Source organism: Meriones unguiculatus, chromosome 10 (genome assembly GCF_030254825.1).
Source record: "Meriones unguiculatus strain TT.TT164.6M chromosome 10, Bangor_MerUng_6.1, whole genome shotgun sequence".
Lineage (NCBI taxonomy): Eukaryota > Metazoa > Chordata > Mammalia > Rodentia > Muridae > Meriones > Meriones unguiculatus.
This window is the reverse complement of record NC_083358.1, coordinates 99,189,082-99,261,001: the sequence shown is the minus strand read 5'-3', so window position 1 is coordinate 99,261,001 and position 71,920 is coordinate 99,189,082. Positions and strand designations below refer to the sequence as shown.

General features: G+C 40.9%; 2 protein-coding genes across 2 annotated transcripts in view; both read right to left on the bottom strand.

The window, feature by feature from the left end:
* Positions 1-42,662: 42,662 nt before the first annotated feature.
* On the bottom strand, positions 42,663-48,230 carry Cimap3 (ciliary microtubule associated protein 3). Its single transcript, XM_021627534.2, has 6 exons — positions 48,079-48,230; positions 47,840-47,982; positions 46,784-46,882; positions 45,986-46,116; positions 43,875-43,992; positions 42,663-42,896 (listed from the first exon to the last, which is right to left on the bottom strand). The coding sequence occupies exons 1-6, from the start codon at positions 48,197-48,199 to the stop codon at positions 42,828-42,830; spliced, it is 681 nt and encodes a 226-aa protein (XP_021483209.2). The 5' UTR covers positions 48,200-48,230; the 3' UTR covers positions 42,663-42,827.
* A 20,081-nt stretch (positions 48,231-68,311) lies between these two features.
* LOC110540760 (chitinase-like protein 3) overlaps positions 68,312-71,920 on the bottom strand; it is a 17,136-nt gene continuing 13,527 nt past the window's right edge. The window contains exons 6-11 of the mRNA XM_021627535.2: positions 71,210-71,334; positions 70,918-71,041; positions 70,473-70,658; positions 69,522-69,641; positions 69,293-69,434; positions 68,312-68,650 (exon numbers count right to left, since the gene is read on the bottom strand). Coding sequence (XP_021483210.1) covers positions 68,604-68,650; positions 69,293-69,434; positions 69,522-69,641; positions 70,473-70,658; positions 70,918-71,041; positions 71,210-71,334 — 744 coding nt within the window. The 3' untranslated portion in view covers positions 68,312-68,603. The remainder of the gene's footprint in view (positions 68,651-69,292; positions 69,435-69,521; positions 69,642-70,472; positions 70,659-70,917; positions 71,042-71,209; positions 71,335-71,920) is intronic.

Below are 71,920 nucleotides of genomic sequence, written 5' to 3'. Positions count from 1 at the left end.
GTCTACCACAGAAGGTATCTGAAAGACCCTACCAAGCAGCGTTTCAAAACACATACTAATACTCATAACCAAACCTTTGACAGAAGGGGAGTTAGTATGACGGGGAAAGGATAGGAGCCCCACAAGGACCAAATATATCTGGGCCCAGGGTTTTTTTCTGAAACTGTTTCTCCAACCAAGGACCATGTATGGATATAACCTAGAACCTTCACTCAGACGAAGCTCATGGTAGCTCAATAACCAATTGGTTTCCCATAGTAAGGAGAACAGGGATTATCTCTGACAGGAACTCAATGGCAGGCTCTTTGACCTCCCCACCTACCAAGGGAGGAGCAGTCCTGCTAGGCCACAGAGGAGGACTTTGCAGCCAGCCCTGAAGATACCTGATAAAACAGGGCCAGATGAAAGGGGAGGAGGTTCTCCCCAATCTGTGGAATTGGAAAGGGGCAGGGAGAAGCTGAGGGAGGGAGGGTGGGATTGGGAGGGAATAAGGGAGTGGGATACAGCTGGGATACAGAGTTAATAAAATGTAACTAATAATAATAAACAATAAAAAAAGAAAAAAGCAACAAATCAAGCAATCGAATTAAAAAATGGGGTACAGAGCTAAACAGAGAATTCTCTGTAGAGGAATATAGAATGGCAGAGAAACACTGAAAGAAATGTTCAATGTCCTGCACCATCAGAGAGATGGAAATTGGTTCTGTTTCTCTCCTTGCCAGCCCAGAGAGGGATGTTCAGCTGCCATCCCAGAGATCTGCCTGGATGAAATGTTCTGCCTATATCTCTTAGGTCCATTTGATTCATGATGCCTGTTAGTTTTATTATTTCTGTGTTTTGTTTCTGCCTCAATGATCTGTCCATTGGTGAGAATGGGATGTTGAAGTCTCCAACTATCAATGTGTGGTTTAAATTTTGGTACTGTTTCTTCTACAAACGTGGGTGCCCTTGCATTTGTAGCATGGATGTTCAGAACTGAGATGTCATCTTGGTAGATTTTTCCTTTAATGAATATGAAACATCCTTCCCCATCTCTTTGATTAATTTTGGTTAAAAGTCTGTTTTATTTGAAACTAGAATGGCTACTCCAGCTTGTTTCTTGGGTCCATTTGATTGGAAAATCTTTTTTTAGCCCTTCACTCTGAGATAATGTCTCTCTTTCTTGCTGAGGTATGTTTCTTGGATGCAGCAGAATGATGGGTAATGTTTTCACATACTTTCTGTTTTTTATTGGGGAATGGAATCCACTCATGTTGATTCATATTAGTGACCAATGATTGTTAATTCGTGTTATTTTGATGTTGGTATGATAGAGTATATGTATGTATGGTATGTGTGTGTGCTTCCCACCTTTTGTTTTTAATGATGAGGGTATTTTTTTATTTCCTGCATTTTCCTGGGTGTTGCTGGTCCCCTTGTGTTGGAGTTTTCCCTCAAGAATCTTCTGTAGGGCTGAATGTGAGGATAGGTAGGGTTTAAATTTGTTTTTGTCTTAGAATATCTTATTTTCTCTATCTCCGGTGATTAGCGGTTTTTCTGAGGACTGCCTGGCTCCTCTTCCTCTATGGGATGGAAAGGCTGCATCATCAGGGGCAAGTGATCAAAAAGCAGGCAACCAAGTTCATCACAGAGGCACCCCCTGCTTTTTTTAATCACAGATCCACATGGAGACTGAGCTGCCAATCTGCTACATCTGGGCAGAGAGTCTCGGTCTTCTCCATGCATGGTCTGTGGTTGGTACATAAGTTTGTGCAGGCCCATCTGGGCTCAGATTTTTTTTTCATGGCTTTTTTTTTTCAATGCAGTTTATTCAGGAACCTTGAACAATCATCTGACCCTGGGGAAAGCCAGCCCACAGCTTAAATAGCCTCTGGGTAGCCAACCTCAGCATGCCACGTGGGCAATGCAGATAGGTCCACATACATGGAAGCAAGCCAGATCCTCAGCCTTAGCCAAATGTGGAGTTGTTCGTGACAGAGAACACTCACCATCGGGAAGGTGGAAGGCGGAAACCAGCTCCATCTTTCAGGCGCAGCATTCCGCAGCTCTCTACAGTTCCCCCTTTTTGTTTTGGACGCATTAGGCAAGAGTAGAGGTCTGATCTCTGATATTAGAAATAAATTGGGACTTTGTACCGATGTTCATTTAGGTGTCATCCACCCAAAGAGCATCAGACCCGTCTGATACCTTTTTCTCAGAGGCGGGACCTGGGGCATCAACCCGCATGCAATCAGGCATGCTCTTCTCTGGGTCCAAAGTGGCTGACCCTGAGTGCAGTGCTTAGCCTCGCATCCTGAGTGTAACATTTTGGCTTTTTATGGTAGCCAACCATGCTTGGGGAGACTGTTCTGCTTCAATGGCTGTAAAGGCCTGAATGGTCATGGATGCATTACGCTGTTGTGAGACTCTAATCTTGCATATATACCACAGGCAAACCAAGGTGACCAACACCAGAAGGCCTGCTAACGCTCCCATGCCCGCCCATTCCTTCAGATGATTCATGGCTGCAGCAATCCATGATGATAATCCTGTAGCTAGTCCTGCGTCCACTCTGGTAGAATGTACCATGAAAAGGGCCACTCTCAGCTGCTCCATCATAGTATCGAATTCTTTAGTCCAATTACCTAAAATATAGCTTGACAATTGTTTAGACAGATTTGCAGCACAGGGAAAATTCTCATGTTGTATGCTAGTGACTCAAAGTCCAGCATACTTTCATTGACAGCCAAGTTGAGCAATTTGCCATAGGGTATCAATTTGCTCCTGCACGAGGTCAATCCTCTGAGTGAACACCATCAAACCTCCTTTTAGTTGAGCATTAATTCCTTTTTGTACATCTAAGGCATGAGCTACATTGGCTAAAAGGTTATTCAGGGTCTGAGCAGTCTGCCCAGTATGACTCATGGCTAATGCTGTGGTGGTAGCTCCAACTGCCGCCAATGAGATGGCAGTAACAATAGCAGCTGTAATTCCAAGATCCCTTTTCTGTCTGAAGAGAGTCATTGCGTGAGGGCATCAACGGGCACAGGCACCCAGCGAGGCATGCGAGTAACCAGCTAGTAAATTTATTAGCATTACAGCATTGGCCAAAAAAGCAAGTATCATTACCACAATTACTTGGCTCTATCTGGCTAATAATGAATAAAAATGGGGGATATAAACAAACAGGTGTGGGCTTATAGGAAATATTATGAGAAGCCTTAACCCCCTCGTTGGAACATCCTGCATCAGTTCAAAAACTAGCAGTGGTGGTGTCTGAGGTCTGAGTAGGTTCAGGAGACCATTGCCCCCAGGGGCGAGACATGCTCCATGTAAATTGACTAACTCCATGTTTTCCTCCACTTTTGAAAGTCATTTAAGGTTCTTAAATTATTTTTTTCCCTTTTTTTTTAAAATTTTTCATCAATTACACTTTATTCATTCTGCATCCCCCCATAAGCACCTCCCTCCCCTCCCAATCCCACCCTCCCTCCTCCCTCTGCATGCATGCCACTCCCCAAGTCCACTGATAGGGGAGGTTCTCCTCTCCTTTCTGATCTTAGTCCATCAGTTCACATCAAAAGTGGCTGCACTGTCCTCTACTATGGCCTGGTAAGGCTGCTCCCCCTCAAGAGGAGGTGACTAAAGAGCAGGCCAGTCAGTTCATGTCAGAGGCAGTCCCTCTTCACATTACTATGTAACCCAATTGGACTCTGAACTGCCATGGGCTACATCTGTGCAGGGGTTCTGGGTTATCCCTATGAATAGTCCTTGGTTGGAGTATGAGTCTCTGGGAAGTTCCCTGTGTTCAAATTTTCTTGTTCTGTTGCTCTCCTTGTGGAGACCCTGTCCTCTCCAGCTCTTACTATTTCCCAGTTCTTACATAAAATTCCATTCACTCTGCCCAACAGTTGCCCATCGGCCTCAGCATCTGCTTTGATAGTCTGTAGGGCAGAGGGTTTCAGAGGCCCTCTGTGGTAGGTTCCTAGGTTGTTTCCTGTTTTCTTCTTCTTCTGATGTCCATCCTCTTTGCCTTTCCGGATGGGGATTGGACATTTTAGTTAGGGTCCTCTCTCTTGCTTAGTTTCTTTAGATGCAAAGGTTTTAGTGGGTTTGTCCTATGTTGTATGTCTATATGAGTGAGTATATACCATGTGTGTCTTTTTGCTTCTGGGACAACTCACTCAGGATGATCCTTTCCAGATCCCACCATTTACCTGAAAATTTCATGATTTCCTTATTTTTCATTGATGAGTAATTTTACATTGTGTAGATGTACCACATTTTCTGCATCCATTCTTCAGTTGAGGGGCATCTGGGTTGTTTCCAGCTTCTGGCTATTACAAATAAAGCTGCTACAAACATGGTTGAGCAAAGGTCCTTTTTGTGTACTTGAGCCACTTTTGGATATATGCCCAGTAGTGGTATGGCTGGATCTGGGGGAATCGCTATTCCTAGTTGTCTGAGAAAACGCCAGATTGATTTCCAGAGTGGTTGTACCAGTTTATATTCCCACCAGCAGTGGAGAAGGGTTCCTCTTTCTCCACAACCTCTCCAGCATGTGTTATCGCTTGAGTTTTTCATCTTGGCCATTCTCATGGGTGTAAGGTGAAATCTCAGGGTTGTTTTGATTTGCATTTCCCTAATGGCTAGTGAGGTTGAGCATTTCTTTAAGTGCTTCTCTGCCATTCGGTATTCCTCTCCAGAGAATTCTCTGTTTAGCTCTGTTCCCCATTTTTTAAGTGGGTTACTTGGTTTGCTGCTTTTCAGCTTCTTTAGTTCTTTATATATACTTGATATGAGTCCTCTGTCAGAGAAAGGGTTGGTGAAGATTCTTTCCCAATCTGTAGGAGGTCGCTTTGTTTGGATGACGGTGTCCTTTGCTTTGCAGAAGCTTTTCAGTTTCATGAGGTCCCATTTATTGATTGTTGCTCTTAGAGCCTGTGCTGTTGGAGTTCTGTTCAGGAAGTTTTCCCCTGAACCAATGAGTTCTAGGGTATTCCCCACTTTTATTTCAAGCGGATTTAATGTGTCTGGTTTTATGTTGAGGTCTTTGATCCACTTGGACTTCAGTTTTGTTCAGGGTGAGAAGTATGGATCTATTTTCATTTTTCTACATGTAGACATCCAGTTGGACCAGCACCATTTGTTGAAGATGCTATCTTTTTTCCATTGTATGGTTTTGGCGTCTTTGTCAAAGATCAGGTGTCCATAAGTGTGTGGGTTTATTTCTGGGTCCTCTGTTCGGTTCCATTGATCCACCATTCTGTTTCTATGCGAGTACCATACAGTGTTTAAAACTGTTGCTCTATAGTACAACTTAAGATCAGGGATGGAGATACCTCCAGAAGATCTTTTATTGTAGAGAATTGTTTTAGCAATTCTGGGTTTCTTGTTATTCCATATGAAGTTGAGAATTTTTCTTTCCAGGTCTGTAAAGAATTGTGTTGGTAATTTGATGGGCATTGCATTGAATCTGTAGATTGCTTTTGGTAAGATGGCCATTTTTACTATGCTAATCCTTCCAGGCCATGAGCATGGGAGATCTTTCCATCTTCTCATATCTTCTTCTAATTCTTTCTTCAGAGATTTGAAATTTTTTTCATACAAGTCTTTGACTTCCTTGGTTAGGGTTACTCCGAGGTACCTTATGTCATTTGTGGCTATTGTGAAGGGTGTTGTTTCCCTAATTTCTTTCTCAGCTCTTTTGTCTTTTGTATACAAGAGGGCTACTGATTTTTTTGAGTTAATTTTATATCCGGCCACTTTGCTGAAGGTGTTTTTCAGCTGCAGGAGTTCCCTGGTAGAGTTTTTGGGGTCACTCACATATACTATCATATCATCTGCAAATAGTGATAATTTGACTTCTTCCTTTCCAATTTGTATCCCCTTGATCTCCTTCAACTGTCTTATTCCTCTAGCAAGGACTTCCAGCACTATGTTGAAGAGATATGGAGAGAGTGGGCAGCCTTGTCTTGTCCTTGATTTCAGTGGGATTGCTTTAAGTTTCTCTCCATTCATTTTGATGTTGGCTATAGGCTTGCTGTATTTCGCCTTTACTATGTTTAGATATGTGCCTTGTATCCCTGATCTCTCCAATACTTTAAACATGAATGGATGCTGGATTTTGTCAAAGGCTTTTTTCAGCATCTAGGGTGATTATCATGTGGTTTTTTTCTTTCAATTTGTTAATATGGTGGATCACATTGATGGATTTCCGTATATTGAACCATCCCTGCATACCTGGGATGAAGCCTACCTTGTCATGGTGGATGATATTTTTGATGTGTTCTTGTATTCAGTGTGCGAGTATTTTGTTGAGTATTTTTGTATCAATGTTCAGAAGGGAAATTGGCCTGAAATTCTCTTTCTTTGTTGAGTCTTTGTGGGGTTTAGGTACCAAGGTGACTGTTGCTTCATAGAATGAGTTTGGTAATGTTCCTTCTGTTTCTATTTTGTGGAATAATTTGAAGAGAATTGGTGTTAGCTCTTCTTTTTTTTTTCAATGCAGTTTATTCAGAAACCTTGAACAATCATCGGAACCTGGGAAAAGCCAGCCCACACCTTAAATAGCCTCTGGGTAGTCAACCCAGGCGTGCCATGTGGGCAATGCAGATAGGTCCACATATATGGAAGCAAGCCAGATCCTCAGCCTTAGCCAAATGTGGAATTGTTCGTGACAGAGAGCACTCATCATCGGGAAGGTGGAAGGCGGAAACCAGCTCCATCTTTAAGGCATAGCATTCCGCAGCTCTCTACCGTTCCCCCTTTTTGTTTTAGATGCATCAGGCAAGAGTAGAGGTCTGATCTCTGATATTAGAAATAAATTGGGACTTTGTACCGATGTTCGTTTAGGTGTCATCCACCCAAAGAGCATCAGACCCGTCCGATACCTTTTTCTCAGAGGCGGGACCTGGGGCATCAACCCGCATGCAACCAGACATGCTATTCTCTGGGTCCAAAGCGGCTGACCCTGAGTGCAGTGCTTAGCCTCGCATCCTGAGCATAACATTTTAGCTTTTTATGGTATCCAACCATGCTTGGGGAGAATGTCCTGCTTCAATGGCTGTAAAGGCCTGAATGATCAAGGCTGCATCACACTGTTGTGAGACTCTAATCTTGCATATATACCACAGACAAACAAAGGAGACCAACACCAGAAGGCCTGCTAACGCTCCCATGCCCGCCCATTCCTTCAGATGATTCATGGCTGCAGCAATCCATGATGATAATCCTGTGGCTAGTCCTGCCTCCACTCTGGTAGAATTTACCATGACAATGGCCACTCTCAGCTGCTCCATCATAGTATCGAATTCTCCGGTCCAATTACCTAAAATATAGCTTGACAATTGTTTAGACAGATTTGCAGCACAGGAAAAATTCTCATGTTATATGCTAGTGACTCAAAGTCCAGCATATTTTCATTGACAGCCAAGTTGAGCGATTTGCCATAGGGTATCAATTTGCTCCTGCACGAGGTCAATCCTCTGATTGAACACCATCAAGCTTCCTTTTAGTTGAGCATTAATTCCTTTATGTACAACTAAGGCATGAGCTACATTGGCTAAATGATTGTTCAGGGTCTGAGCAGTCTGCCCAGTATGACTCATGGCTAATGCCCCGGTGGTAGCTCCAACAGCCGCCAATGAGATGGTAGTAACAATGGTGGCTGTAGTTCCAAGATCACTTTTCTGTCTGAAGAGAGTCATAGCGTGAGGGGCATCAACGGGCACAGGCACGCAGTGAGGCATGTGAGTAACCAGGGCATACCTAAATTTACTAGCATTCCAGCAATGGGCAAAAAAGCAAGTATCATCACCACAATTACTTGGCTGTACCTGGCTAATAATGAATAAAAATGGGGGATATAGACAAACAGGTGTGGGCTTATAGGAAATATTATGAGAAGCCTTAACCCCCTCGTTGGAACATCCTGCATCAGTTCTAGAACTAGCAGTGGTGGTGTCCGAGGTCTGAGTAGGTTCAGGAGACCATTGCCCCCAGGGGCGAGACGTGCTCCATGCCAATTGACTAACTCCATGTTTTCCTCCACTTTTGAAAGTCATTTAAGGTTCTTAAATTATTTTTTCCCTTTTTTTTAAAATTTTTCATCAATTACACTTTATTCATTCTGCATCCCCCCATAAGCCTCTCCCTCCTCCCCTCCCAATCCCACCCTCCCTTCTCCCTCTGCTTGCATGCCACTCCCCAAGTCCACTAATAGGGGAGGTTCTCCTCTCCTTTCTGATCTTAGTTTGTCAGTTCACATCAAAAGTGGCTGCATTGTCCTCTACTATGGCCTGGTAAGGCTGCTCCCCCCCAGAGGGAGGTGATCAAAGAGCAAGCCAATCAGATTATGTCAGAGGCAGTCCCTCTTCACATTACTATGTAACCCAATTGGACTCTGAACTGCCATGGGCTACATCTGTGCAGGGGTTCTGAGTTATCTCCATGAATAGTCCTTGGTTGGAGTATGAGTCTCTGGGAAGTTCCCTGTGTTCAATTTTTCCTGTTCTGTTGCTCTCCTTGTGGAGACCCTGTCCTCTCCAGCTCTTACTATTTCCCAGTTCTTACCTTAAATTCCATTCACTTTGCCCAACAGTTGCCCATCAGGCTCAGCATCTGCTTTGATAGTCTGAAGGGCAGAGGCTTTCAGAGGCCCTCTGTGGTAGGTTCCCAGGCTGTTTCCTCTTTTCTTCTTCTTCTGATGTCCATCCTCTTTGCCTTTCCGGATGGGGATTAGACATTTTAGTTAGGGTCCTCTCTCTTGCTTAGTTTCTTTAGATGCAGAGGTTTTAGTGGGTTTGTCCTATGTTGTATGTCTATATGAGTGAGTATATACCATGTGTGTCTTTTTGCTTCTGGGACAACTCACTCAGGATGATCCTTTCCAGATCCCACAATTTACCTGCAAATTTCATGATTTCCTTATTTTTCATTGCTGAGTAATATTCCATTGTATGGATGTACCACATTTTCTGCATCCATTCTTCAGTTGAGGGGCATCTGGGTTGTTTCCAGCTTCTGGCTATTACAAATAAAGCTGCTATAAACATGGTTGAGCAAATGTCCTTTTTGTGTACTTGAGCCTCTTTTGGATATATGCCCAGGAGTGGTATGGTTGGATCTTGAGGAAGCGATATTCCTAGTTGTCTGAGAAAGCACCAGATTGATTTTCAGAGTGGTTGTACAAGTTTACTTTCCCACTAGCAGTGGAGAAGGGATCCCCTATCTCCACAACCTCTCCAGCATGTGTTGTCACTTGAGTTTTTGATCTTGGCCATTCTCATGGGTATAAGGTGAAATCTCAGGGTTGTTTTGATTTGCATTTCCCTAATAGCTAGTGAGGTTGAGCATTTCTTTAAGTGCTTCTCTGCCATTCGGTATTCCTCTACAGAGAATTCTCTGTTTAGCTCTGTTCCCCATTTTTTAAGTGGATTACTTGGTTTGCTGCTTTTCAGCTTCTTTAGTTCTTTATATATACTGGATATGAATCCTCTGTCAGATAAAGGGTTGGTGAAGATTCTTTCCCAATCTGTAGGTGGTCGCTTGGTTTTGATGATGGTGTCTTTTGCTTTGCAGATTCTTTTCAGTTTCATGAGGTCCAATTTATTGACTGTTGCTCTTAGAGTCTGTGCTGTTGGTGTTCTGTTCAGGAAGTTTTCCCCTGAACCAATGAGTTCTAGGGTATTTCCCACTTTTTTTTCAAGCTGATTTAATGTGTCTGGTTTTATGTTGAGGTCTTTGATCCACTTGGACTTCAGTTTTGTGCAGGGTGATAAGTATGGATCTATTTGCATTTTTCTACATGTAGACATCCAGTTAGACCAGCACCATTTGTTGAAGATGCTATCTTTTTTCCATTGTATGGTTTTGGCATCTTTGTCAAAGATCAGGTGTCCATAAGTGTGTGGGTTTATTTCTGGGTCCTCTGTTCGGTTCCATTGATCCACCATTCTGTTTCTATGCGAGTACCATGCAGTGTTTAAAACTGTTGCTCTATAGTACAACTTAAGATCAGGGATGGAGATACCTCCAGAAGATCTTTTATTGTAGAGGATTGTTTTAGCAATTCTGGGTTTCTTGTTATTCCATATGAAGTTGAGAATTTTCCTTTCCAGGTCTGTAAAGAATTGTGTTGGTAATTTGATGGGCATTGCATTGAATCTGTAGATTGCTTTTGGTAAGATGGCCATTTTTACTATGTTAATCTTGCCAAGCCATGAGCATGGGAAATCTTTCCATCTTCTCATATCTTCTTCTAATTCTTTCTTCAGAGATTTGAAATTTTTTTCATACAAGTCTTTGACTTCCTTGGTTAGGGTTACTCCGAGGTACCTTATGTCATTTGTGGCTATTGTGAAGGGTGTTGTTTCCCTAATTTCTTTCTCAGCCCTTTTGTCTTTTGTATACAGGAGGGCTACTGATTTTTTTGAGTTGATTTTGTATCCGGCCACTTTGCTGAAGGTGTTTATCAGCTGTAGGAGTTCCCTGGTAGAGTTTTTGGGGTCACTCACGTATACTATCGTATCATCTGCAAATAGTGATAATTTGACTTCTTCCTTTCCAATTTGTATCCCCTTGATCTCCTTCAACTGTCTTATTGCTCTAGCAAGGACTTCCAGTACTATGTTGAAGAGATATGGAGAGAGTGGGCAGCCTTGTCTTGTCCCTGATTTCAGTGGGATTGCTTTAAGTTTCTCTCCATTCAGTTTGATGTTGGCTATAGGCTTGCTGTATATCGCCTTTACTATGTTTAGATATGTGCCTTGTATCCCTGTTCTCTCCAATACTTTAAACATGAATGGATGTTGGATTTTGTCAAAGGCTTTTTCAGCATCTAGGGAGATTATCATGTGGTGTTTTTCTTTCAGTTTGTTAATATGGTGGATCACGTTGATGGATTTCCGTATATTGAACCACCCCTGCATACCTGGGATGAAGCCTACTTGGTCATAGTGAATAATATCATTGATGTGTTCTTGGATTCGGTTTGCAAGTATTTTATTAAGTATTTTTGCATCAGTGTTCATAAGGGAGATTGGCCGGAAATTCTCTTTCCTTGTTGAGTCTTTGTGAGGTTTAGGTACCAAGGTGACTGTGGCTTCATAGAATGAATTTGGTAATATTCCTTCTGTTTCTATTTCGTGGAATAGTTTGAAGAGAATTGGTGTTAGCTCTTCTTTGAAGGTCTGGTAGAATTCTGCGCTGAAGCCATCTGGTCCTGGACTTTTTTTGGATGGGAGACTTTTGATGACCGCTTCTATTTCTTTGGGGGATATAGGACTATTTAGTTGATTTACCTGGTCCTGATTCAGCTTTGGTAAGTCAAAACGATCAAGAAAATTGTCCATTTCCTTTAGATTTTCAAATTTTGTGGCATATAGACTTTTGAAGTAAGTCCTAATGATTGTTTGGATTTCCTCAGTGTCTGTAGTTATATCCCCCTTTTCATTTCTGATTTTGTTGATTTGGGTGGTGTCTCTCTGCCTTTTAGTTAGCCTGGCTAAGGGTTTGTCGATCTTGTTGATTTTCTCAAAGAACCAGCTCTTGGTTTCATTGATTCTTTGAATTGTTTTATTTGTTTCCAATTGATTGATTTCAGCCCTGAGTTTGATTATTTCCAGCCGTCTACTCCTTCTTGGTGTGTCTGCTTCTTCTTTTTCTAGGGTTTTTAAGTGAGCCATTAGGGTGCTTGAATGAGCTGTCTCGAATTCCTTCTTGAAGGCACTTAGTGCTATGAACTTTCCTCTTAGCACTGCTTTCATTGTGTCCCACAAGTTCGGGTATGTTGTGTCTTCATTTTCATTGGTTTCTAGAAAGACTTTAATTTCTTTCTTTATTTCTTCCCTGACCCAGCTGTCATTTAGTAACAAGTTGTTCAGTTTCCATGTGTGTGTAGGCTTTTTGCTATTTCTGTTGTTACTGAGGTCCAGCTTTATTCCATGGTGATCAGACAAGATACATGGGATTATTTCAATCTTCTTGTATCTGCTGAGGCTTGCTTTGTGACCCACTATATGGTCTATTTTGGAGAAGGTTCCATGAGGTGCTGAGAAGAAGGTAAATTCTTTTGTGATTGGGTGTAAAGTTCTGTAAATGTCTTTTAGGTCCATTTGATTCATGACCTCTGTTAGAGACATTGTTTCTTTGTTTAATTTCTGTTTGGTTGACCTGTCCTTTGTTGAGATTGGGGTGTTGAAGTCTCCCACTATTAATGTGTGTGGATCTATATGTGCTTTAAATTTTATCATTGTTTCTTTCACAAATGTGGGTGCCCTTGTATTTGGGCCATAGATGTTCAGGATTGTGATGTCTTCCTGGTGGAATTTTCCCTTGATGAGTATGAAGTGTCCTTCCCCATCTCTTTTGATTAATTTTGGTTGAAAGTCTATTTTTTCAGATATTAGAATGGCTACTCCTGCTTGCTTCTTGGGTCCGTTTGCTTGGAAAGTCGTCTTCCAACCCTTTACCCCCAGGTAATGTCTATCTTTGTGTCTTAGGTGTGTTTCTTGTATGCAACTGATTGCTGGGTTTTGTTTACATATCCATTCTGTTAATCTGTGTCTTTTTATTGGAGAGTTGAGTCCATTGATGTTGAGAGAGATTAATGACCAGTGGCTGTTAGATCTCTTGATTTTGATGTTGGCTGTGGTCATCAGGTTGTGTGCTTGGTTGCTTTTTGTTTTACTGAAGTGAGGTTATTTATTTCCTGTGTTTTCTTGAATGTAGCTAGCTTTCTTGGGTTGTATTTTCCCTTCCAGTGTCTTCTGTAATGCTGGATTTGTTTGTAGGTATTGTTGAAATTTGTTTTTGTCATTGAATATCTTGTTTTCTCCATCTATGAGGACTGAGAGTTTTGCGGGGTATAGTAGCCTTGGCTGACATCCGTGTTCTCTTAGGGTCTGCATGATATCCATCCAGGCCCTTCTGGCTTTCATAGTCTTTGTTGAAAAGTCAGGTGTGATTCTAATGGGTTTGCCATTATATGTTACTTGGCCTTTTTCCCTTGCAGCTTTTAGTATTTTTTCTTTGTTCTGTATACTTACTGTTTTGATTATTATGTGGCGGGAGGATTTTCTTTTCTGGTCAAATTTGTTGGGTGTTCTGTAGGCCTCATGTATTCTAATTGGCCTCTCCTTTAGCTTGGGGAAATTTTCTTCAATGATTTTGTTGAAAATATTTTCTGGGCCTTGGAGAAGGGAGTCTTCTTTTTCCTCTATACCTATTATTCTTAGGTTTTGTCTTTTCATATTGTCTTGCATTTCTTGGACGGTCTGTGTCAGGAATTTTTCAGATTTAACATTTTCTTTGACAGATACATCGATTTCTTCCATTGTATCTTCTACACCTGAGATTCTTTCTTCCATCTCTTGTAGTCTGTTGGTTATGCTTATCTCTGTAGTTCCTGTTTTCTTCCCTAGATTCTTCCTTTCCATTATTTCTTCCATTTGTGTTTTCTTTAATTTTTCCAATTCTATCTTCAGGTCTTGAGTTGTTTTGTTTACTTCCTTCACCTGTCTGATTGTACTTTCCTGTTTTTCTTTTAGTTCCTTCAACTCTGTTTCTATCATTTCATTCAGTGTTTTAAGCATTTCCTTTCTAAAGGCCATAAACTGTTTGGTTGCAGCTTCCTCTATTTCTTTACGGATGGCAATATTCTGTTTGAGTTTATCTTCCTCTATGTCTTTACGAATCTTATTTGTTTCCTCTGTTATCATCTTCATGAGCATACTTGTTAGGTCATCTTCTTTGATTTCAGTTATGGTGGGGTATCCAGGGCTACTTGCCCCTGGGTAACTGGGTTCTGGAGATGCTCTGTCTTTTGTTGCTTGAGCTTTTATGCTGGCCTCTACCCATCGTGTTATCTTAGGTGTTTGGGGTTATTTTCTGGTGGTTCCTGGGGATCCTGTGGTGGAGAGAATCCCCTTTGCAGAAAGCTGGTTTTTCCTGAAGGATGTCTTCTCAGCTTTTTGGGTATAGTCCCTGGATGGCTGGTGTTTTTTCAGGAGTTGCTCACCTCAGGGATATAGACCTGAGTGGTAACTGTGGTCTTTGTTAGTTGAGAGGGTTCTCCTCTCACCCAGTGAAGTCCTGAGGGCAGCTGCCCTGTTTCTGGGTTTCTTGTTGTAAATTTAATGATCAGCTGCTGTGACCCATTTGGACATCAGGCGCGCCTCAACTGTTTGTGCCTGTGTCTGAAGCACAGCTGAGTGCTGGGGCCTTGGCTCCACTAGACTGCTAGACTTTTTCTAGGGAAGGATTGGGTGATTTAGGTCAGTAGTTTCTTTCCTTCCCCGTGGATTCTCTGGGGACACGGACTCCCAGTGTCTTTTTTTGCCCTGGTGCACACTCCTCAGTGTCCGCCAGCTGGCTGGCCACAGAAATTTGCCTGTGCCTGGAGCACAGCTGTGTGATGGCGGCTCAGTCTCTGCCAGCTGTCTGGTGCGCAGAAACTGCCTGTGTCTGCCTTTGCGGCTTTTGGGAGCCTGAGTGCCTCCCTCAGATGGGTAATTTTCCGGGGACCTTTTCAGGTTGGGGGTGAGCTGAGTGCTCTGAGATCAGACCCGCCGTTTCTATCTCTGGTGGCGAATCAGGCACGCAGCCAGGCAGGGCTCTGTGCCGGAACCTGGGTCCCTGGCTCTGGGCTCTGGCTCCGGGTTGGCTCCTGGGGTGCCTGTGGAACCCGCCCGAGTCTTTTCCAGGGGATGTCTGGGTGACCTAAGGCCGGTCCCAATTGTTTCCTGTACCCTGGGGTTATCTCTCGACTGAAAATTCCAGTCTCTGATAGTGTGGTGCACAGGGTTCAGTCTGGGACCGTGACCAGAGACACTGGCTTGTGGCTCTGGGATGGGGCTGGGGCTGGCGGCCGGCAGCCAAGCGTCTGGCGGAACCGGGATCTCTTCCACGATTTAGCCGGGTGAGTTAAAAGCTGATTGAATCCCCCACCGTGGGGTATCCTCTCACCTGGGAAACACAATGACTGTGTTTTATGGCCGAGAGTTCTGATTGCTGGTCACTGTGCTGATCCTCCTGTGCTGCTGCTCAGAATGAGTGTCCTCCCGGCGCCGCCATCTTGCCCCTGGTGTTAGCTCTTCTTTGAATGTCTGGTAGAATTCTGAGCTGAAACCATCAGGTCCTGGGCTTTTTTGGATGGGATACTTTCGATGACTGCTTCTATTTCCTTGGGGGATATAGGACTATTTAATTGATTTACCTGGTCCTGATTTAGCTTTGGTAAGTGAAATCGATCAAGAAAATTGTCCATTTCATTTAAATTTTCAAATTTTGTTCTGTATAGACTTTTGAAGTAAGTCCTAATGATTGCTTGGATTTCCTCAGTGTCTGTAGTTATGTCCCCCTTTTCATTTCTGATTTTGTTGATTTGGATGGTGTCTCGCTGCCTTTTAGTTAGCTTGGCTAAGGGTTTGTCTATCTTGTTGATTTTCTCAAAGAACCAGCTTTTGGTTTCATTGATTCTTTGAATTGTTTTATTTGTTTCCAATTGATTGATTTCAGCCCTGAGTTTGATTATTTCCAGCAGTCTGCTCCTTCTTGGTGTGTCTGCTTCTTCTTTTTCTAGGGCTTTTAAGTGAGCCATTAAGTTGCTTGAATGCGCTGTCTCAAATTTCTTCTTGAAGGCACTTAGTGCTATGCACTTTCCTCTTAGCACTGCTTTCATTGTGTCCCACAAGTTTGGGTATGTTGTGTCTTCATTTTCATTGAGTTCTAGGAAGATTTTAATTTCTTTCTTTATTTCTTCCCTGACCCAGCTGTCTTTTAGTAGCAAGTTGTTCAGTTTCCATGTATGTGTAGGCTTTTTGCTATTTCTGTTGTTACTGAGGTCCAGCTTTATTCCATGGTGATCTGACAGGATACAAGGGATTATTTCAATCTTCCTGTATTTGTTGAGGCTTGCTTTATGACCAACTATGTGGTCTATTTTGGAGAAGGTTCCATGAGGTGCTGAGAAGAAGGTAAATTCTTTTGTGTTTGGGTGTAAGGTTCTGTAAATGTCTGTTAGGTTCATTTGATTCATGACCTCTGTTAGAGATATTGTTTCTTTGTTTAATTTCTGTTTTGTTGACCTGTCCTTTGTTGAGATTGGGGTGTTGAAGTCTCCCACTATTAGTGTGTGGGGATCTATGTGTGGTTTAAGTTTTATCAATGTTTCTTTCACAAATGTGGGTGCCCTTGTATTTGGGGCATAGATGTTCAGGATTGTGATGTCTTCTTGGTGGAATTTTCCCTTGATGAGTATGAAGTGTCCTTCCCCATCTCTTTTGATTAATTTTGGTTGAAAGTCTATTTTATCAGATATTAGAATGGCTACTCCTGCTTGCTTCTTGGGTCCATTTGCTTGAATAGCCTTCTTCCATCCCTTTACCCTCAGGTAATGTCTATCTTTGTGACTTAGGTGTGTTTCTTGTATACAACAGATTGCTGGGTTTTGTTTACACATCCATTCTGTTAGTCTGTGTCTTTTTATTGGAGAATTAAGTCCATTGATATTGAGAGAGATTAATGACCAGTGGCTGTTAAATCCTTTGAATTTGATGTTGGCTGTGGTCATACGGTTGTGTGCTTGGTTGCTTTTTGTTTTACTAAAGTGAGGTTATTTATTTCCTGTGTTTTCTTGAATGTAGCTAGCTTTCTTGGGTTGTATTTTCCCTTCCAGTGTCTTCTGTAATGCTGGATTTGTTTGTAGGTATTGTTGAAATTTGTTTTTGTCATTGAATATCTTGTTTTCTCCGTCTATGAGGACTGAGAGTTTTGCAGGGTATAGTAGCCTGGGCTGACATCTGTGTTCTCTTAGGGTCTGCATGATATCAGTCCAGGCCCTTCTGGCTTTCATAGTCTCTGTTGAAAAGTCAGGTGTGATTCTAATGGGTTTGCCATTATATGTTACTTGGCCTTTTTCTCTTGCAGTTTTTAGTATTTTTTTCTTTGTTCTGTATACTTACAGTTTTGATTATTATGTGGCGGGAGGATTTTCTTTTCTGGTCTAATTTATTGGGTGTTCTATAGGCCTCTTGTATTCTTATTGGCCTCTCCTTTAAGTTGGGGAAATTTTCTTCAATGATTTTGTTGAAAATATTTTCTGGGCCTTGGTGCAGGGAATCTTCTTTTTCCTCTATTCCTATTATTCTTAGGTTTTGTCTTTTTATGTTGTCTTGAATTTCTTGGACGGTCTGTGTCAGGAATTTTTTAGATTTAACATTTTCTTTGACAGATACATCTATTTCTTCCATTGTATCTTCCACACCTGAGATTCTTTCTTCCATTTCTTGTAGCCTATTGGTTATGCTAACCTCTGTATTTCCTGCTTTCTTCCCTAAGTTCTTTCTCTCCACAATTTCTTCTATTTGTGTTTTTTTTAATTTTTCCAATTCTATCTTCAGGTCTTGAGCTATTTTATTGGTTTCCTTCCCCTGTCTGACTGTATTTTCATGTTTTTCCATCAATTCCTTCAGCTGTTTGTTTGAACAATCCACTGTTTCATTTATTTCATTCAGTGATTTAAGCATTTCCTCTCTAAAGGCCACATACTTTTTGGCTTCAGCTTCTTCTATTTCTTTCCGTATTTTATTTGTTTCCTCTGTTATCATCTTCTTGAGCATAGATGTTAGGTCGTCTCCTTGAATTTCATTTATGCTGGGGTGTCTAGGGCTATTTGCCCCTGGATAACTGGGTTCTGGAGATGCCATAATGCTCTGGCTTTTGTTGGTTGAACTTTTACGCTGTCCTCTACCCATTGGGCTATCTTAGTTGTTTGAATTTAGTTTCTGGTTGTTCCTGGACTCTTGTAGTGGAGAGAATCCCTTTGGCAGGAAGATGTTTTTTCCTGAAGGAAGCCTTCCCAGCTTTTTGGGTATAGTCCCTGGATGTCTGCTGTTTTTCAGGAGTTGCTACAACTCACCTCAGGCCTAGAGACCTGGGTGGTAACTGTGGTCCTGATTAGTCAAGAGGGCTCTCCTCTCACCTGGAGAAGTCCTGGGGGCAGCTGCCCTCCTTCTGGGTTTCTCGCTGTAAATTTAGTGATCAGCTGCGGTAATCTGTGGCGGGTGAGTACTGCTCTGGTGTCTTGGGGCACTCAGTTCTGTCTGTTTGCAATCTGCAGTCTGCTAGACTTTCCCTAGGTGACCCCAGCAGCACGGTTTCTTCCTTCTCTGTGGGGTCCTCTCCGGACAGGGGTTCCCAGTCCCTGTTGTACTGGGGCGCACTGCTTGTCAGTACCGCTGAGCTGAGTGCAAAGCTCTCTGCACGCGGCAGGAGCTCGGCTGTGATAGCGGCAGAGACTTTCCGGGGAGAGACTGGGTGACCTGCAATCAGACCCGCAACCCTGCTTCCCCGTGGGGTCCCCCCGCGACTGGGACTCCCAGTCTCAGGTACCCTTGTGCCCACGGATCAGCCTGGGAAAGTGGCTGGGACCCTCCCGCTTGCGGCTCCAGCCCGGAGACTCAAAGCCCTCATTACCTGGGATTTTTTCTGGGTTCTGGCTGGGTAGCTGTGAGTGGACCTGACCGATTCCCCCGCCGTGGGAGCCTCCCCTCACCTGGGAAACACGATTGATGTAGTTTCAGGGCCCCGAGTTCAGTCTCCTGGTCTCTGCACGGAAAGTGCTGTCCTGCTGCTCAGACGCGCTGTTTTCCCGGCGCCGCCATCTTGGCTCCCCCCTGGGCTCAGATTTTTTAGCTTTGTTGGTATCCTTGTGGGGCTCCTGTCCCCTCCAGGTCCTTCTATGGGACCCTTCTTCTTCTTTAGGACTACCTGCATGATACCCAACGTTTGGCTGTGAATCTCAGCATCTATTTTGCTCCCCTGTTGGGTGGAACCTTTCAGAGAACCATCTATAGTGAGCTCCCATCCTGGAGAATGTGTTTGCTTTACTGCAAAGGTTCAGTTTTCAGATCTTGAGCATTTTTATTCATTTTCTTCTCTTATTTGACTGTGTTGTCCTATATTTTTCTACGGTATTTGTTGACCTCTTTCAAGGCCTTTATCATTTTCCTAACTTCAGACTGAAGATCATATTCTTTCACTTCAGGCATATTTGGGTATCTGGGGCATGCTGAAGTAGGATAGCTGGGTTCTGGTGGTGCTTTGTGGTTCTGTATTTGTTACTTGTGCTCTTATGTTGACCTCTAACCATATGGTGTCTGTGGTGTTACTAAGCCTAGTGGTGCCTGAAGGCAGTTGGCATACAGGATTGTAGGTATAGCTGGCATTCCAAGATGGTAGCAGTCTTCTGGTTTTCCTGGGTGGTAGTGAATCTCTGGGGATGTAGGGAGTCTCTGATGGCTGCAGGTCTCTGGGATTGCAGGTGGAGATGAGAACCAGCAAATGGGACACATAGGATGCTGCTGTTCCCTGGTGGTTGCTGCTCCTCCCTGAGGGCTGCTATTCCTCAGGGATGTTTGCCCATCTCCAAGAATGCAGGAGATGATGCCCAGAAAATGGAGTAAGTCCAGAAGATAGTGTTTGGAGCATGATTGGAGGACTCAGGGTAGATTGCCCAGGGCAGACTGCATTTCTGTAGCCAGGATCTAGAAGAACAAAATTCGGGGAAGGGTTCTCATCTACTGTTTCCTGGTGGTTGATGGTCCCAGAACATGGAGTACTCCCTGTAGATGGGACTTGGAGTACGCTGGGGGTTGGGGACAGAGGGTGGGCACTGATGGCCCAAAGCAGACCACACCTGTAGGTCTGTACATCCTGCCTCCAGCAGTCCAGGAGTTGGGGGAGAGTTCGCACCTGCTGTTTCCCTGTAGATGCTGGTCCCTGGAAATAGGGCATGCCCCAAATGTGAACTTTGGGATACTCAGTGCAGGCAGCATGGATCATGTGAGCTGTTCCTTTTTTTGTGGGGTAAGCATTGCCTGTTTTAAATTTTCATTTTTATTTATTCATTTTACATCCCTGTTCAAGCCCCCTTTCTCCTCTGTCCTTGGTCCCACCTTCCCTTTCTGTTTCCCCATTCTCCTTCCTCTACTCATCAGAGAAGGGGAGCTCAGACCCACCAACCCCAGAATAGTAACCTGTATCAAGACTGAGCATATCTTCTTTCTCTGTAGCCTGGTGAAGTAGCTCAGCCAGAGATAAGTAATCGAAAAGGACCTAGTGGCAATATCCAAATAAGACCCTGTTTCTTTTGCTAGAAGACCCACATGTTGACCGAGTTGCCCATTGGCTAGATCTGTGTCAGGAGGCTAGGTCCAGTTGATTCATGGTCAGTGGTTGGTGCTTCAGTCTCCAAGGGCCTCCCTCGACTCTGGTCATTTTGCTGTGTTGGTCTTCCGTAGAGATCATGTCCCCTCTGTGTCCTTCTATCCTTCAACCCACTCTTCCACAAGACTGCATGTGCTCCACCCAATGTTTGGTTGTGGGTCTGCATCTGTTTCCATCAGCTTTTGATTGGATCCCCTCAGTGGACATCTATGCTAGGCTCTCATCTGGTGAATGCTAAATGTAGAATGCAAATTAGGAATTCCACACAGGCTTTTCTTTTTTCGACAAATTTGGGTACAATTTGAGATATATGAAAAAAAGATATAAATATATCTATATTGAGCTAGTATTTCCATACATAGATCAGGCTGGCTTCTAGGCTAAGGCCATGCTCCTCCTTCACCTTAGTACTAATATTCCAGCTATGTGCCAGATGTCTCTAAAACCAAGAACTTATTTTCATAACTAATATGAAATTTATTCTTTCTTCTTTAAATAAAGTCATTTTGAGAAAAATTTAATGTGGTCTACTTTGCCATTTTCCATTGAAAAACATAAAAAAAATCAAAATATCTTGGTCTCACTGAGCAAAGGAAACAAAATAATCATGGGGTACGGGGGGGGAGGAAACAGTGTGGAAGAGGGAGTGGGGTATGAGCAGGAAGGAGGAAAGAGAGAGAACGGAGAGAACTGAAATTGATGGGAGGGGGGTTCTATGAGACACAGTAGAAAAGCAGGACAAGGGAAACTCCCAGGAATCAATGAGGATGATTCCATCTAGGACTCCCAACAATTGGAGATAGGAAACCTGAAACAGCCACTACTGTAACCAGGCAAGACATCCAGGGAAGGGATGGGGACACAAACCAGTAAAAGTAACTTTTATTCATCTGGTCAATTGTCATCTGGGAGGATTAATGTTTTTTTCTTCAAAGGCCTTTAGTATTTCTAAGCATCTAAAGAGGATTAAAATTAACTACAACATAAAATTCATTCATAATTAACCAAATAGGTCTAGGTAAGGATCAGTGACAGAGTTCTTTTCCATTGTTGTGATATTCTTGAGAGAGGCTAAGATATCTTTGAGGTCTAGGACAGTATGAGCTACATAAAAAACCGTGAGGCAAAAGTGGGATTGAGATGGATAAATAGATAGGTCATAGATAGATAGATGACACATAGACAGATAAGTAGAGACATGAATAATTAAGCAGATTCGCTATGATGCAAAGTAATTTGTCATTTATAGGAGAGGAAATGAAATAGAAATATCAAATAGAACTTGAGGCAAAGTGGTGGCAGGTGTTACATTGTGGAATTACAACTGACTAGAATCCAGAGAGGAGGAACTAGATCCACAGAAAAGCTGTAGAGACAGGCCCACCAAAGGCAGTCCCTGGGTTAATTTCTGTACTGAATTCTGAAATACAAAGAAAAGGGATATTTGTGGGTAATGCTAGCTACTCAGCTCTAAGGCAGTCAAACTGCAAATCAGGACTCCCTGGGAAAGTTATTGAAATCCTGTGTAAAAATAAAAACAGAGCATTGGGCCAACAGAAGATGGCTCTTTGGGCAAAGGAGATTGCCACCAATCATAGTGACTTGTGTTCCATCTCTGGCACCTACAAGGTTGAAGAAGGAAACCAAATTCTTCATCTCATCCTCTGACATCTACACCCCTGTGATGAACTATCGGTGCTCAAGGACATACAAAACTATTTAAAGAAGTTAATCAGAATTTATTTTGTTCAATGATGGAGGGCTTGAGAGAGTATTTATTAAGAAGATGTAATGCTTTTATATTATGTGATTGAGTGTTCTGCCTGAAGAGAAGTACACCAGGGGTACATAATAAATTCTTCATTTCCTTCCTTCTTTCTTCTTTTATGTTTCTTTCTTTCTTTCTTTCTTTCTTTCTTTCTTTCTTTCTTTCTTTCTTCCTTCCTTCCTTCCTTCCTTCCTTCCTTCCTTCCTTCCTTCCTTCCTTCCTTAAAGATAAATTCAGTCTTCCTACCCCTGGCTATTCTGGAATACACTATGTAAGCTAGGTTGTAAGCCCCAGACTCATAGAGATCTGCTTGCCTCTGCCTCAGAAGTGTTCTCTTTATGCATGGTCATTGGTTGGTGCATCAGTCTCTGCAGGACACCTGGGCTCAGATTTTTTAGCTTTGTTAGTTTCCTTGCACGTCTCCTGACACCTCCATGCCCTTCTATCCCCACTCCAGCTCTTCCATACAACTGCATACCCTCTGCCCAAAGTTTGGCTGTGAGTCTGAGCATCTGCTTTGACCCCTGTTGGAATGAGCCTTTCAGAGGACCCTCTATACGAGACTCTTGTCCTGTTTCTTCTCTTCTACTGCTTCTGGTGTCTATCCTGTTTGCCCTTCTGAATGAGGATTAAACATCTTGCCTAGGGTCATCCTTTTTGTTTAGTTTCTTTAGAATATAGATTTTAGTATGTTTATCTTATATTATGTGGCCAATATCCACTTATAAGTGAGTATAAACCAAGTGTGTCTTTCTGTTTCTGGGTTACCTCAGGATGATATATTCTAGTTCCATCCATTTGCCTACAATCTCATGATTTCCTTGTTTTTAAAAGCTGAGTAGTATCCCATTGTGTAAATGTGCCCACAATTTTTGTATCCATTCCTCTGTTGAGAGACGTTGAAGTTGTTTCCAGAATCTAACTATACAATCATAGCAAATAAAGATGCTATGAACATTGTTGAGCAAATGTCCTTGCTGAATGGTAGGGCATCTTTTGGGTATATGTCCAGGAGTGGTATAACTGGATCATGAGGTAGTTCTATTCCCAATTTTCTGAGAAAACACCAGAATGATTTCTAAAGTGGTTCTATATGTTTGCACTCCAACAAGCAATGGAGAAGTGTTTCCCTTTCTCCACATCCTCTCCAGCATAAATCGTCCTTTGAGTTTTTATCTTAGCCATTCTGATTAGGTGAAATCTCAGGGTCTTTTTGATTTGCATTTCCCAAATGACTAAGGATGTTGGGCATTTCTTTAAGTTTTTTTTTCTGCCATTTGATATTCTTCTGTTGAGAATTCTGTTTAGCTCTGTACCCCATTTTTTAATTGGATTATTGTTTTGTTGGTGTCTAATTTCTTGAGTTCTTTATATATTCTGAATATTAGCCCTCTGTCACATATAGGGTTGGTGAAGATCATTTCTGAGTCTGTAGGATATTGTTTTATTCTATTGACAATGTCCTTTGCTTTACAGAAGCTTTTCAGTTTCATGAGGTCCCATTTATTAATTGTATATTTTAGAGTCTGAGCTTTTGATGTTCTTTTCAAGATGTTGACTCCTGTGCCAATGAGTTTGAGCCTCTTCCCCACTTTATCTTCCAACAAATTTGGTGTGTCTGGTTTAATGTTGAGGTCTTTGATTCACTTGGACTTTAATATTGTGCAGGGTGATACATATGGTTCTATTTGCATTTTTCTACATGTGGACATCCATTTCGACCAGCACCATTTGTTGAAAATGCTATCTTTTTTTTTTCCATTGTATGCTTTTGGCATCTTTGTCAAAATTCAGATGTCCTTAGCTGTGGGTTTACTTCTGGATCTTGTATTCATTTCCATTGATCTACCAGTCTGTTTCTTTACCAGTACCATGCAGTTTTTATTACTGTTGCTCTATAGTACAGCTGGAGATCACGATAACTCCAGAAGATCTTTTATTGTAGAGGATTCTTTTAGCTATTCTGTTGTTTTGTTTGTTTATTTCTCCATATGAAGTTGAGAACTTTCTTTTAATGTCTGTAAAGATTTTTTTGGTATTTTGATGGGAATTTATTGAATCTATTTATTGCTTTTGGTAAGATGGCCATTTTCACTATGTCAGTTCTACTGAGTCATGAGCATGGGGTATCTTTCCATCTTGATATCTTCTTCATTTTTTTTCCTGCAGAGACTTGAAATTCTTTTTATTTTATTTTATTTTATTAATTACACTTTATTCATTTTGTGTCCCCCCATAAGCCCCTCCCTCCTCCCCTCCCGATCCCACCCTCCTTCCCCTTTCTGCATGCATGCCACTCCCCAAGTCCACTGATAGGGGAGGTTCTCCTCTCCTTTCGGATCTTAGTCTATCAGTTCACATCAAAAGTGGCTGCATTGTCCTCTACTGTGGCCTGGTAAGGCTGCTCCCCCCTCAGGGGGAGGTGACCAAAGAGTAGGCCAATCAGATATAAATCTTTCACGTGCTTGATTAGAATTGCACCAAGACACTATGTTTTGTAGCTTTTGTGAAAGTTGTTGTTTCCCTATTTTCTTTCTCAGCCCTTTTGTCTTTTGTACACAGGAGAGCTTCTGGTTTTTTTTTGAGTTAATTTTGTGTCCAGTCACTTTACTGAAGGTGTTTATCTGCTGTAGGAGTTCCCTAGTAAAAGTTTTGGGGTCACTCTTGTGTACTATCACATCATCTGAAAATAGTGATACTTTGACTTCTTTTCGAATTTGAATATACTTGATCTTCTTTAGTTGTCTAATTGCTCAAGCTAGGACTTCAGGTACTATGTTGAATAGATATGGAGAGAGCAGGCAGCCTTGCCTTGTCCTTTAGGTCAGTGGAAATGACTTAAGTTTCTCTTCATTTAGTTCGATGTTGGCTATAGGCTTGCTGTATATTGCCTTTAGTATGTTTAAGTATGTTCTTTGTATCCCTGCTTGCTCCAAGACTTTAAACATGATCAGGTGTTGGATTTTTTCGGCATCTATGGAAATGATCATGTGCTTTTTATTTTCTTTCACTTTGTTTATATGGTGGATTACACTAATGGATTTACATATATTGAACCACCCCTGCATACCTGAGATGAAGCCTACTTGGTCATAGTGAATGATATCTTTGATGTGTTCTTGGATTTGGTTTGTGAGTATTTTATTGAGTATTTTTGTTTCAACATTTGTAGAGAAATAGGTCTGAAATTCTCCTTTTATGTTGGGTCTTCGTGTAGTTTAGGTATCAATGTGACTGTGGCTTCATAGAATGAGTTTGGTAATGTTTCTTCTGTTTCTATTTTGTGGTATAATTTGAGGATATTGGTGTTCCCTCTTCTTTGATGGTCTGGTAGAATTCTCTTCTGAAATCATCTGGCCCTGGGCTGCCTTTTTATTTTATTTTATTTTATTTTATTTTATTTTGGATGGGATACTTTTAATGACAGCTTCTATTTCCTTAGGGGACATAGGACTGTTTATTTACCTGGTCTTGATTCAGCTTTTGTAAGTGGAATCGATAAAGAAAATTGTCCATTTCATTTAGATTTTCAAAATTTGTGGCATATAGGCTTTTGAAGTAAGAACTAATAATCGGACTTCCTCAGTGTCTGTTATTATGTCCCCCTTTTTCATTTCTGATTTTGTTTATTTGGATAGTATCTCTCTGCTTTTCAGTTAGTTTGGTTCTGAGTTTGTCTATCTTGTTGATTTTCTGAAGGAATAAGCTCTTGGTTTCATCGATTCTTTGATTTTTTTCCCTTTGTTTCTTGTTTATTTATTTTAGTCCTGAGTTTTACTATTTCCAGCCATTTACTCCTCTAGTGTGTGTCAGCTTCTTCTTTGTTTTTCCCCTACGGTTTCCAGGTGAGCTGATAATTTGTTTTTCATGAGATGTTTCAAATTTCTTTCTGAAGTGCTATGAAGTTTCCTCTTAGCACTGCTTTGATTGTGTCCCATCAGTTTGGGTATGTTGTGTCTTCATTTTCATTGAATTCGAGGGCATCTTTAATTTCTTTATTTCTTCCCTGACCCAGTTGTCCTTGAGTAGAAAGTTGTTCAGTTTCCATGTGTGTGTAGGCTTTTTGCTATTTCTGTTGTTGAATTCCAACTTATTCCATGGTGGTCTGATAGGATACAAGGGATCATTTCAACTTTCTTGTATCTGGTGAAGTTTGCTTTGTGACCAACTATATAGTCTGTTTTGAAGAAGGTTCCATGAGGTGTTAAGAAGGGAATTTTTTTTTGTGTGTGTTTGGGTGAAAAGTTCTGTAGATATATTGGTCCATTTGATTCATGACATCTGTTAGTGTCATTGTTTCATTGTTTGTTTTGTCGACCTGTCCTTTGATGAGAGTGGGATGTTGACATCTCCCACTATTAATATGTGGGCATATATGTGTTTCTTTACAAATGTGGGTGCCCTTGTATTAGGGGAAGAGATGTTCTGAACTGTGATGTCTTTCTGGTGGAATTTTCCTTTGATGAGTATGATGTGGCCTTCCCCATCTCTTTTGATTAATTTTGGTCGAAACTCCATTTTATTAGATATTAGAATGGCGACACTTCCTTGTTTCTTGGGTTTATTTGCTTGGAAAACCATCCTCCAGCTCTTTACTCTCAGGTATCTATCTTTGAGACAGAGATATGTTTATTGTATGCAGGAGAATGTTGGGTCTTGTGGTGTATACATCCATTCTGTTAGTCTGTGTATTTTTATTGGAGAATTGAGTCCATTGATGTTAATGACAGTGACCAGTCACTGTCAGACCCTCTTATTTTGATGTTGGTTGTGGTAGTGTGTTTATGTATTTGGCTATTTTTGGTTTGCTGTAGTGAGGTTATTTATTTCTTGTGTTTTACTGGGTGTAGTTAGCCTTCTTGGGTTTGATTTTTCCTTCTAGTATCTTATGTAAGGCTGGATTTGCGGGTAGATAGTATTTAAATTTGTTTTTGTTGTTGAATATCTTGTTTTGTTGAATATCTATGATGACTGAGTTTTGCTAGGTATAGTAGCCTGGGCTGACATCTGTGTTCTCTTAGGGTCTACATGATATCTGCCCAGGCCCTTCTGTCTTTCATAGTCCCTGTTGAGAAGTCAGGTGTGATTCTGATAGACTTGCCAATACATGTTACTTGGTCTTTTCCCCTTGCAGCTTTTAGTATTTTTTTTTCTTTGTTCTGTATATTTAGTGTTTTGATTATTATGTGGTGGAAGGATTTTTCTTTTCTGGTCTAATCTATTAGGTGTTCTATAGGCCTCTTGTATGCTTATAGGCATCTTTTTTATTTGGGAAAATTTTCTTCTATGAATTTCTTTTGAAAATATTTTCTTGGCCTTTGAGATAGGACCCTTATTTTTTCCTCTATTGCTATTATTCTTGGGTTTTGTGGATTTTGTGTTTTCATGTTGTCCTTGATTTCTTGGATGGTTTGTGTCAGGAAATTTTTATATTTAATATTTTCTTTGACAGATGCATCGATTTCTTCCACTGTGTATTCAACATCTAAGATTTTTTCTTCCATATCTTGTAATCTCTCAGAGATGCGTATCTCTGTATTTCCTTGTTTCTTCCCTAAATTCTCCCTCTCTAAGATTTTCTGTTTTTTTTTGTGTTTTTTTTTTTAATGTTTCCATTTCTGTTTTCAGATCACCGGTTTACTTGTATTTTCCTCCTTTTTCTTTAATTCCTTCCATTCCTTCAATTTCTGTTTGAACTTTCCTTTATTTCTTTCAGTGATTTAACTATTTTCTCTCTAAATATCACAAACTCTTTGGCTGTATCTTCCTGTATTTCATTATGGATGGCCACAATCTGTTTGACTGTAACTTCCTGTATTTCTTTACAGATTTTATTTGTTTCCTCTGTTATCATTTTTATAAGCATAGATTAAGGTCATTTTCTTGTATTTCCTTTTAATATTTTAATTTTATTAATTACAAGTTATTCATTTTGTACCCAGCTGTAGCACCCTCTCTCATCCCCTTCCCCTCCTACTTTCCCTCCCTCATCTCCTCCCATATCCCTCCCTAAGTACACTGATAGGGGAGGTCCTCCTCTGACCCTAGCCTATCAGGTCTCATCAGAACTGGCTGCATTGTCTTCCCCTGTGGCCTGGTAAAGCTATTCCCTGCTCAGGGGGAGGTGATCAAATAGCCAGCACTGAGTTCATGTCAGACCATCATCCCCTGTTCCTTTTATTAGGGAACCCACTTGGACACTGAGCACCAAGGGCTACATCTCTGCATGGATTCTAGGTTATCTTCATGTGTGGTTCTTGGTTGGAGTGTTGGTCTCAGAAAAGACCCCTGGGCCCAGATTTTTTTGGTCCTGTTGCTCTCCTTGTGGAGCTCCTGTCCCCCTCGGGTCTTTATTTTTTTTTTTTTAATTTTATTTTTCTCATTAGTTACATTTTGTTAATTTTGTATCACAGCTGGATCCCTCATTTTCTCCCCAATCCCACCCTCCCTCCCTCATCTCCTTCCTGCCCCTTTCCAAGTCCAATGATAGGGGAGGACCTCCTCCCCTTTCTTATGACTCCCATTTGTCAGGTATTTTCAGGACTGGCTGCAAAGTCCTCCTCTGTGGCCTAACAGTGCTGCTCCTCCCTTGGGAGGTGGGGAGGTCAAAGAGCCAGTCATTGAGTTCCTGTTAGAAATAGTCCTTGTTCCCCTTACTATGGGAAACCAATTGATTACTGAGCTATCACCGGTCACATCTGAGCAGAGGTTCTAGGTTTTATCCTCTCATGGTCTTTGTTTGAGTGTCCATCTCAGAAAAGACCCTGTGCCCAGATATGTTTGGTCCTTGTGGAGCTCCTATCCTTTCCACATCAAACTCCCCTTCTTTCATATGATTCCCTGCACTCTGCCGAAGGTTTGGTTAGGAGTCTTAGTATCTACTTTGGAGCACTGCTAGGTAGAGTCTTTCAGATGCTTTCTGTGGTAGACTCCTGTCATACATTAAATGCATATCCCATTTGTCTTTCTAAATGAGGATAGATCATCATACCCCATGTCCACTTTCTTGATTATCTTCTTTAGGTGTATAGATTTCATTATGTTTATCCTATCTTTTAGGTCTATATAAGCGAGTATATTCCATGTTTGTCTTTCTCCTTCTGGGATACTTCACTCAGAATGATCTTTTCTAGATCCCACCATTTGCCTGCAAATTTCATGATTTCCTCCTTTTTGATTATTGAGTAGTATTCCATTGTGTAAAAATACCACAATTTCTGTATCCATTCCTCCGTTGATGGACATCTGGGTTGTTTCCAGGTTCTGGCTATTACAAATAAAGCTGCTACAAACATGGTTGAGGAAATGTCCTTATTGTGTACTTGAGCAAATTTTCGGTATATGCCTAGCAGTGGTATAGCTGGATCTTGAGGAAGTACTATTCCTAATTGTCTGAGAAAGTGCCAGATTGACTTCCAAAGTGGTTGTACCAGTTTACATTCCCACCAGCAATGGAAGAGGGTTCCCCTTTCTCCACAACCTCTCCAACATGTGTTGTCATTTGAGTTTTTCATCTTGGCCATTCTGATGGGTGTAAGGTGAAATCTCAGGGTCGTTTTGATTAGCATTTCCCTGTTGGTTAATGAGGTTGAGCATTTCTTTAAGTGTTTCTCTGCCATTCTATATTCCTCTACAGAGAATTCTCTGTTTAGCTCTGTTCCCCATTTTTTAATTGGATTACTTGGTTTGCTGCTTTTTAGCTTCTTTAGTTCTTTATATATACTGGATATGAGTCCTCTGTCAGATAAAGGGTTGGTGAAGATTCTTTCCCAATCTGTAGGCAGTCGTTTTGTTTTGATGATGGTGTCCTTTGCTTTACAGAAGCTTTTCAGTTTCATGAGGTCCCATTTATTGATTGTTGCTCTTAAAGCCTGTGCTATTGGAGTTCTGTTCAGGAAGTTGTCTACTGTGCCAATGAGTTCTAGGCTGTTCCCCACTTTTTCTTCTAACAGATTTAGCGTATCTGGTTTTATGTTGAGGTCTTTGATCCACTTAGACTTTAGTTTTGTGCAGGGTGATAAATGTGGATCTATTTTCATTTTTCTGCATGTAGACATCCAATTAGACCAGCACCATCTTTTGAAGATGCTATCTTTTTTCCATTGAATGGTTTTGGCTGCTTTGTCGAAAATTGAGTATTCATAGGTTTGTGGGTTTATTTCTGGGTCTTCTATTTGGTTCCATTGATCCTCCTTTCTGTTTCTATGCCAATACTATGCAGTTTTTATTACTATTGCTCTGTAGTACAGCTTGAAATCGGGAATGGAGATACCTCCAGATGATCTGTTGTTGTACAGGGTTGTTTTGGATATTCTAGGTTTTTTGTTTCTCCATATGAAGCTGAAAATCTTTTTTTCAAGGTCTGAAAAGAATTGAGTTGGTATTTTGATGGGAATTGCATTGAATCTGTAGATTGTTTTTGGCAGGATGGCCATTTTCACAATGTTAATCCTACCAATCCATGAGCATGGGAGATCTTTCCATCTTCTGATATCTTCTTCAATTTCTTTCTTCAGAGACTTGAAGTTTTTCTCAAACAGGCCTTTCACTTGCTTGGTTAGTGTCACCCCAAAGTACTTTATGTTATTAGTGGCTATTGTGAAGGGTGTTGTTTCCCTAATTTCTTTCTCGGCCCTTTTGTCTTTGGTATACAGGAGGGCTACTGATTTTTTTGAGTTGATTTTGTATCCAGCTACTTTGCTGAAGGTGTTTATCAGCTGAAGGAGTTCTCTGGTTGAATATTTGGGGTCACTCATGTATACTATCATATCATCTGCAAATAGTGACACTTTGACCTCTTCCTTTCCAATTTGTAACCCCTTGATCTCCTTTAGTTGTCTTATTGCTCTGGCTAGGACTTCAAGTACTATATTGAAGAGATATGGAGAGAGTGGGCAGCCTTGTCTTGTCCTTGATTTCAGTGGGATTGCTTTAAGTTTCTCTCCATTCATTTTGATGTTGGCTATAGGTTTGCTGTATATCGCCTTTACTATGTTTAGATATGTGCCTTGTATCCCTGATCTCTCCAATACTTTAAACATGAATGGGTGTTGGACTTTGTCAAATGCTTTTTCAGCATCCAGGGAGATGATCATGTGGTTTTTCTCCTTCAGTTTGTTTATGTGGTGGATTACATTGATGGATTTCCGTTTGTTGAACTACCCTTGCATGACTGGGATGAAGCCTACTTGGTCATGGTGGATGATATCTTTGATGTGTTCTTGTATTCGGTTTGCAAGTATTTTATTGAGTATTTTTGCATCAATATTCATAAGAGAGATAGGTCTGAAGTTCTCTTTTTTTGTTGGGTCTTTGTGTGGTTTGGGTATCAAGGTGACTGTCGCTTCATAGAATGAGTTTGGGAATGTTCCTTCTGTTTCTATTTTGTGGAACAGTTTGAGGAGAATTGGTATTAGCACTTCTTTGAAGGTCTGGTAGAATTCTGTGCTGAAACCATCGGGCCCAGGGTTTTTTTGGAGGGGAGACTGTTAATGACTGCTTCAATTTCCTTGTGGGATATAGGGCTATTCAGTCTTTCTATCTGATCTTGACTTAATGTTGGTATGTGGAATCTATCAAGAAAATTGTCCATTTCATTTAAATTTTCAAATTTTGTGGGGTATAGGCTTTTGTAGTATGACCTAATGATTGTTTGGATTTCTTCAGTGTCTGTAGTTATGTCCCCATTTTCATTTCTGATTTTGTTGATTTGGATAGATTCTCTCTGCTTTTTAGTTAGCTTGGCTAAGGGTTTGTCTATCTTGTTGATTTTCTCAAAGAACCAGCTTTTTGTTTCATTGATTCTTTGGATAGTTTTATTTGTTTCTAATTGATTGATTTCAGCCCTGAGTTTGATTATTTCTAGCCTTCTGCTCCTCTTGGGTATATCTGCTTCTTTTTTTTCTAGGGTTTTCAGTTGGGCCATTAAGTTACTTGTATATGATATTATAAATTTCTTCTTGCAGGCACTTAGTGCTATAAATTTTCCTCTGAGCACTGCTTTCAATGTGTCCCATAAATTTGGGTATGTTGTACCTTCACTTTCATTGAATTCTAGGAAGTCTTTAATTTCTTTATTTCTTCCTTAACCCAGCTGTCATTGAGTAGTAAGTTGTTCAGTTTCTATGTGCGTGTCAGCTTTTTGTTGTTTCCGTTGTTGTTGATGTCCAGCTTTAGTCCATGGTGGTCCGATAGAATACAAGGGATTATCTCAATCTTTTTATATTTGTTGAGGCTTGCTTTGTGACCAACTATATGGTCTATTTTGGAGAAGGTTCCATGAGGTGCTGAAAAGAAGGTGTACTCTTTTGAGTTTGGGTGGAAAGATCTGTAGACGTCTATTAGGTCCATTTGATTTAGGGACTCTAAGTGCTTTTATTTCCCTATTTGGTTTCTGTCTAGTTGATCTGTTCCTTGGTGAGAGTGGGGTGTTGAAGTCACCCACTATTAGGGTATTGCAATCAATGTGTGGTTTAAGCTTTAATAATCTTTCATTTATGAATGTGGGTGCTCTTGTATTTGGGGCATAGATGTTTAGAATTGTGATGTCTTCTTGGTGAATTTTTCCTTTGATGAAAATGTAGTGCCCCTCTCTGTCTTTTTTGATTAGTTTTGGTTGAAAATCTATTTTATTAGATATTAGGATAGCCACTCCTGCTTGTTTTTTGGGTCCATTTGCTTGAAAAACTATTTTCCAGCCTTTTACTCTGAGGTAATGTTTATCTTTGTTTCGTAGGTGTGTTTCTTGGATGCAGCAGAATGTTGGTTCCTGTTTCTCCACCCATTCTGTTAGTCTGTGTCTTTTTATTGGAGAGTTGAGTCCATTGATGTTGATAGATAATAATGACCATTGAATGTTATTTCCTATTATTGTGGAGTTGACGATGTTACTGTGAATCATTGCTTGTTTGCTTTTGATTTTTGTTGGAAATTATCTTTATCCTATGTTTTCTTGCATGTATTTGTTTTCATTGGATTGGAATTTTCCTTCTAGTATCTTCTGTAGGGCTGGGTTGCTGTTCAAATATTGCTTAAATTTAGTTTTGTCGTGGAATATTTTATTTTCTCCATCTATGTTGATTGAAAGCTTTGCTGGGTAAAGTAGTCTAGGTTGTCATCTGTGGTCCCTTAGGGCCTGCATGATATCTCCCCAGGCCCTTCTGGCTTTCATAGTTTCTGATTAGAAGTCTGGTGTGATTCTGATAGGTTTGCCTTTATATGTTACTTGGCCTTTTTCCCTTGCTGCTTTTAGTATCTTTTCTTTGTTCTTTGTTTTGATTAAGTGTTTTGACTATGATGTGGCATGAGGAGTTTCTTCTCTGGTCTAGTCTATTTGGTGTTCTGTAGGCCTCTTGTATGTTTGTGGACATCTCTTTCTTTAGGTTGGGAAAATTTTCTTCTATGATTTTCTTGAAAATATTTTCTGGACCTTGTAACCTGGACTCTTCTTCTTCAACTCCTATTATTCTTATATTTTGCCTTTTCATGGTGTCCTTGATTTCTTGGATGCTTTGTGTTTGGGATTTTTCTGATTTTATTTTTGCTTTGAGAGAAGTATCAATTTCTGTGAGTGTATCTTCAGCACCCAAGATTATCTCTTCCATCTCTTGTATTCTATTAGTGATGCGTACCTTTGTGATTCCTTCTCTTTTCTCTAAGTTCTTCAGTTCCAGGGTTTTCTCAGTTTGTGTTTTCTTTATTGATTCTAATTCTGTTTTCATGTCTTGCAACATTTCCTTCATCTGTTTGAGTGTGGATTCCTGTGTCTCCAAGATGGTCTCTATTTTTTTGTTTGTTTCCTCTCTTAGTGCCTCTGCTTCCCTCTGCTTCTGCCTCCAATTGTTTGGCTATATTTGCATGTGTTTCTTTTTTTTTTTTTCTTTTTTTCTTTATTTATTTATTTATTTTTGTTAAATCAGAATTTGATTTTTGTCTTTTTAACATCTCAGTTGATAATCATCTTTTTTTTTTTTTTTCAATGTAGTTTATTCAGGAACCTTGAACAATCCTCGGACCCTGGGGAAAGCCAGCCCACAGCTTAAATAGCCTCTGGGTAGCCATCATTCAGGCCTTTACAGCCATTGAAGCAGGACAGTCTCCCCAAGCATGGTTGGATACCATAAAAAGCTAAAATGTTACGCTCAGGATGCGAGGCTAAGCACTGCTCTCAGGGTCAGCCACTTTGGACCCAGAGAAGAGCATGTCTGGTTGCATGCGGGTTGATGCCCCAGGTCCCGCCTCTGAGAAAAAGGTACCAGACGGGTCTGATGCTCTTTGGGTGGATGACACCTAAATGAACATCGGTACAAAGTCCCAATTTATTTCTAATATCAGAGATCAGACCTCTACTCTTGCCTGATGCATCTAAAACAAAAAGGGGGAACTGTAGAGAGCTGCGGAATGCTATGCCTTAAAGATGGAGCTGGTTTCCGCCTTCCACCTTCCCAATGGTGAGTGCTCTCTGTCACGAACAAGTCCACATTTGGCTAAGGCTGAGGATCTGGCTTGCTTCCATGTATGTGGACCTATCTGCATTGCATGTGTTTCTTTAAGAACTTCTTCGTTCACTTAGTTTTTCTTTGTTTCTATTTGGGAGGCCAAATCTTTAAGGAATTTTTTTGTATGCTCTTTAACTGTTTGAATCTCTATGACTATTTCTCTGAGAGATTTGTTGGTTTCCTCTTTATGTGCCTCAAATAACTGGATAATCATAGCTTTAAAATCATTTTCTTTTTCTGTTTCTGCTGAGTTGGAGTGTCCAATAATTTTGGAGGTTGCTGGTGAAGCCATGATATCTTGATTTGCGTTGGTTGTGTTCTTTCGCCGACCTCTGGCCATTTGGTTATCGGTCGTGTTCAATGTCTGTTCCTGGATTCTGCAGGTCAGACTGCTTTTTCTCTGGTATCTGGAGAATTCTTCAGGAAAATGAAGGTCTAGTGAGGTCTAGTGGTTTCAGTGTGTGCGTTGGTTATTCAGCTATACCTGTAGAAGGAAAGTTCGCAGGAGCAGAAGGGCAAATGCGGGGTAGCGTGTGTTTGCGCGTGTGCTTGTGGGTGTGTCCTAAGGGAAATGGTGTTGGTGAATAAAGAGGCCTTCAGTGTGTGAGAGGGGTGCTTTGCAGGCACTGAAATTGTTGCAGGCACTAAGGGATCGCAAGCACTGTTGAAGAATGTGCGTGCGCGTATTGATTTTACAGGTCTGCTGGTCTTTGGTGTCTATTCAGCTGTTTTTCTGCCACTGAGGGGTTGGATGGCCATACAATCACTGGCTGGGCAGCCCTGTGTAGTCCATGCTGCCACTTGCAGACTTGGGATCTGGGAAGGGTTGTACTGTGGGTTTGAGTCTCTGTGGTTAGCACTGTATTGGGCGTGCGCTCTGGCGGGGTGGAGTTTCGGTGGTGCGTGCCCTCCTGCAGAGCCAGGTGGTGGTGGTAGTGGGGAGTGTGTTCCGCTGTTCAAGAGCTGGGCGAGAGGGCTCTAGGTCGGGTGTGTTCTCCTCTGAGTGGTGGCATTCAGCAGGTCGTTACTGCTCTCTGCTGCGGCAGCGGGGTCTGGAGCCTTGCCTCCCTGCCTCCACCCATCTTGGAGCTTTGCCGCTTTGGTATCCAGGAAGAATTGTATTGTGGATCTGAGTCTCTGTGGTTAGCGCTCAGTGGTTGGAGCTCTGTGATTGGGCCTGTGCTCCTCCTGTGAGGAGGTTTCTGGGGTTATTGCACTCTGGCCACTTGGGACGCTTGGGACGTGAGCTCTGCTGAACTTCCTGCTGTGGTCTAGCCGCGGGATCGCGTCAGCGGGATGGGGGAGGGGACGCTCCGCAGGTCCGGAGGGCCCTGAGTGGGCTGTGTGTCCAAGGAGGGGACGGGTGTTCAACGGGTGGTTACAGCAGACCGTTGCTGTAAGGGGCCCGGAGCACTGTCTCTGCTGCCTTGATCTCCTGGATGTGAGTTTTGTGCTCAGCTGCCTGGTGCTGTGTGCGGGTTTCCCTGAGGGAGGCCCGGACAAGGGAAGCGCCCTATTTCCTTCCCGGAGGGAGAAGTCCACACCCTATCTAAATCTACAAGCACTCCACGCTTCTGTGGTGGCCCCTCTCCTTTAGAAAGCCCAAAAGTCCAAATTCTAGCTTTGATTGACTCTCCACTCACCAATTACGGAGATTCATGTCTTCTGCCTCTCCAAAATGGTGCGCTCTGCTCGCCGCCATCTTGGAGTCTTCCCCCCCCCCCTGCCAGGTCTTTCATCTCCTCCTTCTTCCATAAGATTGCTTTCCCTCTGCCCAAAGTTTGGCTATGAGTCTCAGTGTCTGCTTTGATACCCTGTGGAGTAGAGTCTTTCAGCTGCACTCTGTAGTAGGCTCCTGTCCTGTTCCCTGTTTTATCACTCTTCTGATGACTGTCCCATTTGCCTTAATGACTGAGGATTGAGCATCTTACCCAGGGTCCTCCTTCTTGCTCAGCTTCTTTATTTGTACAGATTTTAGTATGTTTATCCTATATTGTATATCTAATATCCACTTATAAGTAAGTATATACCATGTGTGTCTTTCTGTTTTGGGGATACCTCACTCAGCATGATCTTTTCTAGTTCCTACCATTTGCCTGCAAATTTCATGATTTCCTTTTTTTTTAGTTGCTGAGTAGTATTCCATTGCATAAGTATACAACAATTTTTGTATCCATCCCTCAATTGAGGGGCATCTGGGTTGTTTCCATATCCTGGCTATTACAAATAAATCTGCTACAAAAATGTGTTAGGGTATCTAGGGCTGCTTGCCCTTGGATAACTTTGTTCTGGAGATAGCATATTGCTTTGGCTTTTTTGATTGTGTTTTTATGCTGGCATTTACCCATTTGGCTGTCTCAGGCATTGGCTGTTAGTTTCTGGTGCCTGTTGGAGTCCTGGGTTGGGGTGGGGGGTGAGGCTAAGCCAAAAATCTCCTTGGCAGGAAGATGGATATTCTTGAAGGAGCCCTCCTCAGCTTATTGGGTATGGTCACCACATGGTCGCTGTTTCTCAGGGAATTGCTGCAGCTCTCCTCAGGTGTGTGATCCTGTGTACTAACTGGGCTCTTTGGGAGTGCAGGGGCTACTCCTCTCACCAGGGGAAGTCCTGGAGACAGCTGCCCTGCCACTGGCTTTCTTGCTTTGAGTTTAATGAGCTACAGATTCTCAGGTACTGTGTTTACTACATGCAGCCCTCTTGAAGAACCAGGGAGCCTAGAGGTTTGGTCGATTTCACTAGAGAGACAGGATGTGCTTTGGAGCAGCTTATGGGGCTGATCCTGAAGCTCCCAGGCACCCGTACATCTGAGGTTGGAGCTCTGTGCCCCAGTATCCAAGAGGTAATCAGTGGCCAGTGAGTGCAGCACACAGGTGTGTGGCTGGATGTTAGAGACCCTGAGCCTGCTGGAACCCAGGAATTTTCTGGGAATTAGCTGGGTGCCCTGATGTAAGACTTGATGCTTCCCTCTCTATGGGGTTTCCTCACAACTGGAAGACCCAGTCTGGTGTTTTGGAGTCCAGAGTTCAGTCTAGGAGTAGAGTGTGCAATAGAGTGCCTGCAGGAACCTGGGAACTTTTCCCAGGGGAGGAAGGGTGTGGCTGGGTGACCTGAGGTCAGAACTAATTGGTTCCATGGGGTTTCCTCTTGACTGGGAAACCCAGTCTCTGGTGTTGTGGGCTCATAGTTCAGTTTGGGGAAGTGATTAGAGCACGCAGGTGTGTGACTCTGCACTGGCAACCAAGCATCTTCAGGGAACCCAGGAACTCTTCTGGGGTTTAGCTGGTGCCCTGGGATTGGACCCAATTGTTTCCCATACCATGGGGTTTCCTCTCACCTGGGGAAAACAATCACTGGTGTTTTGGAGCCCACAGTTCAGTCTGTTGGTCGTTGTGCAGTCAATGATGCCCTGCTGGTCAGACACAGTGTGCTATCAGTGCAGCCATCTTTGTCCTCCCCAACCCCCTGTAGCAGTATTCTATTCTATTCTATTCCATTAATTCATTTCAATTTATTCATTATATGTCTAGAGTGAATCCCCCTCCCTCAACTTCTCCCAGTCACACCCTCCCTCCCTCTTTCCCCATCCTCTTCCCCTAGTCCACTGAAAGGGGGAGTTCTCCTTCTCTGCTATCTGCCCAATAGCTTTTAAAGTCTTATCAGGACTACCTGGATCCTCTTTCTCTGTGGCCTGGCAAGGCTATATTGCCAGTGATCAAAGAGCAGACAATTGAGTTCATGACAGAGGCAACCCCTACTCCCTTTCCTCAGGAACCCACATGGAGACTGAGCTGCCTTTAGGCTACATCTGAGCAGGGGTCTAGGTATGTTCTAGCTTTATTTGTAATAGCTAGAATCTGGAAATAACCTAGATGTCCCTCAATGGAGGAATAGATTCAGAAATTGTGGCACATTTACACAATGGAATACTACTCAGCTATTAAAGACAAGGAAATATTGAAATTTGCAAGGTAATGGATGGGACTAGAAAAGATCATCCTGAGTGAGGTAACCCAGAAAGAGAAAGACTCACAGGGTATACACTCACTTATAAGTGGATACTAGTCATATATCACAGGATAGCCATACTAAAAGCTAAAGAAGTTAAACAACAAGGACGACCCTAGGGAGCATGTTTAAATCTCATCCTGAATGGCCAACAGGATAGACACCAGAAGCAGTGGAAGGGAGGGTACAGGATGGGAGCCTACTGTAAAGAGCTCTCTGAAAGTCTCCACCCAACAGGGGTCAAAGCAGATGATGAGACTCACAGACAAGCTTTGAGCAGGGAGCACAGAGTCCTATAAATGAAGGCAGAGATAGAAGGACATGGACGGGAAAGGATGCCCATAAGGAGACCAACAAATCTAATAAGCCTGAGACCAGTGAGTCCTGCAGAGACTGATGCACCAACCAATGACTATGCATAAAGAGGACATAGCAGTACTCTTAATAATGTGTAGAAAAACATGCAGGACAATCTTAAGTCCCAACTAAGCAATATACAAACAAAAGCAAACCATTATTATCCATACATGCAAAGGTGGGGTTTAGACAATAGAAAATAAAATAAAATAAAGAGTATTTATGGAAAAAAAGAGTATTTACGGAATAAATTTGGGGTCAGTTGAACTGAGTTTAAAGACTTGGTGCTGTGGAAGAGGAGGAAGAGTGAATCCCTGGGACTCTGTAACCCTCACATGTTGTATGGTGTGGTGTGGGTCTCGAGCGCAGGGAAGGGGAGGTGCTAAGTCCTTTTTTTTTAAAAAAATAATAATAATTTTTATTTTTTTTATATTAATCACAGGTTATTTACTTTGTATCCCAGCTGTAACCCTTCCCTCATTCCCTCCCAATCCCAACCTCCCTTCCTTATCTCCTCCCTGCCCCTATCCAAGTCCACTGATAGGGGAGGTCCTCCTCCCTTTCCATCTGACCCTAGCTTATCAGGTATCTTCAGGACTGGCTGCAATGTCCTCCTCTGAGGCCTAGCAAGGCTACTCCTCCCTCAGGAGGTGGGGGGAGGTCAAACAGGCAGCCATTGAATTTATGTCAGAAATAGTCCCTGTTCTCCTTACTAGGGAAAAAACCCACTTGGATATTGAGCTGCCATGGGCTACATCTGAGCAGGGGTTCTAGGTTATATCCATACATTGTCCTTGGTTGGAGAAACAGTCTCAGAAAAGACCCCTGTGCCCAGATATATTTTGTCCTTGTGGAGCTCCTGTCCTCTCCAGGTCATACTAACTCCCCTTTCTTTCATATGATTCCCTGCACTCTGCCGAAGGTTTGGTTATGAGTTTCAGCATCCACTTTAATCCACTGCTAGGTAGAGTCTTTCAGAGGCCCTCTGCGGTAGGCTCCTGTCCTGTTACTTGTTTTCTCCTACTTCCAATGTTCATCCCATTTGTCTTTGTGAGGACTGATCATCTTACCCTGGGACCTGTTTCTTATCTTCTTTAGGTGTACAGATTTTAGTATGTTTATCCTATCTTATAAGTCTTGTACCCACTTATAAGTGAGTATATACCATATGCGTCTTTCTGCTTCTGGGTTATCTCAGTCAGGATAATCTTTTCTAGATCCCACCATTTGCCTGCAAAGTTCATGATTTCCTTGTATTTAATTGCTGAGTAGTATTCCATTGTGTAAGAGCACAATTTCTGTATCCATTCCTCCATTGATGGACATCTAGGTTGTTTCCAGGTTCTGGCTATTTCGAATAAAGCTGCTATAAACATAGCTTGCTTGTATTCCACCTTGGTGTCTTGTGATATTGCAGGGCTGGCATACATGAGGAGCAGCACTTCCCATGACGTCTCAGCTGCTCCCAAACAGCAAGGTCTCATGTCCAGGCTGAGGTGCTTAAGCCCTTCCACCTGATTCTCCGCAGCTATTCCCTGACTTAATACCTTCTCTTACAGAGCTTGTTCTTCAAAAGAGAAGAGCTTAGTGTGTGCTTTCTTGACTGTTTCCTGTGGTTCAGTTTCAGTGAGGCCTCTAATCCTTCAGCTTACAGGAAGGCCTCTTTCCTTTTTCCTCTTTCTTTCACTCTCTCTCTTTTGTTATTTTCAAAACAAGGACTCACTTTATTGCTCAGGCTGGCCTCAATTTATAACCCTTCTGCCTTAGTGTCCTGCTTACAAACATGATTATAAATATTTACTCCTTACTCAGCTCAATAAAGTCAAGCACTCCGGACAAGATAGCATAAATTGTGAATTATCAGATTAAAAGAAGACCAAACTTTGTTCTTTTTAACAAAGTGGGGTGATGGTCATCTGTGAGCCAAGTACTGATGTGGATACCAGCTGGCTTCCAACTGAGTTTCCTCACTATCTGAGATACTCAGGGCCTGTCCTCCAACTATAAACCATAGCAAGCACCAGTGAGCCACTCTGTCCATCAAGAATTCTGGAGTTCAGATTCAGGGAGAATCCTGAAGGGCCTCAACCTGTACACAGCAAAGCCCTTCACATTGTCATCACTGGACACTTAGAGCTATAAACCTGTCATCTTTGCCTCCCTTGTGAATTTGAAGCTCATAGAAATGGATTTGTTTAGTTTGCCTAGATGATGTAATGTCTTTTCCTATATGACTTTCTAAGTACTTAATAAACCCATTAAGTTTACTTCATAAAAAAAAAAAAAGACCAAAGAGGTTTTGCATGTTGCTCAGTGGCTGAGCACTTATCAACCATGTGTGAAGCACTGGACTTAATGCATAGCATTACAAATTAAACTAAATAATTAAAAAAATAGACATTATGTGCAGGGTAACTGAAAATGCTTTTTAGTCTCTGGTAGCTTTATAATTAATATTCAGTTTAGTTCTCAATAGAGACTTTTCTATCATTTGCTACTAGGCTTTCAGGAGACCTCAGCCTTTCAGGACTTAGACCTCTCTGGTGTTGCTTAGCTAGGAGCTTTTGTCTCTAACCGTCCCTTTCATAGCTAACAGTTACTATGTGGCTCTCAAGTTGACTGTGGGTTAGAGCTTTGCTACTGTCTTTTTAAGTGTCTCACTTAAAGGTATCCAGGCCCTATCAGACTTGCTCCTTTTTATAATTAGTAAGAGACATAAGAGGACCCTAAATAATTTTCCTAAAAAAAAAAAAAAAAAAAAAAAAAAAAAGATGGGCTGTGCACACTTGGGGTGGGAGAGATGGTTTAGTGGTTAAGAGCATTGACTGTTCTTCCAGAGGGTCCCAGGTTTTATTCCTAGCACCCACATGGTGGCTTACAATGTTCTAAACCTCAAGACTTGGGGGCAGGGGAAGGTCTGAGGGTACCAGGCTTGCATGGGTTACACAGCCATTCATGCAAATAAAATCCTCATCCACATTAAAGGGTGGTAGGCCATATTTAGTACCAATATTGAATGAGCACACTTGAGTTATTTTAATGTTGGTAACAAGGGGCTTGCCCTTCCAGGCTAGAGTGTCCAGATACAAAGATATACACTTCAAACATGGCTGCTGTGTTTTACTTTTCTGACTTTTTGAGAGAGGTCTCTGTACATAGGACTGGCTGTCCTCGAACTCAGCATATATTTCAGGATGTTGTCTGTCTCTACCTATCAATTGTTGGGATTAAAGGCATGTGCCATTGTGCCCAGCTTCTGTGAATTTTTATTTCATACCCTAAGGCTCACTTGTAAATGTTTAGGGGCCATTTAAATGAAGGAGCAGACCCAGCTTACTAGCTACCTTGTAAGACTTCAGCTTAGGTTCTTGGCTCCTAGCATATTCCCAATGCTTGTCATTCTGCCTGACATTAAGTAGTTACTCAGTACACAAACTAAGCAGGTGATGTCACAGGTAATGGGACTTTTGGGTTCTTTGAGTTTTATGCCAGTCTAGGAAAGAACAGAACCAGATTATTTCCATTCTATACCAGTGAACTAATAACACTTAGAAGTACTCCCCAAACATAAACGTTTTAACCTGAAATTAAATATTTTATATGCTTGTGAGCTAAAATCTTATCTAAACCCTTGGTATACACAGGCTAAAATCTACCTAGTGTCAAGGCTTGTAGCGGTAGAACATTTAAGAATGATGCCTGAGAATTGGAGGTAGTAAGTAGTTAAAGGATCCCTGAGTATTTCTCAAAAATGAAACTTCCTGGTTGGAAATTCAACAGGGGCCACAAGACCACAAAGAAGGAGACAGAGTTGTAACATTTTGGACCAGTCTTTATGTTTGTATAGGGTGAGACCCTAGTCCCTCCCTGGGCGCTAAATTGGCAGACAAGAGGACCCAGGAACGCAGAAGTAGTTGACAGAAGCAGTTCTGTCCTCAATTCCAGAGATTCTGTGGTCAGAAGAACACTTGGAGACAGACAGGCCCTACTTCTCATTTGTAAAACAGGCTAAGGTAGGCCACGCGGTTCCGATGCTTTCTAAAGTCCTTGTCTGTAGACAGCTGCAAAGAAAGAATATTGTCCAACTCAGTATCCCAGCAAATATCCTCTGCTTGTGATCTTCCTGACTGGGTGAAATGGAACTTCTTACTCTTAACTCTCTGGCTAGGTAGAGCCCACCCCAACAGTAACTGAGGTGTAATGACTCAGCATCTGTGATGAATGATGTACAGAGTACATGCACATCATAGTTTGGTGTTCATCATGTGAGAAGTTACTGGTTACTTGGAAATTTTTGAGTAGTTGGTCACCATCTTGAAGGTAAAGACTATATGTTTTACTACATGTTACCCATAGATCCTAAAACATATATCCATATCATAGGCATTTAACAAATAGTCATAGGTTTAATCCTAAATTCGACTCAGGAAAAAAACAAAACAAAACACATAACTCTAAAATGATGACAGCCAACCCAAACTAACTATATATTCTTATGTATTGTATTCATGCTTTTCATATTATCTCAGTTATTTATCTTTACAACAATGCCAGGTAAATTGTATTCTTAAATTCATTTTAAAGATAAAAATTTGATACATAGAAAAAGGACTAAAAACCACACAGGAAGCCAATACTGCACTCCTGTTTGAAGACAGGTAGTGCTTTTTCCCAGAACACTGTCTAGGTCTCCAGTGGCCTAACTTGTATGTGATATGTCAGAAAGAGCAGTGCATCAGGAGTTATAAATGTGGATTGCAACTGCCCAGCCACCTAATCAATTACCATCCTCAGTATCTTCCTATGTTATTTAGAATATGTTCCCTTGTGGAAGTTAATCCATTATCTAAGGATCAAATAAAGTATTTGGTCAGTCATAATTATCTATAAAGAGTTAATGCATATATATTTACACATATATAAACAAACTTCAGAGGCTCGTGAACTTTCTAAAGTTCACTTACAGATTTCTGGTTAATAACAAATGATATATAGTGCAGTACTCAACAGAACAGTGGTTTAAAGGCCAATCTTAATACCTCAGCTTTTAGAGTTCTTTTCTCTAGATGTGGAACCTGAGACCAGTCTGGAGATCCAAATTTCATTGGCCAAATAACTTTTGGGGGTGGCTTCTTCTCTGGATTGTATGTGCCAGGGCTAGAAAAAATAAATACAGATATAATGGTTGGTGACTGAACAATGAATCCCACCAGTCCTTGGGAAAACAAGACTAACCTTTCAATGCCAGGCAAGCGAGAGTGTCATTTTCCTGTTACTGTATTTCTAGTTAGGTTGCCAGTGTTAAAGACAGCCCCCCTCAACATCCAAGTAGGATAAAGACAGACTCCAGTTTAAAAATGTTTCTATAACTCAGTGTCCTTAGCTGAAAGGCCAGATGATCCCAAAAGATGAGTGATAAAATAGAACCACCATAGTGATGGACTAGTACTGCCCACAATTTGAACTTGTTGGAATATATTCAGAGACAATTTTGCTACAATATAGGGACAAGCCAAGCAGAAACTGTTCCTTTTCTATTTATTACAATTTATTCAGTTTGTATCCTTGCTGTAGCCCCCTCCCTCATCTCTTCCTGGTCCCACCCTACCTCCTTTTCCCACCATTTCCCTCCCCTAGTCCACTGATAGGGGAAGTCCTCCTCCCCTACTATCTGACCCTAGCCTGTCAGGTCTCATTAGGACCGCCTGGATCCTCTTTCTCTGTGGCCTACTGAGGCCACCTGGCCAGGGGGAGTGATCAAAGAACAGGCAACTAAGTTCATGCCAGAGACTGCCCCCACCCTCCTTTCTAGGGAACCCCATGGACTGAACTGCCCATCGGCTAAATCTGAGAGGGGGTCTAGGTCTCTCCATGCACAGTCCTTGGTTGATGCATAAGTCTTTGCAGGACCCCCTGAACCCAGAATTTTTGGCTCTGTTGGTCTACTTGTAGAACTCCTGTCCCCTCCAGGTCTTTCTATATCCCTGTTTTTCCATAAGATTCCCTGTACTCTGTCCAAGTTCGACTATGAGTCTCAGGGTCCACTTTGATACCATGTTGAGTAGAGTTTTTCAGAGTCCCTCTGTGGTTGGCTCCTGTCCTGTTCCCTTCTCCCACTTTTGATATTTATCCTGTTTGCCCTTCTGAATTATGATTAAGACTCTTCCCTAGGGTCCCTCTTGTTTTGCTTCTCCAGTTCCTTTTCTTGACAACAAGACTATTTTTTGGATTGCCTGTTTTCATAATGCTCTTAGAGACTCTATTAGAGTAGGTACAGAGCCAAGATTAACACTTAAATATCTTTAACACAAACTTGGAAAAGTTACTTGATTTACACTGAGTGGGTTCATACCCATCTAGAATAAAGCTTACTAAACCCTATTGGCTTATAAGACCTAGATACTCTAGCTTGCCCCTCTTCTGTGTTCACATTTCCTCCCTTTTCACTATACCCTAGCCATAATAATGTCTTCCTTTTCTATTTCATCAAGTTCCTTCCTAATTTAAAGTTTTTGAACTTGCTACTCTTTCTGCCTGGGATGTTCTGTCTTCACATCTTCACATAACTGGCTTAACCTATTCATTCAGATCTCAGATCAAGTGGCATTTGCTGAGTGTTTTTCTTAATAGCATCAGATAAAGTAGCTTCCAGCCCATCACTTTATCATACCACTATCCTGTTCTAATGTCTGCATAGGACTCATAGGACACCATCAGCTTACCACATGTTCTAGTGTGAGCATGGCAGTCTTAGCTTACGGTTATCGTCCTCAGAGAATTGTCACTTCGCCCCCTCCCCCCAGAAGTGTAGAAGTTTGACTAATAAATTATATGGTTAGTATCTTTATTACTGTTGATATTTTCTTGAACATTTATTTCTTATTTCTTTGGCTCTAAGATGTAATCTCCAAGAGATCAGGATCCCTGTTTGATGGGTATATTGAATAATTTGTGGAAGCTACAAACCACCTGATACATTAGTAAATACCTATTGAATTAATAACTGATTCTACAATTATATAGCACCAGAGATGTGGGGAACTAGAGACTAATTCTTTAAAGATATAGCTGGGAAAGTTTGATATAATTCCTGCTTTATGTGATTCTTTTCTTATTTGTGTTTGAAACACATAGTAAGCAGTAGACATACCCAGGATAAGAAATGTCCTTTGCTTCATAACTAAATCGAGGCACCAAGATATTAAATGGAGCAAAGCTTTGTTTGCATTTTTCATTCCAAGTTTGATCTTTCTGGTACATTCCTGGGTATGGTGTCACATCCTGTAATCACAGAAAGATAGAGTTTGATAACATATAATCGATATTATCACAAATCATTTAAGGTAAAACGATCACTTTCATCCTGTTTATAAATCAGCTACAGCTCAATGTGTCAAAGATATAGAAATAGACCTATGTAGGCAAAAACCTAGATATGGGAGAACGATTCAGCTATGTAACGATAAATAGCACTCACAAATAAACTTAATACAGGTGAAGAATCAGAGTAAGTTGGTACAGTCCAACACTGGGAGATTTTTATAGTTAGTGTCTCTAGTCCTTGACTGTTAATGTCCAAAACACCACCAAGAGAGCACAATCTTATTTAGCCAGGAGCTCAGTGGAGGTACATTTGCTTTGTATATTCTAGGCTCAGAACTGCATCAGAAAAAGGAGAAAGATAAAAATTGTTTTTTTTTTTCTCATAATTAGACTTAAAATCCAGTCAGACACACATATACAAAATGAAAAACCTGAAATTTGTCCTCTAGCTGAAAAGATAATGTGATGTATATAAGCATAGCTTCTGTATTTTACCTTTAGGTTATTAAAGCCCTGTCTTGGGCTTATTTCTTCAGTGAACTTCAGGTCTCTCACCTTCTTTCAGTGTCAATGCCTCAACTTTTTATGTTGCCACAAGGACCACCTTACAGTCCAGGAACATTACCTTGCTGACTGGCTTAAACCTCACAGCTGTCCTGGCTCCAATAGCATAGCCTTTCGTACTGGTCGGAATTCGAGATAGGTTATATGCCAAGCCATTCCACTTCCGGTGGAAGGAAGAGACGGAAGGAGGGGAGGAGAGAGAAGAAAAACATCAGTAACATAATAATTCAACAGCCTTCAAAGTAGAGTGAAATTAGAATGTTCCTGTGCAAACTTCTCTGCAAAACGTTGCTCTTTTCTCCCTCATCTTGATTCTTTTATAGTCAAAACCATACAATTAAATTTTGCAAAGAGGTGTGGCTGGGTAGATGAATAAATGGAATATATGTGAATTCCAACAACTTCCACCTTTAGAGCTTACAACAATTGAATTTACTTTCATGGAAGAGTCAGCCAGGGGACTATACTAAGCAGAAGAAAACTGACATCAGTTCAAGGGGGTGTTAGAAGGGAAGATGACATGGGAAATATATGAAGACAAGGCTTCCGGTGGGGTGTAGAGCACATTAGCTCTACAGCTGGTTGCAAACCATGGCTCCTTCTCATGTTGGGACCCAGAACAAAAAAGTCACACATATATGGTCCTACCAAGGACCATTCATGGAAGTAACCTAAACCCTTGCACAGATGTAGCCCAGGGCAGCTCAGTGTCCAAGTGGGTTCCCTAGTAATGGGAACAGGGACTGTCTCTGACATAATCTGATTGGCCTGCTCTTTGATCACCTCTCCTTCAGGGGGAAACAGCCTTGCCAGGCCACAGGGGAAAACAATGCAGTCACTCCTGATGAGACCTGGTAGACTAGGATCAGATGGAAGGAGAGGAGGACCTCCCCTATCATGGACTGGGGAGGGGCATGGGTGAAGAAGAGGGAGGGATGGTGGGGTTGGGAGGGGAAGAGGGAGAGAGCTACAGGTGGGATACAAAGTGAATAAACTGTAATTAATAAAAATAAAATATTAAAAAAGTCACACATAGAGTAGTTGTTCTACCAGAACACCTGTGTATTCTTCCAAAGACAGGAAACTAAGTCCCACCTAGGGGGAGGTGAATACTTACGTCTGTTCCTGAGTAACTCCCAGGACCTGTGTGGGGTGATCCCCTAAGAGGGAGATACTTGTTCCCTAGCCAGGTTGGAGGATGGTAGTGAGGAAATAGTTTCCTCTGTTGACATGTCCCAAAGGAGTAATTATCCATCTTCCCTAAAGATCAAGAGGAGAAACTCCAAGTGAGCATATCAGTGGAGACGGAGGGAAGCATGGGGGCAGGTGTATTGGAGGATCTTGCTGCCAACTCACGGAAAACAGGCTTAAATCCACGGAGCGGCGGAGCTAGCTGTACCTCCTCCGTGTTCATCTCTCCTGCTCTCCTTTCCCTTCTCCCGCTGTCTGCTTTGTAGTCCTCTGCTACTCTCCTCATCTACTCTGTCGAAGCACATCATGCTGGGTGCTAGGGTTCGCACTGTGTACAGTGTTGCCAAGGGAACGGAACAGCAGCGCGCCGGAGAGGTGGAGCATAAGGCCCTGAACGCGCCTGCGCAGCAGAATGCCTAGGGCACCATTTCACTTTTGAGCTCTAAGGATACCTGTAATTCAGTGTCTGGCCTGAGGGTGGAGCCTAATAGGCACCAGGTGAAAGGGCTGCGCCGTCAGCAAATTACTTTGGAAGCATCCACGAAAAATGCACTGCTCTAAAGCTAGGGACAAGCGGTTCAGACCTCCCTAGGTCTGGACGACCGGAACCAGCGAAGCAGAAAAACTCGGAAATGTGTTGTCAAGTGAAGAGGATGTGCCGCTGGGGCAGAGGATGGATGGTAAAGTTGAGCTGACAGTTCCTATCAGTTCCATTTTAGACCCATTTTTTCTTTTTCCTCAAGACCAAGACACTCTCTCACCTCTCTCTCTCCCTTCCTCCCTTCCTCTCCCATCTTTTCCCTCTCCTTTCCGCCTCCCCCCCGTGTGTGTGTGTGCGTGCGTGGGTGTGTGTGTGTGTGTGTGTGTGTGTGTGTGTGTGTGTGTGTAGGAATGCAGGTGTAGGCGTGTGTGTGGGTCTGAAGCTTTCAAAGGCTCTCGGTGGAACAGTAAGAGTGCATTGGCATCACATAAGTGCTTAATTTAAAAATTTCTAGGTCTCAGTGTCCTCGTAATTCTATTGATTTGATGGCTGAGAATTTTAAGGCTGTGGAAACAAAACCTTACACCGTGTGCTTCGTAACGCTTGACAGTGTTTAAGGTTTTCATCACTTCTGACAACAGCCAACTAGCCTCTGATTTCTCTCATCCTATCACTGTGTCCATTAGTGATCTTTAAACTTTGTCCTGGACAGAGACAAGAACCAGTTTTCACTAGGTTTTAGCTTTAGGAAACATCCAGGTATGGGAGGTAACAAGGCACAGGGTTCCATGCTGCTGTCTCTTTAAATATGATTCTTAAGTCTACAAGTGCCTTAGGTTAGCACTTTCTTCAGAGATAATTCTACAGATTTATTTAGTTTTAAAGATTCATTTATTGTGTGTGTGTGTGTGTGTGTGTCACACACACAGTCCAATTGCATGTATGTATGTCATTTGTAAGCAGGTGAAAGTCAAAAGAAGGTATCAGATCTCCTGCAACTTGTAGGCACTGGGAACTCAACTTGGGTCCTCTGCAAAAGCAGTAATTGTTAGCCACTGCGCTATATTTCTAACCTATGGACTGAACTTTACAGATTAAACAAAACAAAACAAAACAAAACAAAAAGATTTTAAGCGAAAGTTGGGCCTGTTAGTTTAGGCCTTTAATCTCAGCTACTCAGGAAGCTGAGGCAGGAAAATCACAAATTCCAGGCCTCCTTGAACTATAGAGGGAGTTCAGTTTGGTTAACTAACTGAGAACTACCTCAAAATGAAACATGAAAAGAAGGCTGGTGATGTACTCAGAGAGATTGCCTAGAATGGGTGAGGCCCTAGGTTCATTTCCCAGAAGTACAAAATAAATAAAAGGATACTATTTTGAAAATTTACAAAAGCACATTGTGCATTTAAAATACTTCATGTTTTAATTGACACATACTTATAACTATTTGTGTCTTCCTAGGCTATTTAAGTACATGTGTACATTGGGTAATATTAAAAATCAGGAAAAACATGCATCTCACCAAACATTTGTCATCTCTTTGTGTTGAAAACTTTCAAATCTCTGTCTTCTGACTGAGGAGAGCATTTTTTTTTAACCTAAACATTATTGGAGTGATGCCCTTGACCAGTATACCAGAGTGTTTAAATATCCTGTAGTGCACTGTCATGGGTACTATATAATGTCCAAGTGTCCTTTTGGCGTCTATAAAACACAACTGGGAAAGAGCCAGGAGTGGTGATATACTCCCTAATGCTAGCACGTGGTGGTTGGAGGCAAGAAGATTAGAGTTCGGGAACATCCTTAGCTACATAGTGAGTTTGGGGGCAGCCTGGGTTATGTGGGTTTCCGTTTCAAACAAAAACACTTAAAAAACAAAATCTATCTATCTATCTATCTATCTATCTATCTATCTATGATTATTATCTATTATTTTTTTTAAACAAGAACTAAGGAAGTAGTTAGGCTATGGTGGTACACACCTTTAATCTCAGCACTTGGGAGACAGAGGCAGGCAGATCTCTGAGTTTGAACCCAGCCTCGTCTACAGAGTGAATACCAGGACAGTCAAGGCTCCATAGAGAAACCCTGTCTTGAGAAGCAAAAAAACTAATGAAGGAAACCCAGAATATGGAAGTTTGTTGTAAAGAGGTAAGATTTAAAAAGTATTATTTTTGAGAATTTTATACATGCATACAATAAAATAAAATCAGATCTCTGCCATTTCCTCCTCCAATTCCTCTCATACCCTCACTTCACCTCCCTCCCAATTCATTACCATTTTTCTTTTTGATAACTTATTAAGTCCAGTTAGCAATGCCTATCCGTGTGTGGAGGTGAGCCAGTCATTGGAGCACGAGGAAGTATCAGTTACCATAAGGGGGCTAAACTCAAATGGAAGTCTGAAAGTCTTAGTATACCATTTACTCCAAGAATTTTATGAAAATATTATGATAATAATAATAATGATAAAGAAAATATAAATACATATTGGTTCTAATTTAATAATGTTCACTCCCATTTTCATTTTAGAAAGTATTAAGATTTTTTTTCAAAACTTTAAGGATAACTAGTTTTAAGACAATATTTTAATTTTAAATTGACACAAGTAATATATATTTGTAAGGCACAGTATGACACTTCCATACATGTATAGAATGTATAAATATCAAATCAACATTGTTTGCATAGTTAACATCTAAGATACTAAAAAATAAGAAGAAACTTAAAAAATAACTATTTAAGAAAAATACTATCAGCTTAGTTTATAAAAGAGTGAAAGATATGAAGAGATAATTCAAAACAGAAAAAAGCCCAATTTCTTTTATGTTCTTAAATTTTTGTAATGTGATTTCATTTCTAGATAATCTGATTTTTAAAATAAAAGAGAAACAAATTAAATACTAATTTGATATATAGCTCAGACTTCAAAATTTGGTGGTTTGTGTTTTAGGATACTGATCATGTACTAATGTGGAGAATTCCCTGTCTATAATGATCAGATGCTTTTAATCCTTTTCCCATGAACAAATTATTCCCTGGCCTACTTATTATGTCACTTGCCATTAAAAAAAGCCCCAAGTTATACATGTAAGTTATATAAAATGTAGGAAATCTTATGACACAAATATATATAACATTTTCAACATAAAGCATGGATAAATAAGAAAACAGACAGAAAAATTATTATGTAGGTTATAAACAAGGTCTTATTTCTTTATCGAATCTCTGATCTTGCCTTAAACATGTTTGAATGTAAAGTCAAAACTCCCTGCCACAAATTTGGAACTGTTATTCATGGAAGAATCTTTTATAGACCATTCATTATTGGCTTTGGTTACAGAATGAATTGTGATGTGGTAGATACTTCCCTCAGAAGTTTTGAAATACCAGACAAAGGCTGTTATTTACGCCTGGTGCTGTGAATGTGTATGATGGGCATTTTGTTGCCGAAATCGATTTTCTTTTACCTGAGGAACCTGGTAACAGCACACTGTAGGCAACTCTGTGCAAATCAAAAATACAGTCCACACACAGGGAAGTCTTATGCTTTACCTGACTCAGCATGAGGTGACAGCCCAACTGAATTCGGAGAAAACAAGATGGACTGAATTCTCTTCGTATAAAAGTCACATCTCTCCCGCAGTCTTCCATCAGAGCTTCATCACTTCAGTGTTTATATTATTTATCAACTCTGGGATTTTTTTTTTTTTTTGCCCTGACTCATTACATCCTTGAACACACTATTCATAGGATCCCTTTTTAGTTCTCAACCTATGTTTCAAGAAATATAAATATTTTTACCTTCTCATCTTTTTTGAGAATTAAATTTGCATCATTAGTGACATGAAACATGATATACAATGGACATTGAAAATAGGCAACCCGTCAATACACAATATTGGTAAGCTGGTTTGTTTCAGACAAATCTAGCTGAGAACCGGGATAAGAAACAAAACAAAAAACTAGCCCACACAAAGAAGAGACTACATAAGAAGATACCATGAAGAAGACAAACATAGTGATGCATCTATAAAATACTCCCACAACCAAGGCTTGGGGAACATTGCAACAGAGGGGCAGAAAGACTGTAAGAGCCAGAAGACTAGGGGCTTTGCTCTGAGATTGTAATATCATAAGCTGTACCCATGAAGTCTCATCAACATGACTGCCCAAACATGAGCTGAACAGGGATGACATAAATGAACATGACAAAATAGCTGGGGAAAACTCACAAGGCCTCAACCCTACTCAAAGAACTCCAGGAGACTGAGGAAAGCTGGGAGTGGGCAGGATCTGGAAGAATTTAAAGGAGGGGAGAGGATATGCTTAATATATACAGTATGAATATAATTTCTTTTTTAAATAAAAAATGTTCTATAATGTTTTTTAAAAAGCAATGTGATTCAATAGATCATGGAAGACAATAGTAGAAACAAGATCTGGCCTGTATAATACCACAATAATGTAGCAATGTTGCTTTCTTAATTTTGTTAATGTATCTACTGACCATGGAGGAAACTGGGTGAGGAATGCTGAGAACTCTCTTCATGTACTCTTAAGTTTTTTTGTGAGTAAAATTAAATCTAGTTTGAATCTAAAAGAAAAAAAAAACAGACAAAGACAAACACACATAAAAGAGACATAATTACACAGTTTATTCTATAATACTTGCAAGTATTTGCCATTACAAGAAAATCTTTATGAATATAAATGAAAGGAAACAAAGCAACATTGACCAAATAAGATGTGGTCTCTGTCATTTCATGATCAAGTTGTAGTTATCACATAAATGCAAGGTTGTTGTAACATTTAAAAGTAAAGCTGAGCTCCTGGGGAACACATCCAACAGAGCTCCACAACCTCCTCTCTGGGGGAGGCCTGCTGGCCCCAATATCATCCAGGCCTGCAGGTTCCCAGGAGCAGCCAGGTTAGAGCCTGCTCAGCCTTTCTTCTCGGACACATCTAGGAGAGAAACATCCAGGTCTGTAGGTGCCCCCAAACAGCCAGCCAGCCTAAGTGAGCAGTCCTTAAGCTCCACTATCAGGCCTAAGGCTCTGCCTGCCTTCCTGAGGAGTCCTGTCAGTATTAGAAACCTTCAGCCAACATTAGAAACAACCAAATGACTAAAGGCTAGCATAAAAACACAGCATAAGAGCCATGGCAATATGTCATCACCAGAACTCATTGATCCTGCTACAGCAAGCCCTGGACACCCTGACACAGCTGAAGTAAAAGAATACGACCTTAAATCCAACTTTATAAAGATGATGGAGGCCTTAAAAAAGGATATGAATAAATTCCTTTTTAAATAAAATTTTTTTATTTATTACAATTAATCACTTTGTATCCCAGCTGTTGCCTTACCCTCATCCCCTCCCAAGCCAGCCCTCCCTCCCCCCTCATCTCCCATGTCCCTTCCCCAATCCACTGATAGTGGAGGACATCCTCTCCTCCATCTGACCCTAGCCTATCAGGTCTCATCAGGACTGTCTTTCATAGTTTTCCTCTGTGGCCTAGTGAGACTGCTCCCCCTCAAGAGGAGGTGAACAAAGAACTAGCCACTGAGTTCATGTCAAAGACAGTCCCTGTTCCCCTTACTAGGGAGTCCATTTGGAGACTGAGCTGCCACCGGCTACCTCTGTGCAGGGGGTCTAGGTTATCTCCATGAATGGTCCTTGGTTGGAGTATCATCCCAGAAGCAGAAAGACACACATTGTATATACTCACTTATAAGTGGATAGTAGACATATAATATAGGATGATCACACTAAAATATGTATACCTAAAGAAGCTAAGCAAGAGGAGGACCCTAGGTAAGCTGCTCAATCTTCAGATAGGCAAATGGGATAGACATCTGAAGAAGGTGAAAATACGGAACAAGACAAGAGCCTACCACAGAGGGCCTCTGCAATACTATACCCAGCAGGGTATTAAAGCGGATGCTGAGACTCATAGCCAAACTTCGGGCAGAGTACAGGGAATCCTGTGAAAGAAGTGGGAGCTAGAGAAACCTAGAAGGGTCTGGCGCTTCACAAGGAGAAAAACAGAACCAAAATATCTGGGCCAAGGGGTCTTTTATGAATACATTCATTAAAGAAATAAAAGAAAATTCAATCAAACAGATGAAGGAAATGAATAAATCCCTTAATGAAATACAAGAAAATAAAATTAAGCAAGTGAAGGAAACGAATAAAACTGTCTACTACCCGAAATTGTAAATAGAAACACTAAAGAAAATATGAGGCAATCTTGGAGATGGAAAACATAGGGAAGAGAACAGGAACTACAGACAAAAGAATTACCAAACAAAATACAAGAAATGGAAGAGAGAATCTCAGGGATAGTAGATATGACTGAAGAATTCAATATAACAGTTAAAGAAAATGTTAAATCTAAAATTTTACTGATACAAAACATTCAAAAAATTTGGGACATTATGAAAAAAACAAGCAAGAATAATAGGAGTAGAAGAAGACCCCAAGTTCCAAGGTCCAGAAAATATTGTCAACAAAATTATAGAAGAAAACTTCCTCAACCTAAAGAAAGAGATGCCTATAAACATATAAGAAGCTTACAGAACTTGGACTGGAAAATAAAGTCCTCCTGTCACATAATAATCAAAACACTAAATGTACAGAACAAAGAATATTAAAAGCTGCAAGGGAAAAATGTCAAGTCACATATAAAGGCAGACCTACCTATCAGAATTACACCTGACTTCTAAACAGAGACGCTAAAATGCAGAAGGACTTGGGAAGATACCTTTACAGACATCAAGAGACTACAGATATCAGCCCCAACTACTATACCTAGCAAAACTTTTAATCACCATAGATGGAGAAGAAAAGATATTCCATGAAAAAAAATTTAAACAGTAACTATCCACAAATCCAGCCCTACAGAGGATGCTAGAAGGAAAACCCAAGGAGGCAAACTATACCTAGGAAAACACAGGAAATAAATAAACCCACATCATTAAAACCAAAAGAAGGGCAATCTCTCTCTGTCTCTCTCCCACCACAACCACCAAAATAACAGGAATTAACAATCATTGGTCACTAATACCTCTCAACATCAATGGACTTAATTGTCCCTGATAAAAAGACACAGACTAACAAAATGAATGTGAAAACAGGATCTATCAGGAACAAAGACACACGTTATCTCAGAATAAAAGGCTGGAAAAAGGTTTTCCAATTAAATGGACCCAAGAAGCAAGCTAGAGTAGCCATTCTAGTATCTAATAAAATAAACTTTAAGCCAAAATTAATCAAAAGAAATGGGGAAGGACATGTCATACTCTACAAAGGAAACATCCACCAAGATGACGTCTTAATTTTGAACATCTATTCCCTAAATGCAAGGGCAACCATGTTTGTAAAAGAAACAGTACTAAAGCTAAAATCATGCATTGAACCATACACATTAATAGCAGAAGACTTCAACACTCCACTCTTACCAATGATCATTGAGAAAAAAACTAAACAGAGAAATAATGAAACTAACAGATGTCATGAATCAAATGGCTCTAATAGATATCTATAGAACATTTCACCCAAACACAAGAGAATATACCTTTTTATCACCAACTCATGACCTTTTGCAAAACTGACAGATACAACAGGTACAAAATCAACAGATACAACAATATTAAAATAACCCCTTGTATCTTATCAGACAAACATGGATTAAAGCTAGATTTCAACAAAAGAAACAAGAGAAAATCGACAAACTCATGGAAACTGAACAATTGCCTACTCAATGACTGCTGGGTCAGGGAAGAAATAAAGACTTTCTATAATTCATTGAAAATGAAGGCACCGAATACCCAAAATTATGGGACAGCATGACAGCAGTGCTAAGGGGAAAGTTCATAGCACTAAGTGCCTTCATAAATAAATTGGAGCGTTCTCATCCTATCAATTTAAAAGTATACCTAAAAGCTCTAGAACAAAAAGAAGCAAACACACCCAAGAGGAGTAGATGACAGGAAATAATCAAACTCAGGGCAGAAATCATAACTTAGAAACAAAGAGAACAATATGAAGAATCAGTGAAACCAAGAGCTGGTTCTTTCAGAAAATCAACAAGATAGACAAACCAATAGCACTAGCCAAAGTAAAAGACAGAGAGGCAGTATCTAAAATCAGAAAGAAAAGGTGGGGGGTGTCATAAAAACAGACACTGATGAAGTCCAAAGAATCATTAGGTCTTGTTTCAAAAGCCTATACTCTACAACCTTTGAAAGCTGAATGAAATGTATGATTTTCTTGATAGGTATCCATACCAAGTTTAAATCAAGATCATGTTAACATTGGAAAAATCTAAAGGAGATGGACAATTTTCTTGGTAGATTTCATTTACCAGAGTTAAATTAAAATTATGTAAACAGCTTAAACAGCTCTATAACGCCCAAGGAAATAGAAGCAGTCAAAAGTCTTTCAATAAAAAAAAAAAAAAAAAGCCCAGGGCCAGATGGTTTGAGCACAGAATTCTACCAGACATTTAAAGAAAAGCTATTACCAATATTCCTTAAATTACTCCACAAAATAGAAACAGAAGGAACATTGCCAAACTCATTCTTTGAAACTACAATCACCCTGACCCTTAAACCATGCAAATTCAACAGAGAATTTCAGACCAATTTTCTTCATAAACATTGATGCAAAATACTGAATAAAATACTCACAAACTATATTATATGTCTATATGAATGAGTATATACCATGTGTGTCTTTCTGTTTCTGGGACAGCTCACTCAGGATGATCTTTTCCAGTTCCCAGCATTTACCTGCAAATTTCATGATTTCTTTGTTTTTCATTGTAGAGTAATATGCCATTGTGTAGATGTACCACAATTTCTGTATCCATTCTTCAGTTGAGGGGCATCTGGGTTGTTTCCAGCTTCTGGCTATTACAAATAAAGCTGCTACAAACATGGTTGAGCAAATGTCCTTATTGTGTACTTTAGCCTCTTTTGGATATATTCTTAGGAGAGGTATGGCTGGATCTTGAGGAAGCGCTATTCCTAGTTGTCTGAGAAAGTGCCAGATTGATTTCCAGAGTGGTTGTACAAGTTTACATTCCCACCAGCAGTGGAGGAGGCTTAGGGTAAGGAGGACTCTGACTAAAATGCTCAATCCCCATCCTGAAAGGCAAAGAGGATGGACATCAGAAGAAGAAGAAGAAGAAAACAGGAAACAAGTTAGGAACCTGCCACAGAGGGCCTCTGAAAGGCTCTGCCCTGCAGACTATCAAAGCAGATGCTGAGACTTATGGCCAACTGTTGGGCAGAGTGCATGGAATCTTATGAAAGAAGTGGGAAATAGTAAGATCTGGAGAGGACAAAAACTCCACAAGGAGAGCAACAGAACCAGAAAATTTGAACACAGGGGTCTTTCCAGAGACTCATACTCCAACCAAGTACCATGCATGGAGATAACCTAGAACCCCTGAACAGATGTAGCCCATGGCAGTTCAGTGTCCAAGTGGGTTCCATAGTAATGGGAAGAGGGACTGCCTCTGACATAAACTGATTGGCTTGCTCTTTAATCACCTCCCTCCAAGGGGGAAGCAGCCTTACCAGGCCACAGAAGATGACAATGCAGGCACTCCTGATGAGATTTGATATACTAAGATCAGAAGGAAGGAGAGGGGAACCTCCCCTCTCAGTGGACTTGGGGAGGGGCTTGCATGAAGAAGGGGAGGGAAGGTGGGGATTAGGAGGGGAGGAGGGTGGGGCTTATGGGAGGATACAAAGTGAATAGAGTATAACTAATAAAAGTTAAAAAATAAATAAAGAAAAGAAAAAAATTAAACACACACACAAACACACACACACAAATACTCAGAAACTGACCGAATCAAAGAACACATCAAATACATCATTTACCATGATTAAGTAGGTTTCATGCAGGGATGGTTGAACATACAAAAGCCCATCAATTCAATCCATCACATAAACTGAAAATAAAAAATAATCAACTCATTAGATGCAGAAAAAGCCTTTGACAAACTCCAACACCCCTTCATGATAAATATCTTAGAGAGATCAGGGATACAAGGCATACCTAAGCATAATAAATGCAATATACAGCAAGTCAATAAACAGCATCAAATTAAATGGAGAGAAATTCAGGGCAATTCCACTAAAATCAGGGACAGGGCAAGGCTGCCGGAAAGATCTCCATGTTTATGGATCAGTAGGATTAACCTAGTAAAAATGGCCCTCTTACAAGAAAAGGCTACCCACTCCTTCCATATCTCTTCAACATAGTGCTGAAAGTCCTTTCTAGAGCAATAAGACAGTTGAAGGAGATCAAGGGGATACAGATTGGAAAGGAAGAAGTCAAATTATCACTATTTGCAGACGATATGATAGTATATTGTGAGTGACCCCAAAAACTCTACCAGGGAACTCCTACAGCTGATAAACACCTTCAGCAAAGTGGCCGGATACAAAATTAACTCAAAAAACATCAGTAGCACTTCTGTATACAGAAGACAAAAGGGCTGAGAAAGAAATTAGGGAAACAACACCCTTCACAATAGCCACAAATGACATAAAGTACCTTGGTGTAACCCTAACCAAGGAAGTCAAAGACTTGTATGAAAAAAATTTCAAGACTCTGAAGAAAGAATTAGAAGAAAATATGAGAAGATGGAAAGATCTCCCATGCTCATGGCTTGGCAGGATTAACATAGTAAAAATGGCCATCTTACCAAAAGCAATATACAGATTTAATGCAATTCCCATCAAAATACCAACACAATTCTTTACAGACCTGGAAAGAAAAATTCTCAAATTTGTATGGAATAACAAGAAACCAAGAATTGCTAAAACAATCCTCTACAATAAAAGATCTTCTGGAGGTATCTCCATCCCTGATCTTAATCTGTACTATAGAGCAACAGTTTTAAAAACTGCATGGTACTGGCATAGAAACAGAATGGTGGATCAATGGAACTGAACAGAAGACCCAGAAATAAACCCACACAGTTATAGACACCTAATCTTTGACAAAGATGCCAAAATCATACAATAGGAAAAAGATAGCATCTTCAACAAATGGTGCTGGTCCAACTGGATGTCTACATGTAGAAAAATGAAAATAGATCCATACTTATCACCCTGCACAAAACTGAAGTCCAAGTGGATCAAAGACCTCAATATAAAACCAGACACATTAAATCGGCTAGAAAAAAAAGTGGGGGATACCCTAGAACTCACTGGCACAGGGGAGAATGTCCTGAGCAGAACACCAACAGCACAGGCTCTAAGAGCAACAATCAAAAAAATGGGACCTCATGAAACTGAAAAGCTTCTTTAAAGCAAAGGACACCGTCATCAAAACAAAACGACTGCCTACAGATTGGGAAAAAATCTTTACTAACCCTTTATCTGACAGAGGGCTAATATCCAGAATATATAAAGAACTAAAGAAGCTGAAAAGCAGAAAACCAAGTAATCCAATTAAAAAATGGGGAACAGAGCTAAACAGAGAATTCTCTGTAGAGGAATAAAGAATGGCAGAGAAACACTTAAAGAAATGCTCAACCTCATTAGCCATCAGGGAAACGCAAATCAAAATGACCCTGAGATTTCACCTTGCACTCATCAGAATGGCCAAGATGAAAAACTCAAATGACAATACATGTTGGAGAGGTTGTGGAGAAAGGGGAACCCTCCTCCACTGCTGGTGGCAATGTAAACTTGTACAACCACTCTGGAAATCAATTTGGCACTTTCTCAGACAAATAGAAATAGCGCTTCCTCAAAATCCAGCCATACCACTCCTAGGCATATATCCAAAAGAGGCTCAAGTACACAATAAGGACATTGCTCAACCATGTTTGTAGCAGCTTTATTTGTAATAGCCAGAAGTTGGAAACAGCCCAGATGCCCCTCAACTGAAGAATGGATGCAGAAATTGTGGTACATCTACACAATGGCGTATTACTCTGCAATGAAAAATAAGAAAATCATGAAATTTGCAGGTAAATGGTGGGATCTGGAAAGTATCATCCTGAGTGAGCTGTTCCAGAAGCAGAAAGACACACATGGTATATACTCACTCATATAGACTTATAGGATAAACCTACTAAAATCTGTACATCTAAACAAACTAATCAAGAGAGAGGACCCTGACTAAAACACTCAATCCCCATCCCGAAAGGCAAAGAGGATGGATATCAGAAGAAGAAGAAAGCAGGAAACAACCTAGGAACCTCCCCCAGAGGGCCTCTGAAAGATCTGCCCTGCACACTATCAAAGCAGATGCTGAGACTTCATGGCCAACTGTTGGGCAGAGTGCATGGAATCTTATGTAAGAAGTGGGAAATAGTAGGTTATGGAGAGGACAGGAACTTCACAAGGAGAGCAACAGAACCAGAAAATTTGAACACAGGGGTCTTCCCAGAGACCCATACTCCAACCAAGTACCAGGCATGGAGTTAACCTAGAACCCCTGCACAGATGTAATCCATGGCAGTTTAGTGTCTAAGTGGGTTACATAGTAAAGCGAAGAGGGATGGTCCGCGACACAATCTGATTGGCCTGCTCTTTGATCACCTCCCCCTGAGGGGAGAGTGGTCTTACCAGGCCTCAGAAGATGACAATACAGCCACTCCTGATGTGATCTGACAGACTAAGATCAGAAGGAAGGAGAGGAGGACTTCCTCTATCAGTGGACTTGGGGAGGGGAATGTTTGAAGAAGGGGGAGGGAGGATGGGATCAGGAGGGGAAGAGGGTGGGGCTAATGGCGGGATAGAAAGTGAATAAAGTGTAAAAAAATACTAATAAAAAATTAAAAAATGGCCCTATTATGAAAAGCAATCTGCAGATTCAATGCAATTCCCATCAAAATACTAACAAAGTACACAATTTGAAAGAACAATCCTCAACTTCATATGGAGAAAACAACAACAACAATACCCCAAAATAGCTAAAAAACAAAAAAGTACTTTTGGAGGTATTTCTATTCCTTACTTCAAGTTGTACTACAGAGATATTGTAAAAACTTCATGGTATTGACATAGAAACAAACTGGTTGATCAATGGAATTAAGTGGAAGATCCATAAATAAACTCACATACCTAGGGATACTTGATTTTTGACAAAAAAGCCAAAACTACAAGAGAAAAAGGGAACATCTTTAACAAATGGTTCTGGTCTAACTGGCTGTCCAAACGTAGAAACATGAAAATTGATCCATATTTATCACCCTGCACAAAACTAGTGTCCAAGTGGATCAAAGACCTCAACATAAAGCCAGAAATGCTAAATCTTTTAGAAGAGAAAGTGGGAATTAGCCTTGAACTCATAGGCACAGGAAATAACTTCCTGAATAGAACACCAACAGCTCAGGCTCTAAGATTAACAATTAATAAAAGGGATGTCATGAAAGTGAAAAACTTCTGTAAGGCAAAGGACACTATCATCAGAACAAAATGACAGCCTACCGAATGGAAAAAGATCTTCACCAGTCCTACATCTGGCAAAGGGCTAATACCCAAAATACCCAAAATATATAAAGACCTCAAGAAATTAAACACCAACAAACCAAATAATCCAATTAAAAGTGGAGCACAGAGCTAAACAGAGAATTCTCAACAGAGGGATCTCAAATGGCAGAGATGCACTTAAAGAAATACTCAATGTCATTAGTCATCAGAGAAATGCAAATCAAAATAACTTTGTGATTCCATTTTCCATCCATCAGAATGGCTAAGATCAAAACATGCTGTTTAGGATGAGAAAGGGGAACACTCCTGGTCTGCAGGTGGGGGTGCACATTTGCATAACCACTTTGCAAATCAATCTGGTCCTTTCTCAGAAAACTAAGAATAGATCTACCTCACAACCCAGCTTTAACACTCCTGGACATATACCCAAAATATGCTCTGCCATACTACAAGAACATTTTCTCAATTATGTCCATAGCAGCTTTATTTGTAATAGCTAGAACCTAGAAACAACCCAGATGCCCCTCAACTGAAGAATGGATACAGAAATTGTGGTACATCTACACAATGGAATATTACTCAGCAATGAAAAATAAGGAAATCATGAAATTTTCAGGTAAGTGATGGGAACTGGAAAGGATCATCCTGAGTGAGCTGTCCCAGAAAGACACACACGGTATATACTCACTCATATAGACATATAAGATAAACCTACTAAAATCTGTACATCTAAAGAAACGAATCAAGACAGAGGACCCTGACTAAAATGCTCAAACCCCATCCCGAAAAGCAAAGAGGATGGACATCAGAAGAAGAAGAAGAAAACAGGAAACAAGTTAGGAACCTGCCACAGAGGGCCTCTGAAAGGCTCTGCCCTGCAGACTATCAAAGCAGATGCTGAGACTTATGGCCAACTGTTGGGCAGAGTGCATGGATTCTTATGAAAGAAGTGGGAAATAGTAAGATCTGGAGAGGACAGAAACTCCACAAGGAGAGCAACAGAACCAGAAAATTTGAACACAGGGGTCTTTCCAGAGACTCATACTCCAACCAAGTACCATGCATGGAGATAACCTGGAACCCCTGAACAGATGTAGCCCATGGCAGTTCAGTGTCCAAGTGGGTTCCATAGTAATGGGAAGAGGGATGGTTCCCGACACAATTTGATTGGCCTGCTTTTTGATCACCTCCCCCTGAGGGAGGAGCAGCCTTACCAGGCCACAGAAGATGGCAATGCAGCCACTCTTGATGAGATCTGATAGACTAAGATCAGAAGGAAGGAGAGGGGGACTTCCCCATCAGTGGAGTTGGGGAGGGGCTTGTGTGAAGAAGGGGGAGGGAAGGTGGGATTTGGAGGGGAGGAGGATGGGATTTATGGGGGGATACAAAGTGAATAAAGTGTAATTAATAAAAGTTTAAAAAGAAAAAAGTAAAACTAATATAATTCATTATATTAACAAACTAAAATTCATAATGTTAAACAAATATTTTTGTAAATTAGGACACTACTTTAATCTTATATTGGTTTTATGGTTTTGTTTGTTTGTTTGTGTTTTCCAAGACAGTTTTGTGTGTGTGTGTGTGTGTGTGTGTGTGTGTGTGTGTGTGTTTGTAGCCTTGCCCATCCTGGACTCACTTAGTAGACCAGGCTATCCTTGAACTCACAGTGATCCACCTGCCTCTGCCCCCGAGTGCTGGGATTACAGATGTGCACCACTGTTCCCGGAATTAATCTGATATTAATGACCAACGTGTACAGATATTTTATTTCAACAATCTGAATTATTTTATTTCAAGATTGGTTTCTTCGTTTAACTTTGGCTTTCCTTGACTCACTTTGTAGACCAGGATGGCCTCTCAAACTCACAGAGATATACCTGCCTCTGCCTCCCCAAATTCTAGAGTTAAAGGCATGCTAATAAAAAAAATAGCTTTCTTGGGATTGGAAACAAGATAAGGATGACCACTCTTTCCATATTTATAAGCTGTTGCAGAACAGGTGAACATGAGTCATATTGATATATATTACAGATGTAGCAAAAAATGAAATTCACTATATAATCATTTGATGCCATACAGGCTATTGGGAATAGATGCTGAATCCCATGAATTCTCCAGGGATCAGGATGTTGGTGCAATATAGAATTGTTCTCTGTGACTTTTTTTTTAATATATATCAACCTAGCTCAGCATTGTCTCTGATTATTTATTTCCTCAATTTTTAGGGCTTACTCTGAAGAGAATTTAAAGATATGACTAAAGTCCTTTATCAGTTGACTTCAAGTACAGATTATTCTTTTCAGTCTGGATGGGTTTTTGAAGATGTCACTGAGAGATAGGATACGGTAAGAAGAGAAAACCTTCCCTCTCTGGACAATAGCATGAGGCCATGTAGTGACCATGCCTGTCCATATTTTGGACTTGCTTAGCCAGCTCCCCCAATCTGAAATACATACAGGTCGAGGATCGTCCTGCAGATAGCTTTTTAAGACTATGAAGCATTTGAATGGTGAGGGAAAGGCTGGAAAATTTATTGTGGATTGAAAGATATCAATGAAACATGACAATGGAATGCAGCATAAATCCAGGGTAGCATCCTAGATGGAATAGGGTTGTGACATTTAGAAGAATTCAACAGGGTGTGCAAATTTAAGGACAGTGCTGTGCTGATGCTGCTTTCCAGAGTGATAGAGTCATAGGGTTTTAGTTTAAGAGAGCATCTCCTGAGAGTTTCACTGGAGGCTTCCAGAAGGACTGGGTATTATATCAGAAAAGTTTTTTCAAAACAACACACACACACACACACACACAAACACACACAAAGAAAGGGGGTAATGTCATACAATTAAAGAATTGGGATGAAAAATTTTTGCCCAATCCCTCTTTAGTTTTGAAATTGTTTCAAAATAGTAATTTGAACAAAGAGCCACCATTTAGAAAATGAGAACTTTGCCTAGGTATTAGAGTGCAAGCCAGAGAACACTGATTTTGAAACGGGTTTGAAGTACCTAATGAGATTTTGTTTTTAAAAACATACGGAAAACCTAGTAATGAAACAACACTGTTTACTCATGCCATGGCCTACCTCCTCTCATCTTTTAGACATAAAATGATTTTATCTTCAATTTACATATGTTCAAGTCCTTATTTTCCCTTTCCTGTTACCAGAAACCAGTAGGATAGAGGTGTCTGCTTACCTCTCTGCTCTTCCCATCCTCTATCCTTCCTTTCTCTTCCTCCCTTCCTTCCATTGTCCCTCCCCCACCCCTCTGTCTGAGACAGGGTCTCTCTGTGTATCCCTGGCTGCCTGGAAACTTGCTATGTAGACCAGGTTCACTTCAAATTCAGAAACCTCCCTGCCTCTGCCTCCTGAATGCTGGAACTAAAGGCTTGCACCACCACACCTGGCATATACATATTATATATGTTTGGTATCCATTTGTATATCTTTTCTAACACTCATATGGGTTAAAATTTGAACTTAATTTCAATTTCATTTGTTATAAAATATATGATGCAAGAAGCCAACATCATTTTTTTTTCTAAAGTAGTTAAGACAAAGCATCTATTCACTGGTGTACGTTAGAATTTTCTTTTTTAAATTAAGACATTATATATCAGCCTGTGAAATTGTGTAATGTAAATTGTTACTGATTAATTTAATAATAGAATGAGAAAATAAACATCATGAAATGATTAGTCACCCAAAACAGACCTTAGATCTGAACAAGACTAGGGACCTCTGCTATGGGGAGTAAAACCATTGCTGCAGGATAGGTGTGCAGAGGAAGTGGACAGAGAAGAGGAAGCTGACTTTCTAAATCCTTCTAGGCATTCTTCAATGTCACACTCTGCTATTCGGTGTTAATAGAACATGGACTCTGAAGCCTCTCAGACTAGTGTGCACTGACTGTTTGTGTTCCCAGCTTCATGATCTTGTGGAGCTACTGAAGCTCCTGAGGCCCTGGTGTATCTATGAAGGACTATGGCAGGCATCACATCTTTCCTTTGAGGGCTGCCATGAGACTGTAGGAGTCTCCACAGTGACAGATCATGCAGAGTGAGTGTAAATTTGTTAATGCAAAGCTGGAAATGTGCTTCCAATTCTACCATTTCTGTGCCAGGGCACCAGCCAGCTTCAAGGGCACTTTTGTTCTAAACTTTTCTTATTGGGGAATTCTCTTTGCCACGGCTTTTGGCACAGCTAGCAGAGGCTTCTCCTCTCAACCCAGGACCAGCTTCCTTTTGTCATCCTCACATGATCTCTACCCTGTCTCTTTGCAATTTATCTTCCACCACAAAGGGATGTTTTTTTACTGAAGTCTGAGAGCATCATTACCACGAGTGATGTTCGAAAAGGCAGGATGTTGACTCCGTCGTGGGAATTCGATGTTTGCGAGCTTGTCAATCAGTTCCTCTATGTTACGCTTTTCAAATGCCTCAATAGTTTTGGCCAATGACCGTTTTGTACGTGAACCTTTTTTGGTCCTTTTCTTCTTCTTCCCCATTTTCTGTCTTCACGAGCAACTACTCTCTTGATGGGTTTTAGGCTAGAAAATGAAGGGTGCTTGCAAATAGCTGCTAAGCAACAGTCCTGCTCTAAAAGTGCCCCTTCAAGTCATTGTGACATTTTTTTTTCTGCAAAGCAGCATTGTGGTATAGGCACAATAAGTGGGTGGAGTGTGTGATTTGAGTAGCTACTCTACCAATGACCAACAACAGGATCCTGGGCCCAAGCTCTTCAGCTATGGCATCATTTAATGTGCCTTATTCATTTCTATCACAGGGAGTTTGTTCCTGCCATAACTTTCTGAGAAACTCTTCCCAGATGAAATAATTTTGGGTTGTCTTTGGCTTTGATTAAAATTTTCCCACAATAGTCATTGTCAGACACTGGACAAACCAAAGTTTTTTCCTTTACTGAGCACAGTTTAACAAGCTTCCATCTTCTTCATTGCCTTATTTATTTATTGTTCAACACTGCAGAAGTGACATATTATCCTCTAATAAAAGGTGATTAGCCTTTCTTACCACTTACTTGATACCACTTACTTGAGTGGCATCTGTCATGTAGTAATACAAAGTTCTTGGAGTTTATGGAGATGGGGGAAAATGTCCTTCATCAGTCACCAGAGCTGTTGTAGCTCATGAGATTTCTGTGCTTGGTGTCAGGGGATGCAGTGAGACAGTAGAAAAGGGTCCAAGCTTTGCTTGCCTGGTTCTGGCTCTGGCTTTGCAAGGAACCAAGATTCTCCAGGTCTCAGTTTCCAAGGAGTAGTAGTATCCGGGATGTGACGTTTATGTGAAAACCAAGTAAGAAAATGTGTGTTTAATACTTAGAGTTTGAGCTGGATGTGGTGGCATCTGCTTGTAGTCATTACTGACTGAGAGGTTTAGGCAGGTGGATCACTGAACCAAGGATTTTGAGACCAGTCTGGGTTATACAGGGAGACCCATTCCAAAATATAAGGAACAAAATGAAAAGTAGTTCAACACATAAAGCAAGCATACAGTGGGTGTTGGAGGGAAAAAAAACAGAAAAATATTTTTTTTATTACATGAAGAATATTTTAATTGTGAATGAGAGAAACACACTTGAGTTCTTTAAGGAAGAAAGAAGAACTGAATAGTTATAAGCAAAGTTTTACAGACTCTAAAGGCAGAAACACATGTGGCTTCATGCAGGAGCTAGAATCAGGAGCTATGAAGCTATTGGGAAATACTCTAACTCCCTCCTACATCTACCTTTTGTGTTTAGAGTAGGTTTCTCTTTTCCTAAGTTCGGTATGGCTCCAAGTTTATATTCATTACGGATTCTACAACTTTTAATGAATAAAACCAACGATCCTTTTCTCAGTTGTGAATTTTAGGAGGTGATAGTCTAAACTGCTCCATTAAGTCTGATGACCAGTCAATCAGACAAGCACATGAGGGGTGACAGCAGCTGGCAGCCACTACTCTAGTATGCATTAAGTATAGTACATGTTCTCAGAAAAGAATTCTGTGAGTTCATTTTCTGGGCAGACATTCCATGATACATCCAGTGCACCTCCATGGCGAGTTCCCGGTACAGCTGTCAATCCTGGAAACAGTAGAGCAATACTAGGCCTTCAGCAGAAGTAGGATGATGTTCTGGGCTTTCAATCTTGGACAAGCCAAAATGCACTAATGCTTAGGAGTCCCAGGAGTCAAAGTGACTTCTTCCTGAGAATGGTCATTATGACACAGACCTCTTTTGTCAATGCCCTCATCTTGTCCTGTGCACCAAAAGTTCAACCACTCACAGCCCCAGTCATCATGCTAATGTACCTAGGAAGGCAGAACACTGTAGGGTGGTTGGCCCCATTACATTCTCTCAGTCTTTCCATCTTTCTCTTGAGGCAGATGGTGTTTCCACATTGAGAAAACATTTTCATCAAATCACACATTACCCTCCAAAACCCAGAGAATTCATGTTTTGACTCTCGGTTTCATTTTAGTACTTTAGGTAGATTCAAGATGAACTGAGCAAGGAGCAAAGGAGACTGTTCAGAGCCCTGGAAAGGCTAACAGACCTGACAGGGACAAGTTTATGCCTAGTTTCTTCATAATAGGTCATTTTGAGGAGAAGGTCCATTTGGGAGTTGTGTTGGCATGAGATCTATTTTGGCAGTGCCAGAAGGCATTTTGATTATTCTCTTGGCACAGGTGACATGAAATCCACTGCCTCAGAGCTATTCTTGCAGCTCCTCCTCCCAGTGTTTAAGGAACATTTATTTGCTGAGGATCTGAAACAGAGGCCATGCAACCTGGGAAACACAACACAAAGTGATGAGTAAGGACTCTCACAAGCAGGCAGGCTTCTGCCAGAAGAAAGTATGAATGTGTGGCCTTGATTGGGGGTTAGATCAGAGAATAATTCTATATCAGGGTTTAAGAAGATATATCAATACAAATCCTCACACATTTCCCTGTCTTCCTATTTTGCCTCAAAGCCAGCTGGATTCAGAATTTAAAAAGTGATTTCTTTTCCATCTAAGTCATTAAAACATACTTACTGAGTAACTACTACGTAAAAATAAATAAATATCCAGGTCCAAATATGCTCCAATTAAAAAAAAAACTAATTTGAGAGCATAGTTGGACCTCCCTGTTAGATCTCCCCTGAGAAGGGTAAGTGAGACATGGGAGAATGGCCCCATAGAGACAGAGATGCTAACACTGAAGGACAGCACAATTTCTGCAGACTGCTCTACACCTCAAAGACTTAGCAGACCTGGACCCTGCTTCCAGGTATGCTTGGTTTGTCCTAAAAAGCATACTATCCCTGGCATGGAAGTTGAGGGTTTGAAAAGAGTCTCCCTTGGCAGTGGATACAGGCATGTCAAGGCTTCCTTTGAGTTGATGGAGAGATGCTTGCAAACCCTTGGTATGTCCCCAGTGTTACATACTTGAACTGTTTACTCTTAGGGCATTCTTCAAAGTAGAGGTCAGAGGGAACTGGCCCTGGTTGCAGAAAAAGCCAGTGAAGTCATCCATGCCCAGGGTCCATAGCATGGCACCTCCCAGGTTGTTCTGCTTAAGCCATTCAGCCTGTTGAGGGGAGGAGGATAACAGGAGTCATTTGGTTTCTGAAAACTCAGGGTAGAGGCCTCAGAAGATCCAAAGGACTGACTTTACCTTGATATGAAAGCTCTTGACATTATCATAGCCAACCCATTTGTTGCCTTGATAGGCATAGGGTACTTCCTGAGCAGCTTCCCAGGCCTCAGTGGCTCCATCATTCAGGAAGGTACAAATCTTTAAAATCAAGAGACAAAAATGTCATCTAAATACTATGTCACACAAAAGACAAAGATACATATTTTTTTTTCTTTCCTTAATGTATGTGTCTGGTGGGGGGGGCGGTTTCTTACTTTTCTAGTAGTTTTTATTTAGAGTTAAGATGTTTGAGATATTATTCTTTTTGTGATGCTGGGAATGAAACTCAAGGTAGTGCTTATTCTACATAAACACTCTCACTCTACAACTGAGCCTTATCCCTAGCCCATGTTAATATTTGCATATATATATATATATATATATATATATATATATAATCACAGTTTATAGCAAAGACTTCAACCTGTTGACCTCTTTGCCTCTGCCTTTTGGAAGCTAATATTACAGATGTGAGGCACCGTAGCTGACAGAAGTATTCATGGCACGAAATTGTACACTGTGAGACATTTTTAAAGTATATGATACTAGTGACTGAAGCCAGGATCAAACTCATTAAGGCAAGAGCTAGACCACTGAGTAACACCCATAGGTCATGCTTTTTTTCCAACTGCTCACTTACTGTCCATATAGGATTGGACTTTTAGAGTCTGTAGTAATATGGGACATTTGTTCATTTATCTATTTATCCATACACATAGACTTAAGAATGCTGTCTGTGGCACAGAGGGATATTGTATATCATTAAGTGCTCCTTATTTTAGTAAATAAAACTTTTGAGAATTTAGGATGATGTTCTGCTTAGAGAAAGTAGATGCCCAAACATAAGGATCAGAAGATTTCTATCCCTCAACCCCCAGGCTACAGCATAGCACTGATTGTCACAGGGCACTGTGAAGACAACCTACTGACCTCATAATAGGCCCAAGTGCCAGACATCTCTGTGAAGGGCCCTAATACACCAGCACTAGCAGTAGGGGCACCGATTCCAGTGTTTGAGGGGTCACTCAGAGTGAAGGTTTGTCCATATGTTGGGAATCCGACAATGAGCTTCTCAGATGCGGCCCCATTTTCATTCCAGTAGGTCATGATGTAATCCTGCAGTGGGAGAAGGTTAATTATAGGCTGTAGGTAGCTGGTGACCTGTACTAGGTGATGCTAATTCTCTGTTCTAACTGCTCAAATCATATGTTAATAATTTATTAATTTTCTTTCCAAAATACTTCACTGAAGTTATAGTTAATAAGGTACTGAGTACAAGAGTACTGAATACTCAAGATTTGTTTTATGCTTTGTGATGAACCTCTTACGGTTGGGACCATTTCTAGTCTGCATTTGCATCTCTGTAGGGTCTTACCACATTGAGGAAGGTGTTGATTCCACTGTCATTTATGGATTTGTAGAGAGGACTATTTCCCCCAGTGTAGCCATCCTGGGAGCCATGGAGATTGTAAGTCATGACCTGGATGTAGTCTAGGGAGCTGTGGATGAAGGATGTTACTTAAATAATTTCTAATGGCTATTTTTCACACCTATGCACTTCTTCAAAGCCTATGAACAAAGCCCTATGTCCAGAAGAACGTCCAAAGAATGAAGATCCTCAGCTTACACTCCTACAGGAGTAAGGTAGAGTAAGGTAGAGTACTTACTGTGACAACTGAGGGATCTCATAGCCGGATTGGATGGTGGGGATAACACCAGCTACTGTAGCAGTAAGCATCAGCCTGGGGCCATTTTTCCCAATTGCTTCCTGTTCAAAAGCTTCACGCATTTTCTACAGAATATTAAAGTACAGTAGAGTATATCACAAGTTCATTTCAGACACTCTAATAATATTAGTATATACTTTTAAAAAGCACTTTTACATTTCGTTTTACCTTACCCTGTCATCATCTCATAGTCAATACAACAGCCATCTCATATTTGTAGGGTTTAGAAATTGTCACTGTGTAGCCAGTCATCCAAAATCTAGGTCCCAGATGACTGAGAGCTCTGCCAACACCATGACATTCTGAAGCATAGCTTGCTGGAGTTCCTTATATTCAGATTTTCAGTGAGATAAATTGCTTCTGCTTACTCATTATCTGAAGTATGTTATAGTACCAACATTCCATCAAATGAAATGTAAAGTTTTAAAAAAGGTGATGGCAGGCAGGTGATAGGTACAGTACAGTGCTAGATGGTAATCTACTTGTACTTTCCGAGACTCTAATCATACATGAAATACTGGAGTCAGCTCTTATAGTTACATTATTTGGGAGTGTCAGATCACCTTCCACCAGAATGCCCATGGAAATTGCCATGTGGACAGGTGGTCAAACAATTAGGAACTTTTAGTATATGATGAGGCATTATAAGAT

Bases quoted from the DNA above. Each gene is read 5' to 3' on its own strand.
- Cimap3 (XM_021627534.2), bottom strand. From the start codon at position 48,199: ATGAGGAGAGTAGCAGAGGACTACAAAGCAGACAGCGGGAGAAGGGAA. The intron at 46,883-47,839 runs GTAAGTATTCAC...TTCCACCGGAAG, and splicing joins GGAGTTACTCAGGAACAGAC to TGGAATGGCTTGGCATATAA. The intron at 43,993-45,985 runs GTATGTCTACTG...TATTTTTTCTAG, and splicing joins AAGGACATTTCTTATCCTGG to CCCTGGCACATACAATCCAG.